The 69,982-nt window shown below is 51.8% G+C and overlaps 2 protein-coding genes across 3 annotated transcripts; one reads left to right on the forward strand and one right to left on the reverse strand.

Moving 5' to 3' along the window:
• Positions 247-33,243, forward strand: DDX11 (DEAD/H-box helicase 11). 2 transcript variants are annotated; one of them, XM_018048640.1, is made up of 27 exons: positions 247-378; positions 6,210-6,357; positions 9,520-9,768; positions 10,437-10,523; positions 10,775-10,923; positions 18,422-18,467; positions 19,246-19,353; positions 19,544-19,631; positions 20,016-20,230; positions 20,715-20,867; positions 21,861-21,907; positions 22,228-22,307; positions 23,129-23,173; positions 23,266-23,333; positions 23,769-23,807; positions 23,971-24,082; positions 24,181-24,312; positions 24,781-24,893; positions 29,654-29,726; positions 30,014-30,117; positions 30,620-30,769; positions 31,028-31,096; positions 31,176-31,276; positions 31,602-31,686; positions 31,911-31,989; positions 32,134-32,288; positions 32,371-33,243. In XM_018048640.1, the coding sequence occupies exons 2-27, from the start codon at positions 6,214-6,216 to the stop codon at positions 32,398-32,400; spliced, it is 2,721 nt and encodes a 906-aa protein (XP_017904129.1). In that variant the 5' UTR covers positions 247-378; positions 6,210-6,213; the 3' UTR covers positions 32,401-33,243. The 2 variants fall into 2 exon arrangements, with proteins under 2 accessions (XP_017904129.1, XP_017904130.1); XM_018048641.1 differs by lacking the exon at positions 19,246-19,353.
• WASH1 (WAS protein family homolog 1) lies at positions 33,233-49,321 on the reverse strand. Its single transcript, XM_018048642.1, has 11 exons — positions 49,074-49,321; positions 45,757-45,910; positions 36,821-36,932; positions 36,467-36,613; positions 36,194-36,330; positions 35,857-35,992; positions 35,499-35,700; positions 35,236-35,406; positions 34,675-34,833; positions 33,788-33,856; positions 33,233-33,671 (listed from the first exon to the last, which is right to left on the reverse strand). Exons 2-11 carry the CDS (start codon positions 45,903-45,905, stop codon positions 33,532-33,534), a joined length of 1,422 nt encoding a protein of 473 aa, XP_017904131.1. The 5' UTR covers positions 45,906-45,910; positions 49,074-49,321; the 3' UTR covers positions 33,233-33,531.

The raw sequence follows: 69,982 nt of genomic DNA on the forward strand, positions 1-69,982 counted from the left end.
CACGATCCCTCCGCTGGGGTTCCCGCCCCAGCCGAACACGCCAGGCACGCGCAGAGACACCAAACGCGAACTCCATCCTCAGGGGAGCCAAGGAGCGCGCATGCGCAGTGACCACAGAGCGCAGCGGCGGGACGCTCTACTTGGCTACGGAGACAGAGCCCCGGACTAGCCGGCCGCGCAAGCGCAGTGGCGCAACACGGGGACTCGCCCCACCGAGCCCCGGGGTGCGCATGCGCAGTGCTGCGAGGGGCGTGTAGCGCGGTGTACTGCCCTGGAAGGCGCTGACACCGGCGAGGAGCCGGAGTTTCAGGTTCAGCGGCGTCTGCCTGGACTGCTCTCCGGTCTGGCCTCGGCGGAACAGCCCTGCCGCCGAGGAAGGTGAGCGCGGTGCCGAGGACGTGGAGCGAAATGAGAAAGGGCAGACTGGGGGACATGCCGGGGAGCTGGACTGCCCGGTGGCGGGAAAGCGTCCCCGGGCGGTACCGCCGTGTGATCGACAGGCCAGGCACCAATGGGAGGGCGGGAGAGGCCGCGGGGCGGGACCTGGCCGCGATGGGTGGCTGCGGGGCGGTTCCGCCGGCGGTGCTGAGTGCGCTTTGCACGTGGGGCCATCGAATGCGCCGTTCCCCGTCCCCTGCAAGGGACAGAGTCCCTTGGACTCCAAGGAAATCCAACCGGTCTATACTAAAGGAAATCAGTCCTGAATATTCATTGGAAGGACTGATGCTGAAGCTGAAACTGCAATACTTTGGACTGATGTGAAGAACTGACTCATTGGAAAAGACCCGGATGCTGGGAAAGATTGAAGACAGGAGAAGGGGACGACAGAGGATGAGATGGTTGGATGTCATCGCCAACTCGATGGACATGAGTTTGAGTAAACTCCGGGAGCTGGCGTTGGGCAGGAAAGCCTGGCGTGCTGCAGTCCTTGGGTTCGCAAAGAGTCTGACAGCTGAGTGATTGAATTGACTGCCCCCTGCAGCTGCGGAAATGAACTCAGAGATGTGGACTTAAGCGGGGATACAGGCGGGATCCCAAATTGGGTAGTCTGACCCCCAGAGCCATCCTGCCACTCGGCGAATCCGGGTGGAGCAGTGGCCGGCCAGGAGGACTGGGACGGATGGAATTGACCAGAATGTGGGAGGCAGTGCCGTGAAAAGTGTAGCTAAATCGTCACACAGTGTGACAGCTCCGAGGGCGGAGCTGCGTGGGAGACAGAAGCAAGATGAGGACGTGGAGTTGGGGCCAGCCGGCAGCTCTCAGCCCTGCCACCCCAGATTCACATCAGGTGGGCTAGAGCCTGGTTGTCTCCCAGGTGTGTGGAGTTAAAGCGCTTTAGGAGGGGAACAGTAGGCTGGTACCTGGAACACAGGTGTCTCACCTGCTCAGGCTGCCATAGGCTGGGAGGCCTGAACAGAGAACTTCTCTCTCCCAGGTCTAGACGCTGGGAAGTCCAAGGCCACCAGTCCTATAGGGGTCAGGACCCCACTGTTAGGACTCCACTTAATCCAAATTACCTTCTTCATTTAATGTTAAAATGTTAGTTGCTCAGTAGTGTCCGACTCTTTGCAAATGCATGAACTGTAAGTCTACCAGGCTCCTCCATCCATGGGATTTCCCAGGCAAGAATACTGGAATGGGTTGCCATTTCCTTCTCCATATTTAATGTTAATTACTCGCTAAAAGCTCTTTCTGCAGATACAGCCTAACACTGAGGGTTAGGGCTTTTAACACATGAATTTGGGGTAGGGGGAATACCATCAGTCTGGAGCAAGTTTGTACCTGGGTAAATAAGCGATCATCGAAGACTGAAGAAAATGAGCACTTTCAGGAATTGTGTGTACCCTGCTGCTGGGAAAGACTGAGGGCCGGAGGAGAAGGGGACGACAGAGGATGAGACGGTTGGATGGCATCACCAATTCAATGGACATGAATTTGAGTAAGCTCCGAGAGTTGGTGATGGACAGGGAGGCCTGGCATGCTGCAGTCCATGGGGTCGCAAAGAGTTGGACATGACTGAGCAACTGAACTGTGTACCTGAGATGCCTTCATGTGTCTTAACCCATGAGTGAACATAAGATAACCGTTCCTCGTGTCTTCACACTGGTGGGGAAATCTAGGGACAACTTGTGTGTGTGTGTGTGTGTGTGCTCATGTCCAGGCATCCAGCCTGAAGAGATTGGGAAAAGTTGTACCAAACATCTTTAAACAGCACTTAGTGAATCCTTTATTCTTGGATTTAGCTAAACCCTTTTTTCACTTATGGTTTAGCTTGTGCTGCTCCTGGAATAATGAGATCCCTAATTACCACCCACAGAGAAGTGAAATAATGATTACTTTTGTTCTTTATTGTTTCGTGTTGTCATTCTAAAGTTTGGTAACCAAGTCTTCATCCTACTTACCCTGGTGGGAGGAAGATTAGAAATCTACAGCTCAGGAGCTCAGAGGCTGCTGCTGCTGCTGCTGCTGTTTGGTCGCTTCGTTGTGTCCGACTCTTTTGTGACCCCACAGACTGTAGCCTGCCAGGCTGCTCTGCCCAGGCAAGAATACCAGAGTGGGTAGCTATTTCCTTCTCCGGGGAATCTTCCCGACTCGGATCAAGCCCAGGTCTCCTGCTTGGCAAGCGGATTCTTTAACCACTGAGCCACCTGGGAAGCCCTGGCTCAGGTAAACATATGTTAAAATCTTGGATTCAAGCCCTTGCTGAGTGATTGTGAGCAAATCACTTAACTTTTCTGAGCCCCGGTTTCTTCAGCTGTGAAATAGAACTAATAAAAATCCTGACTGCATAGGGTTGTGAGGTTATATGAAAACAGTTTGAAACCATCAAAGAACTGGCCCTTGGACTAGATACTGAAGTCATAGATCTCCTCTCCCCATCCCTCTGAAGAACAGAAACCCCCTCCCACACCCCTTACCTCAGACTGGCTATTCATTTATCACCTGTTTATTGATTGCCTGCTAAGTGCCAGAGCACCTGTTCTGAATGCTAGGGGCAGGGAAGAGCGAGGCAGACAAGGTTCCTCCTTTTATGCTATTTATATTCTAGTGGGGGAGGACAGTAAATAAGTTCAGATAGTGCTGAGAGCTATGAACAACAAAAATACAGTGTTTCAAATAATGAGATAAAAGAATGACAAAGCAGAGCAGTGTGTATGTTGGGAGGGAAGGTGTTTGACCGCTGCTGCTGCTGCTAAGTCGCTTCAGTCATGTCCGACTCTGTGCGACCCCATAGACGGTAGCCCACCAGGCTCCCCTGTCCTTGGGATTCTCCAGGCAAGAACACTGGAGTGGGTTGCCATTTCCTTCTCCAATGCATGAAAGTGAGACGTGAAAGTGAAGTCGCTCAGTTGTGTCCGACTCTTAGCGACCCCATGGACTGCAGCCCACCAGGTTCCTCTGTCCATGGGATTTTCCAGGCAAGAGTACTGGAGTGGGGAGGGTGGCAAATAGAGTGAGAGGCCTCTGAGGAGCTGAGGCCTAAATGTCCAGGATTCCAGTCCCCAAGCAGAGAGGGGTGGCAGGCACAAGGCCCAGGCTGATTAGATCATGGCTCAGCCAGTGGTCTCTAGGCTGTCGAGCGATCTGTCTTTAAAGACAGGAGATTTGCAGGGTAGGGGTAGAGATGCAGATGTGAAGAACAGACAAGTGGACACAGGGTGAGTGGGGAGGGAGAGTGGGGCGAATTGGGAGATTAGGATTAGCATATATGCACTACCACGTGTGAAATAGATAGTGGGAAGCTGCTGTGCAGCACAGGGAGCTCAGCTTGGTGCTCTGGTGACCTAGAGGGGTGGAATGGAGGAGGGCTGGGAGGGATATCCAAGAGAGAAGAGATATATGTGTCCATATATATGTATCCATGTAGCTCATTCCCGTCATTACAAGTTAAGTGTTTGTCACTCAGTCGTGTCTAACTCTTTGCAACCCCATGGACTGTACCTGCCAGGCTCCTCTGTCGGTGGAATTTTCCAGGCAAGAATACTAGAGTGGGTTACCGTTCCCTTCTCCAGGAGATCTTCCCGACCCAGGGATTGAACCGAGGTCTCCCTCATTGCAGGTGAATTTTTTGCCGTCTGAGCCACCAGTTAAACGCCAACTAAAAAATAAAAAATAAAAGGGTCGGGGTTGGGGGGTGGTCAGAAATCTCTCCTGGGATTTAGAACTAGGAAACAGAAGACTTTGCTTGACAGTGGAACCTGAAGCTAGAAGGTTAAGGGCCTGCAGAGGCAGTGTGCAGGCCAGTTTCAGGGTAAAGCTGAAGCTGGGATTGAGCAGAGGAGGCTGGGCAGGCCCCACGTGGCATGTGTTGGGGCAGAAGAACTGGGAATCTTAAGGCATTTACTGCTGGTAGACTTCCTGGAACCATCTTAAAACCTGAATCACTCTGGAGCTCTAGTCTGCAAGAAGTACTACCTTGTCCATGGCTTCTGCTCTTGGATTTCCCAGATCGGCTGTATTCTTAGTCTCCAAGTATGTATCTTTTTGGTAAATCTCCCTTTTATTGATACTAGTTCTCTTTTGCCGACACATGAGTTGGACTAGAACAGCCATGTGAACCTGGGCTTGGATCCCTGGGTTTCCTTTCTGAGCTGAGTCTTTGAACAGTTATTTAATTTCTGTAAGTGTCAGGATCCAACAACTATATCCTTACAGTGTTGTGCAGATTAAACAAGAGGACAAAAATGGAAGGGCCTGTGGAGTGTTTAACACAGGGCAGGTATTTGGGGTTTGTTAGGGCCTGTCTCCTTTCCCTCCATGTTTTAGTGGGTTTTTGATTACAGGCCTACCTCTGCTGTTGAACTGTCCTGGTTTTGTCATTCTTATTTTTATCATTCCACCTCAGTCCTCGTTTTAATCACCCCTAAATTCTTAACTGGAAGAACACTGTGCAACTCCCTCTTCTCATAAGTGAATCAACATGGTCACTGGTCTTCCTGAGGCCACTTGTGTAGTGGAGGTGTACATGGGATTTAGATTTATTCATATTTGTACTGAGGTGAGCTGGTGCTGTTTACCTAGCTCAGAGCAGTGACTTCCAAAGAGAGAGAGCAGGGGCCAGGATGGAAGATGGTGATTAAGGAAGAAAGGGTGTGAAAAGCTGTTTCAGAGAAGCCAGGGTCAGAAAAAGAGGAAAAGATAGTTCCTAACACGGAAGGCAATGGCACCGCACTCCAGTACTCTTGCCTGGAAAATCCCATGGACAGAGGAGCCTGGTAGGCTGCGGTCTATGGGGTTGTGAAGAGTCGGACACGACTGAGCTACTTCCCTTTCACTTTTCACTTTCATGCATTGGAGAAGGAAATGGCAGCCTATTCCAGTGTTCTTGCCTGGAGAATCCCAAGGACGGGGGAGCCTGGTGGGCTTGCGTCTATGGGGTCACACAGAGTCGGACACGACTGAAGTGACTTAGCAGCGGCAGCAACACGGATCGGGGAGGCGTGGCGGGGAGGCGTGGCGGGGAGGCGTGGCGGGGAGGCGTGGCGGGGAGGCGTGGCGGGGAGGCGTGGGGGGGGGGGGGGGGGGGGCGGGGAGGCGTGGCGGGGAGGCGTGGCGGGGAGGCGTGGCGGGGAGGCGTGGCGGGGAGGCGTGGCGGGGAGGCGTGGCGGGGGAGGCGTGGCGGGGAGGCGTGGCGGGGAGGCGTGGCGGGGAGGCGTGGCGGGGAGGCGTGGCGGGGAGGCGTGGCGGGGAGGCGTGGCGGGGGGGGCGGGGGGGGGCGGGGAGGCGTGGCGGGGAGGCGTGGCGGGGAGGCGTGGCGGGGAGGCGTGGCGGGGAGGCGTGGGCGGGGGAGGCGTGGCGGGGAGGCGTGGCGGGGAGGCGTGGCGGGGAGGCGTGGCGGGGGAGGCGTGGCGGGGAGGCGTGGGAGACAAAGCGTGATGGCTGCAGAAATAATGACAGGCTGGCTATCCAGGGGAAATCTCCAGGCCCTTAGAAAGGTGTGCAGGCAAGTGGAGCGGCAGGGGTTTCTGTTAGGGCTGCCTGGGTCAAATTCCCCTGTGTCCAGTTTTGATGAGTGTCTGGATGAACTGCGACTCTGGCCAGGCCTCATGGATAGGCCCACAGTTGGAGAGAGCATGATCTTTGCTTGCTAAAAATGGTCCCCTCTGGGGAGACAGTGGGTAACTAGTACTGAGGCTGCTCTTAGGAACCGTTCTCGATATCAGGCCAGTACTTGCCCATTAGAGAGCTGCCGGCTTTCTTTCCTCCAGGATTATGGCCGACGAGACCCAGGAGGCTGGTGGCATCGACTTCCCGTTTCCCTTCACACCATATGCCATCCAGAAAGACTTCATGGCAGCACTGTACCAGGTGCTGGAGGCTGGCAAGATTGGGATATTTGAGAGTCCAACCGGCACTGTAAGTATGACCAGTGGGGGCCTGAGAAGGTCTGGGGAGATGCTGATGACAAGTCAGAGGCCACCAGCATGCTCATCTGCCTGCACAGAGAGTCATGGTGTGAAGCTTAGAAAGGTCGTTGTTTCTATTTATTATTCTGAGTGAGTCATTCCTGTTAAACAGTTAAACAGTTAAACACAGCCCCGGGGTTACAGAAAAATTAGGCTAGAGGCAAATGAGAATTTGAATGGCCGTGGAAACCACAACTTGGAGCACTGAAACCTTCCATCTTACTCTGGGCACACAACTGAGAAACATAGAAATTACTCTAGCTTCCTCACAGATCAAACATGGGTTTATTCTCCACAAACTGGGCCACCAAGGGCCAGAGTAACCCCGTCTGGAGCCCCTCCGTTTTCCTTCCTTGCCTGGAAGGAGGGCGTTTATTAGAGGTTGACCACTGAGGACTGTTGGGGTCTTGCTCCTGTCTTGCACTTTCTTGTTGCAGCAAGTGCTGTGTGACAGTGGGCTGCCCGTGTGGGCATTGCTGTGACCTCCTGGAGGACCTTTCGGGCCTCGACTCTGTGTCCCTGCCATCTGGGGAGCTTGGCCCAGTTGGCCTGGGGTGGTAATGTGTGTGTTGACTGAATGAACAGAGGAAAGTGACTCGTCTTCTCATCCGCTGATGGGAGTGTGTCATCTTTTCCTGGGGAGACGCAGACGGGGCTTCTCTCCTGGTTCCGTTTTGTTCCTTCAGACGCAGTGAGTGGGAGGGACTCCCTCCTGCCGATTCACATGGTTTGGGTCACGAAGATGCTATGTGGGATGAGGATGTTGTGTGGGACGAGGATGCTGTGCAGGTTGAGGAGTTGTTAAAGCAGCGTCTTTCTTCCAGTCTCCAGCCCTCCATTTACAGCCAGCCTGTGGGGAATTCCCTGGTGCTTCCACTGCAGGGTTATGGGTTTGATTCCTGGTTGGGGAACTAAGAACCCAGGTGCCATGCAGCGTGGCCAAAAATAAATAAATAATGCAGCGCCTGGGACTTCTCCCCTCCCAGCCCACCGAAAGACTGACCGGGATCAGAAGCGACTTCCTGTAAATAGATCTGAGGATGTTCAAGTCCTCATCTGACCGTCTGTCTCACCTGATGTCATGAAGAATCTTTTCCTCTCTCTCTTTTTCTCTTTCTTTATTTTTTAATAATTTTTTTGTATTTATTTTTGGCTCTGCTGGGTCTTCACTTGCTGCTTCGGCTTTTTTCTGGTGGTGAGTGGGGGCTGCTCTCTAGTTGCACTGTGCGGGCTTCTCACTGCAGTGGCTTCTTTTGTAGCAGAGCTGGGCTCTAGGGCAGGTGGGCTGCAGTAGTTGCAGCTCCCAGACTCTAGCGCACAGGCTCAGCAGCTGTGGTGCCTGGGCTTGGTTGCTCTGGGGCATGTGGGATCGTCCCAGATCGGGGATGGAACCTGTGTCTCCTGCACTGGTAGGCGCATTCTTTACCACTGAGCCACCAGGGAAGCTCTATTTATTTATTTTTGGCCATGCCATGCAGCATGTGGATCTTAGCTCCCCGACCAAGGAGCAAACCTGCACCCCCTGTTTCGAAGCACGGAGTGTCAACCCCTGGACCACCAGGGAGGTCCCTTGTCCTCCTCTCTTTAAAGTCACATGAAACATTGAATCAAAGAACAGTGTGTGTAGTTTAAAAAGTCACATTTATCAAACTTGGTTCCTTGGGCCGGTGCTTTTAACTCTCTTATCTAGTTCTTAAATGCCGTTGGTTTGCATATGTTGAATCACAAGCCGATGCTGCTGTTTTTCGCTTTATTGGCTGTGGTCACTGGTGCCTCTTCGCCATAGGTAAGATGGAGCTTTCTGACCACCTCTTTCCCCTCCCTCTGCCCACCCTCCTGCTTCAGTTACATATTTTCGGTCTCTTTTTTTTTTTTTTCCTCTCTTGAATAACTTTTAAGTCCGTAGTTGTCTTTTAAAGGTTTGTGTCACTTACATCTGTTCTTCTCTTCACCATCCAGTGGTGTCTCAACATTACAACTCATCATACAGTCATCCTCTTTGCCTGCGCACCGGGGCTGCTGTGAGAAAACACCACAGACAGTGTAAATGTGGGAATTTATGGTCTCACAGTCTGGAGACTAGATGTCCAGAATCAAGGTGTCGGCAGGGTCCCTCCTGAGGGGCTGGGGGAAGGATCTGTCCACGCCCCTCTCCTGGGCATGTGGACAGCAAGCTTCTTCCTGTCTCTTCACGTTGTCTGCCTTCGTTGCTTCTGTGTCCACGTTTCCCCTTTTTATTATGCAAGGGTACTGTTTTATACATAGGCTTCCCTGGTAGCTCAGCTAGTAAAGAACCTGACTGTCAATACAGGAGATGCAAGAGACATGGGTTCGATCCCTGGGTCAGGAAGATCCCCTGGAGAAGGGAATGGAAACCCACTCCAGTGTGCTTGCCTGGGAAATTCATGGACAGAGAAACCTGCCGGGCTACAGTCCATGGGGTTGCACAGAGTCGGACACGACCGAGAACATACACATAGACGCTGCTCCTCTGGATCAGGGCCCACCCCCTCTTAACTCAGGATGTCTGTTTTCAAGCAGGGCCGTGTTCTGAGACACTAGGGTCAGGGGGACACAATTCAACGCATGTCAAGGACCTCCAGGGAAAAGGCTGATGTTTAAAGCAACAGATGTATTCTCCAGAACAATTGGTTTGCTTCAAAATTTCATAGCATTGGGACTCCCGGGGCCGATCACCTTCTGTCTGCACAGATATGTTGACTCCATCTCTGCCTCAGCAGGTCCTATTCAGGATTTCATGACGTGCCCCTTTTGGGGGGGCGGGGCTTAATTCATTTTCTGGGCCATTTATTCAGTTTCTGCCATTCTTCTCATTGTGGTGACTTGTGGTACTTACAGGTAGCTTGATAAGCCTCTTTTATTCTTTGAAGAACAGTGAAGACATATAATTAAAGAATTTCACTTTTATATTTCCTTTTTTCTTAGCTGTGCTCTAGGAAAAGGCCAGTTCCCTTCCCTTTTCTTCCTTTCAGAAGCGGGTCTTGGAGCACCCTCTTATGCTTAACGTCAAATGCTTTATTATGACAGGAAAGGTCATTCGGGAAGCTGGGTCTCTTGGCTTGTATGTCTGAGAGGATTTCTCTTCCTGTAGGGAAAATCCCTAAGTCTCATCTGCGGGGCCCTCTCCTGGCTCCGTGACTTTGAACAGAAGAAACGCCAAGAGGAGGAGCGTCTGCTGGAGGCTGGAGCCCCCACCTCGAGCGATGGGCTGGCCCCAGCCCTGGGTCTCCCATCCTCCTGCCGGGGGAGCCCAGGCACCCCAGAGGCCACTGGAGAGCCCGACTGGATCACTCAGTTTGTGCAGAAGAAGGAAGAAAGGGACTTGGTGGACCGACTGAAGGTGAGATTGGGTTATGGGAGGTGGGCAGTCCGGGAAACAGGGCGTCTAGGTGACATCAGGTGAATCCCGAGGCTGGACAGCCCGTGTCCTTGCTGTGGGTCCTCTGGTCACCTCCGGGTGGGTGGTGCTGTGCCCTCATTGTCCGTGTTAGCTGATGTCACCAGGCTTCCTCGAGGTTGGTGTTGATGAGTACGTGCTAGGTCGATTCAGTCGTGTCTGACTCTGTGCGACCCCATGGACTGTAGCCCACTGGCTCCTCTGTCCATGGAGTTCTCAAGACAAGAATACTGGAGTGGGTTGCCATTTCCTTTTCTAGGGGATCTTCCCAACCCAGGGATCAAACCCGGGTCTCCTGCATTGGCAGGTGGGTTCTTTAGCAGCAGTTCCCTTTCACTGCTGGGAGAGGAACCGCACTGTTGCCAGTGCCAGCATGGACCTGGCTTCCCTGGCATTAGACCCTTTAAGAGCCATGCTGGATGCAGAGTGTGTCCTTTCTACAGTGAGCCTGGGGGCTCAGGGTCTGCTGGCCATGCTGTAGCGACTGGAGGCCAGCAGGACAGGGCAGGCTGCTCAGAGGCGAAAAGCCCTGGACTGAGGCACCCTGGCTCCAGAAGGGGCCTGCTCCGGGGCTTCCTGCAGGAGTCTCCCTTCTGGCTTCCCCCTTCCAGGAGGAGCAGGTCCGGAGGAAGAAGCGAGAAGAGCGTCTGCAGCAGATCCGTCACAACGCGAAGCTCCGGTTCGCGGCCAAGCGCATGGTGAGTGTGGTCCCTGGGACCACGTCCAGGCGGTGTCCACCCGTGCGGCTGGTCGGGGTGAGCAGCCGGGCCCTCGGCTGCTTCCCTGGGAGCAGGGCAGCCTGAACTGAAGGACTGGTACAGGGGCGTTGGCACCAGTCACTTGAGGCCCGTGTCAGTGGCGGGCGCTCTGCCCTTGACCATGGCTGCCTGATGCTGCTTCGTTGCCGGTGGGGCACCAGCACCAAGGTTTCTCTCTCTTTGCCCCACAGAGACAGGAAGATGAGGAAACAGAGCGTCTGCTCCGGCTCAGCAGTGAGATGCTGGCCGCAGGCACAGAGCCTGAGCAGGTGGCCTCTGGGGAGGAAGAGCTGGTCCTCGCAGAGTATGAGAGCGACGAGGAGAAAGGAGTGCCCAGTGGGTAAGAGCATCACCTCCACCCACTGCCCTGCCTGGGTCTGCGCAGGTTTCCAGGGAGCAGCTCCTTCCTCCACCGCGAGAGGCGGCCCCCCTCTTCTGCAGTGAGGCCCCTCTTCATGGAACGGAGGATGCCCACAGCGGCAAGCCCTTTTTCTGCCAGCTCAGGCAGCTCCCTCCTCTTGGCGGTATTTGCATCTCGGCTCTGCATTCAGGGCACCATGGTCCAGCAGGGTGCCAGGCCTGGGCCAGGGCCACCAGCTGGGGATTTGAACCCCACTGGTCTGACTCTAAGTCTCAGGCTCTAGCACCAAGTCAAGCTGTGTAAGGCTTATGAGGTAAGCCTTTGAGTTGTTGTCAGGCTGAGTTTTTCTTAACCTAAGGCTTCTGTTGGTCCACGCTCATAGGTGTCTAATTTGTGCGCTGTTGTTTCCTGAGTGAACTAGAAATGCTGATTTTGATTTGCATTTCCGTGTTGATTAGCGATGTTGAACCCCTTTTCATGTTCAGCTCTGCTCAATCGCTCAGTCATGTCCGACTCTTTGTAACCCCATGGACTGCAGCGTGCCAGGCTTCCCTGTCCTTCACCAACTCCCAGAGCTCACTCAAACTCAGCTCCATTGAGTCGGTGATGCCATCCCACCATCTCATCCTGTGTCATCCCCTTTTCCTCCTGCGTTCAATCTTTCCCAGCATCAGGGTCTTTTCAGATGAGTCAGCTCTTCGCATCACATGGCCAAAGTAATGGAACTTCAGCATCAGTCCTTCCAGTGAGTATTCAGGACTGATTTCCTTTAGGATTGACTGGTTTGATCTCCTTGCAGTCCAAGAGACTCTTAAGAGTCTCCTCCAACACCACAGCTCAAAAGCATCAATTCTTTGGTGTTCAGCTCTCTTTATAGTCCAACTCTCACACCCATACATGACTACTGGAAAAACCATGGCTTTGACCAGATGGAGCTTTGTCAGTAAAGTAATGTCTCTGCTTTTTAATATGCTGTCTAGGTTGGTCATTGCTTTTCTTCCAAGGAGCAAGCATTTTTTAATTTCATGGCTGCAGTCACCATCTGCAGTGATTTTGGAGCCCAAGAAAATAAAGTCTATCACTGTTTCCATTGTTTCCCCATCTATTTGCTATGAAGTGATGGGACCAGACATGTGGACCACAGTCTTGTCTAACTCAATGAAACTATGAGCCATGCCATGTAGGGCTACCCAAGACGGATGGGTTATGGTGGAGAGTTCTGACAAAACATGGTCCACTGGAGAAGGGAATGGCAAATCACTCAGTATTCTTGCCTTGAGAACCCCGTGAACAGTATGAAAAAACAAAAAGATACAACACTGAAACATGCTGAAAGGCAACAACACAAGAGACAACTACATGTGGACGTCAGCAGATGGCCAACAGTGAAACCAGATTGGTTACATTCTTTGTAGCTGAAGGTGGAGAAGCTCTATACAGTCAGCAAAAACAAGACCAGGAGCTGACTGTGGCTCCGATCATGAACTCCTTATTGCAAAATTCAGACAAAAATTGAAGAAAGTAGGGAAGACCACTAGACCATTAAGGTATGACCTCAGTCAAATCCCTTATGATTATACATATCCCTTATGATTATATAGAAGTCACAAATAGATTCAAGGGATTAGATCTGATAGAGTGCCTGAAGAACTGTGGATGGAGGTTCACAGTATTATACAGGAGGCCATGATCAAAACCATTCCCAAGAAAAAGAAATGCAAAAAGGCAAAATGGTTGTCTGAGGAGGCCTTACAAATAGCTGAGGAAAAAAGAGAAGTGAAAGGCAAAGGAGAAAAGGAAAGATAGAACCATCTGATGCAGAGTTGCAAAGAATATCAAGGAGAGATAAGAAAGCCTTCCTCAGTGATCAGTGCAAAGAAAGAGAGGAAACCAACAGAATGGGAAAGACTAGAGATCTCTTCAAGAAAATCAGAGATACCAAGGGACTATTTCATGCAAAGATGGGCTCAATAAAGGACAGAAATGGTATGCATCTAACAGAAGAAGGTATTAAGAAGAGATGGCAAGAATACACAGAACAACTATACAAAAAAGATCTTAATGACCCAGATAACCGCGGTGGTATGATCACTCACCTAGAGCCAGACATCCTGGAATGGGAAAGTCAAGTGGGCCTTAAGAAGCATCACTATGAAGAAAGCTAGTGGAAGTGCTGGAATTCCAGCTGAGCTATTTCAAATCCTAAACGATGATGCTGTGAAAGTGCTGCACTCAATATGCCAGCAAATTTGGAAAACTCAGCAGTGGCCACAGGACTGGAAAAAGTCAGTTTTCATTCTGATCCCAAAGAAAGGCAATGCCAAAGAATGTTCACACTACTGCACAATTGCGCTCATCTCACACAGTAGCAAAGTAATGCTCAAAATTCTCCAAGCCAGGCTTCAACAGTACATGGACAGAGAATCTTCCAGTTTAAGCTGGATTTAGAAAAGGCCTCTGCCAATATCCTCTGGATCATCAGAAAAGCAAGAGAGTTCCAGGAAAAAACATCTGCTTCAGGGACTCCACTAAAGCCTTTGACTGTGTGGATCACAACAAACTGGAAAATTCTTCAAGAGATGGGAATACCAGACCACCTTCCCTGTCTCCTGAGAAATCTGTATGCAGGTCAAGAAGCAACAGTTAGAACCGGACATGGAACAATGGACTGGTTCCAAATTGGGAAAGGGGTATGTCAAGGCTGTATGTTGTCACCCTGCTTATTTAACTTCTATGCAGAGTACATCATGCAACATGCTGGGCTGGATGAAGCACAGGCTGGAATCCAGACTGCAGGGATAAATATCAATAACCTCAGCTATGCAGATGACACCACCCTTATGGCAGAAAGCGAAGAAGAACTAAAGAGCCTTTTGATGAATGTGAAAGAGGAGAGTGAAAAAGTTGGCTTAAAACTCAACATTCATAAAACTAAGAGCATGGCATCTGGTCCCATCACTTCATGGCAAATAGATGGGGAGACAATGGAAACAGTGAGAAACTATATTTTGGGGGCTCCAAAATCACTGCAGATGGTGACTGCAGTCATGAAATTAAAAGACACTTGCTCTTTGGAAGAAAAGCTTTGACCAATCTAGACAGCATTTTAAAAAGCAGAGACTTTTGCTGACAAAGGTCTGTCTAGTCAAAGCTATGGTTTTTCCAGTAGTCATGTGTGGATGTGAGAGTTAGACTGTAAAGAAAGCTGAGTGCCAAAGAATTGATGCTTTTGAACTGTGGTGTTAGAGAAGACTCTTGAGAGTCCCTTGGACTGCAAGGAGATCCAACCAGTCCATCCTAAAGGAAAGGACTGATGCTGAATATTTGTTGGAAGGACTGATGCTGAAACTGAAGTTCCAATACTTTGGCCACCTGATGTGAAGAATTGACTCATTGGAAAAGACCCTGATGCTGGGAAAGAATGAAGGTGGGAGGAAAAGGGGATGACAGAGGAAGAGATGGTTGGATGGCATCACCGACTTGATCGACATGAGTGTGAGTGAGCTCTGGGAGTTGGTGATGGACCGGGAGGCCCTGTGTGCTGAAGTCCATGGGGTCGCAGAGTGACACGACAGGGCAACTGACTGAACGGATGGGACCGGAGGCCATGATCTTCGTTTTCTGAACGTTGAGCTTTAAGCCAGCTTTTTCACTCTCCTCTTTCACTTTCATCAAGAGGCTTTTTAGATCTTCTTCACTTTCTGCCATAAGGGTGGTGTCATCTGCATAGCTGAGGTTATTGATATTTATCCCGGCAATCTGGATTCCAGCCTGTGCTTCATCCAGCCCGGCATGTTGTATGATGTACTCTGCACAGAAGTTAAATAAGCAGGGTGACAATATACAGCCTTGACATACCCCTTTCCCAATTTGGAACCAGTCCATTGTTCCATGTCCGGTTCTAACTGTTGCTTCTTGACCTGCATACAGATTTCTCAGGAGACAGGGAAGGTGGTCTGGTATTCCCGTCTCTTGAAGAATTTTCCACAGTTTGTTGTGATCCACACAGTCAAAGGCTTTAGTGGAGTCCCTGAAGCAGATGTTTTTTCCTGGAACTCTCTTGCTTTTCTGATGATCCAGAGGATATTGGCAGAGGCCTTTTCTAAATCCAGCTTAAACTGGAAGATTCTCTGTCCATGTACTGTTGAAGCCTGGCTTGGAGAATTTTGAGCATTACTTTGCTACTGTGTGAGATGAGCGCAATTGTGCAGTAGTGTGAACATTCTTTGGCATTGCCTTTCTTTGGGATCAGAATGAAAACTGACTTTTTCCAGTCCTGTGGCCACTGCTGAGTTTTCCAAATTTGCTGGCATATTGAGTGCAGCACTTTCACAGCATCATCGTTTAGGATTTGAAATAGCTCAGCTGGAATTCCAGCACTTCCACTAGCTTTCTTCATAGTGATGCTTCTTAAGGCCCACTTGACTTTCCCATTCCAGGATGTCTGGCTCTAGGTGAGTGATCATACCACCGCGGTTATCTGGGTCATTAAGATCTTTTTTGTATAGTTGTTCTGTGTATTCTTGCCATCTCTTCTTAATACCTTCTTCTGTTAGATGCATACCATTTCTGTCCTTTATTGAGCCCATCTTTGCATGAAATAGTCCCTTGGTATCTCTGATTTTCTTGAAGAGATCTCTAGTCTTTCCCATTCTGTTGGTTTCCTCTCTTTCTTTGCACTGATCACTGAGGAAGGCTTTCTTATCTCTCCTTGATATTCTTTGCAACCCTGCATCAGATGGTTCTATCTTTCCTTTTCTCCTTTGCCTTTCACTTCTCTTTTTTCCTCAGCTATTTGTAAGGCCTCCTCAGACAACCATTTTGCCTTTTTGCATTTCTTTTTCTTGGGAATGGTTTTGATCACGGCCTTCTGTATAATGCTGTGAACTTCTGTCCATAGTTCTTCAGGCACTCTATCAGATCTAATCCCTTGCATCTATTTGTCACTTCTACTGTATAATGATAAGGGATTTTACCTTTTCATGTACCTGTTGGTTATTTGTATGTTACTTTGGAATAATGTTCATTCAGTTCTCCTGCCCATTTTAAAATTGGATTATATGGGTTTTTTTTTTGTTTGTTTGGTTTTTTGCTATTGAGTTGTAGGAGTTCCTAATATATTTTAGAATTTAACCTCTTATCAGATGGATGGTTTTCAAATATTTTCTTCCATTCCATAGGTTGGCTTTTCATTTTGTTGATTTTTTTTTTCTTTTGTCTGGAAACGTTTTAGTTTGAAGTACTCCCTCTTGTTTATCTTCGCTTTGTTGCTTATACTTCTCGTATATTTAAAAAAGTCATTGTCAACACCAATGTTAAGGAGCTTGTTCCCTGTGTTTTCTTCTAGGAGTTTTGTGGTTTTAGGGGTTACATCTCAAGTCTTTAATCAAGTTTGAGTTAATTTGTGAGTGGTATGTGAAGGTGTCTAATTTCATTCTTGTTCTTGTGACTGTCTAGTTTTCCCAGTACCATTTGTTGAAGAGAGTGTCTTTTCTCCATTGGGTATTCTTGGCCTCCTTTTCAGATGAGTTGTATACACAGGGGTTGATTTCTGGGCTCTCAGTTCTGTTCTACTGGTCTGTGCATCTGCTTTTATGCCAGTTATTGATTTTCAGTCATTAATTTGTGTCCCGAGTCTTTGCAACCTCATAGACTATAGCACTCGAGGCTCCCCTGTCCTCTATCTCCCGGAGTTTGCTCAGATTCATGTCTCATTGAGTCAGTGATGCTATCTAACCAACTCATCCTCTGCCACCTTCTCCTTTACTGAATTTCTTTATTAGTTCTAATAGTTTTTGGGTCACATCTTCACGGTTTTCTGCATGTAAAACCATGTCATCTGCAAACAGACAGTTCACTTCTTCCTTTCCCAGTTGGATGCCTTTTATTTCTTTTTCTTGCCTGATTGCTCTGGTTAGGACTTCCAATACTGTGCTGAGCAGGAGCGGTGAGAGTGGGCCTCCTTGTGCCTGATCTTAGAGGAAAAGCCTTTACCACTGAGTATGATGTGACCTGTGGGCTTGTCACCAATGGCCTTCATTGTGTTAAGGTAGGCTCCTTCTCTTCAGTTTCTTGAGAATTTCTATCATGAGAGGACATTGATTACTTTTTTTGGAGCTATTAGCTCTTTTTTTTTTTAACAGAAATTTTATTGGTTTATTTTGGGCTGAGCCGGGTCTTTGCTGTGCGGGCTTTCCTCTAGTTGCAGTGCTCGGGCTTCTCGTTGCCACGGCTTCTCTTGTTGCGGAGCACGGGCTCTAGGGCATGTGGGCTTCAGGAGTCGCAGCGCCTGGGCTCTAGAGCACAGGCTTCGCCGTCGTGCACGGGCTTGGTTGCTCCACGGCGTATGGGGTCTTCCCAGATCAGGAGTCAAACCCGTGTCTCCTGCATTGGCAGGTGGATTCTTTACCACTGAGCCACCAGGGAAGCCCCAGGTGTTCACTTTTGTCAAATGCTTCTCTTACACCTACTGAGATGATCATATAATCTTTTTTATCTTTCATTCCACTAAGTGATTTATGACATTTATTGATTTACTTATGTTGACACATCCTTGCACCCGAGGGATAAATCCTACTTGATCATGAAGCATGATGCATTAACATGCTGGTTTGCTGGTGTTTTTGTTGAGGATTTCTGTGTCTGTATTCAGTGGGGATCTTGGCCAGCAACTCTCTTTTCCTCAGTGTCATTATCGACTTTGGTATCAGAGTGACACTGTCCTCATGAAATGAGTTTGGGACTGATCCCTCCTCTTTGGTTTTCTTGGAAGCATTTGAGAATGATTGGCATTATTTCTTTATTTGGTAGAATTGACCGGTGAAGCCACCTGGCCCTGGGGCTTTTCTGTGTTGGTGCTCAAAGGCCTGCCCTGAGCCACAGGTTTCAGCACCTGGCCAAGACACTTGTGACCCCACCCAGGGCTAAGGTGCCAGGCTGCTGTCCACACCCCATCCTGCTCTGGGGAGACAGGAGCAGCTAGTGCCCCATGGGCCTTCCTCCCCATCCCTGGATTGCTGGCCTGCTCTCCTGCTCCTTGCCTGGGGGCCCCTGGGGAACATGGTAAAGAACTCGAGTGCAGTTTGTCAGTATTCAACCAGAAAGTGCACCTCAAGGTCCAGCCAGGCCCCTGATCCTGCAGCTTAGCTTCTGTGGCTTCGATGCCCTGTGTCCTGAGATACCAGCCTCTGAGGACACGCCCCCTGGTTCTGACCCACAGGATGTGCTTCGCCTCCTCCCACATCCAGCCCCTCATGGGGGTCATGCCGACTTTGTCCTGGGTGACCTGTGGTTTAAATCCCAGAGTTGCCCAAACAGCCCTACATGGACCAGGAGGCTGGCCCTGTTGATAACCCCTCTCTGAGAGCCTTAGGCAATGCACCCTAATGCCTTTAAAAAAAATTGAATTTCTGGGTGGATAAAAATAAAAACTGAAGTCTGAGAAGACTTTCTCCGTGCGTGTGTTTTTTCCTCTCAGAGTGGACGTGGATGAAGATGACCTGGACGAAGAACACGTAATGAAGGTGAGACACAGGGTCCTGGGTCCCAGGTGAGCCGCCCGGGTCTGCGGATGAGGCTGGAGCTTCGTCTCCATGTCTCCAACTCCCAAGTTTCCGGGTGCTCGCCGGGCAGGGCCCCCAGGAGATGCCTGCACCTCAGGGTGTCGAAGGGCAGCTTCTGGGCCAAGGGCTCAGGTCTCCATGGGGATGGGGGGCGGCGAGTGCTCTGCCCCTGGTCTCCAGGGGGTGGTGGGTGGTGGCAGGCCCCTGTCCTTGGTCTGAGTGTGCATTTGCCTGGGGGCTGGGAGGCCTGTGTGGTTCTGATGCTGCTCTGGCTTCCTGTACTGAAGACTTTTGGTTTTCTCTATTGACATTAGATATCCCCCCTCTCCTTTTCCTCCCCTGGTTCTCAGAGGGGCACACAGAACTGATCTCAGCCTCCTCCTGCTTTATCCCCACCCAGCCCCCAGCCCCTGAGCCCTGGGAGGTGTGTGTGGACCCTCACCCCTACTCCCACACCTCTGACTCTCAGAGTCCTTCTGGTGTCTGAGTTGCCATTGAGGGGACATTCCCTCTTCTGACATGACCGAGCCCCGCAGCGCACCCGGAGCAGAAGCTGGGCGTGACCCAGGGGCGGGGGCCGCCTGGGGTCTGCCGGGGGTAGGGAGATGAGGGTGGTTGCCTTTTTTAGGTCTGAGTCCTGGCCGCCCTCCCCGTTCCCTTGGCCTCTTGGGCCCCGGCCCTCCTCCCTGTGCGGAGTGTTTGGAGTGACGGTCTCCCCCGATACCCCCTCCCTGGGCAGATTTACTACTGCAGCCGGACGCACTCCCAGCTGGCCCAGTTTGTGCATGAGGTACAGAAGAGCCCCTTTGGCCAGGACACCCGGCTGGTCTCCCTGGGCTCTCGGCAGGTGAGAGCCTGGTGCCATCCCACTGGTTTCCATCCCAGAAGGCAGAGACCACCGTGGGGCTGAGGCAGGCCGCAGGGCAGGACGGGCCGTGCTGGTCCCTGGAAGGAAGTGGGAGGGCAGGCAGGCCTTGGGGCTCCCTCCATGTCGCTCAGGCAGCCCCGTTTCTCTTGCCCTCTCCTCGGTCTTACAGAACCTGTGTGTCAATGGGGACGTGCGGAAGCTGGGTTCAGTGCAGCTGATCAATGACCGCTGTGTGGAGATGCAGAGAAGCAAGCATGGTAGCTGCCAACGCTCCAGGCCTCTGGGACCCTCCTGCAGCCCAGGGTGCTGCTGGGAGTGGAGTGGGGAGTGGCTCCAGGGATGCGGGAAGTGGTGGGAGCGAGGGCAAGGCAGACCCGACTTCCTTCCTAAAGAGCCTCACGTGGGGAAGAGGGGCCTGTCTGCCTTTTAGTCCAGATCTAGCCCAAAACCCTGGCTGAGAGATGGTTTTGTAGGCCTTTTCTAGAAAGACAATAAGATGCTGGGATGTTTCAATGAGATCATAAGCAGCAGTTCTGAGAGGTCCATAGGCTCTGCCCCGTGGGAACAGGTCTGGATGGTACAGAACCATTCCTGGCCCCGGGACAGCTGTGGCTTTCTGCCTTTGCCCCTGTGCCCCTCAGAGAGGAAGAGCATCACTGAGGAAGAGGAGCCCACGAGGAGGAGGCAGAGGCAGGAGCCAAGGGCTACCTGCCCCTTCTACAGCCACGAGCGGCTGCAGCTCCTCCGGGACGAGGTCCTAGCGGGGGTGAAGGATGTTGAGCAGTTGGTGGCCCTGGGCAAGGAAGCTCGGGCCTGTCCCTACTATGGGGGCCGGTTCGCCATTCCCGCGGCCCAGGTGAAGACCAGGGGTCGGGCGGTGGTGGTTTTATGTGAGATAGTGTATTGAGCCCATTTTGCAGATAAGGAAACTGAGGCTGAGAGATTGACTTTCCTAGAGTCGCATGGCTCCAGGACCAGAACCCAGGGCTGCCTTGGGGGCACAGAAGGCGCTCCGCAGCCAGGGTCCCAGCCCCCTCCCCCAGGTCCCTCCCCACTTCCAGGGGCACAGAAGGGTCTCTGCAGCTGGGGTCCCAGCCCCCTCCCCATGACTGCCAGTGGTCCACTGGGCTCCAGTTGTATCTGTTTCCTGTTTGGTCCACAGGCTTTCTAGGCAGGGTCTCATGCTCAGGTCACAGCGTGCTGCTCTAGCTTTCTTCTGTCCCTGTATGTGTTCTGGGCGGGAAGTGGAACCATACACACTGGGGCTGCAAGGTGGCTGGGCCAACCCCCCTGGGGGAGGAAGGGGGTCCCGCCCCCTCAGGCCCTCTCTTCCTCTCCAGCTGGTGGTGCTCCCCTATCAGATGCTGCTGCACGCACCCACTCGCCAGGCAGCGGGGATACGGCTGCAGGGCCAGGTGGTGGTCATCGACGAGGCCCACAACCTCATTGACACCATCACCAACATCCACAGCATGGAGGTCAGAGGTTCCCAGGTGGGTGGGCCTCCGTCTTCCCAGACCAGGGCCTGCCTGGGGTGGGGGGCAGGGCGTGTGCTGAGCTGAGACTGGGACCCCCAGCAGGATTTGGGACTGGGCCCAGCCCGGCAGTGGGCACTCTGCATGGTCCTCCTGCCCTGTCACCCGAGGCCTCCAGGTCAGAGTGGCAGGGTGTGAGAAGCGGGTCCTCGCGTGGCTGGATGTTACTGTTGACTCTCCCGTGAGGGATGCTGGAGGGCTGACAGCCGCTGTTTGTTGATTGCTTGTTACGTGCCTTGCACCGTGTTGGCGGGGCCCCCTGACTGCATCGGGCTGGTCCTGTTAACTCTGACTGGAGTCTGAGGGAGGTTGAGCGCTGTCCCTGAGGGCTTCCATGGAGGCTCAGACAGTAAAGAATCTTGTCTGCAACATGGGAGACCTGGGTTTGATCCCTGGGTTAGAAAGATACCCTGGAGAAGGGAATAGGTAGGTACCTACTCCAGTATTCTTGCCTGGAGAATCCCCATGGACAGAGGAGCCTGGTGGGCTACAACCTATGGGGGTCGCAGAGAGTTGGACACGACTGAGCGACTTTGAGGTCAGTAGATTTGACCACTGGCTCTTGATCCTTAAGCCCACATGACGCTCCCCTCGACAGACCTGGGCTAGGGTGTGAGGGTTGCCTTGAACCGTCTCTCTCAGCAGACGGTGTGTCCTTCCTGTCCCAGGAAACACTAGCAGAGATGTTCTTTACGTGCGAGCATTGCCATCTGGCTTTTCCCTGACCCTCACTGGACGCCACAGCAGCAGTCTGCCTCCCCCTGTCTCTCGGCCCCACCAGCCAAAGGGCCTTGAAAACCCACACGTTGGTCTGCCCCAGCTCCCCCTGCATTTCGACTGTCCCGAGTGTCCTGAGTTGGCATAGTCAGGCATCCAGGGGTCACTGGCACTGCCCAGGGTGGCTTGCCCAGGTCTGCTCCACCCTCTCACCCGCACTGTCTCCTCCCCCAGCTCTGCCAGGCCCACAGCCAGCTGCTCCAGTACACAGAACGATACGGGTGAGACGCTGCCTCCTAGGGGGTTGGGAAGGCCCCGCTCAGCCCTGGTGCCCCAAAGCCTACCTGCGAGAGGAGGCATCGTGGGGGGTGTCTGGCCTGGGCTCAGAGGAGTGGGCCAGCATGCCCTTCACCTCCTGGTTCGTTGGGCTTGCACCCCACTAGGCCGTGGAGGCCTTGGGCCCTGGCCAGCCTGTCTTCTGGGAGAGCTGGCTGCAGCTCATGCCCCAGTTGGGAAGGTGGCAGACAGGAAGGTCCCAGCTTGGGACCAGGAGGGGAGTTGGGATCCTTCCCACTGATATGCTTGGGTTTCCCCCTTCCAGGAAGCGCCTGAAGGCCAAGAACCTGATGTACATCAAGCAGCTCCTGTATCTGCTGGAAAAGTTCGTGGCTGTGCTGGGCGGTGAGGAGCCTCCCCGCCCGCCCTGAGTCTGCTGGAGCCCGGTCTCCGGATGCCAGTCAGCACCTCCAGGGTTCTGGTCACAGGGATCGTTGCAGCCATTGATTTAGAAATCCTCATCTGTCCCCGCTTAGATGCTTTTTAGAGCCTGGTTGTGTATGCTCCTGTCCTGAGTCCTTTTTACTTGGCCAGGCCCTCTCCTTGGGTGGCAACACCCATCACATGTTGTGCTATAAACGTGTGTATGACCCTGTTGGTGCTGGGACTCAGGGCTCGGTGCTCCCACGAGGAGGGTGGCATAGGCGTGCTCAGCCTCAGGGCAGTAACTGAAGCCCGGGGCAGGGGCATGGCCGGCCGCTGGTTCATGAGCCCAGTGAGAGGGACTGGAGTCCCTGGCTCCTGGCCCCACGCTCCTTTGTCTTCCTCTGTGTGGCAGCATCCCTTTGCTGAGTCCCTTTGCCCGTAGAAGCTGAAGTGCAGAGGGCAGGGGAGTTTCCAGGGGATCTCAGCTCGGTGCTCTTCAATTGGTCTCTGCCCTGCAGCCTGGGGGTCTCCTGCTCACGCCTGTAGGAATGGGGGTGGGGGTCCCTGTGCTTGCCTTGCAAAGGGTGACATTGCCAGGCTCGGGCTGTACATGCAACATGTGGGTCAGACCTCCGGGCCTCTGGGATATCCTGCCCCCCTCCAACGGGTCCTTTGGGTGCTGTAAGTGGCAGAAGACCCCTTCAGACAGCAACGTTCTTGCTCGATAACTACAGAGCAGAGGGAGAGGACAGGGGCCGGGCCCACTGTCCTGACCTGTTTGATTCTCTTTTTTTTTTTAGGGAACATTAAGCAAAATCCCAACACACAGACCCTCTCGCAGGCAGGTAAGAACGGGCGGCAGCTGTTGGTGAGCTTCCCTCTGGGATGCAGGCCCTGGTCCCCGGGGGGGACGTCTGGCCCGCATGTTTGTTGTCAGGGACAGAGCTGAAGACCATCAACGACTTCCTCTTCCAGAGCGAGATCGACAACATCAACCTGTTCAAGGTAGGTCATTACCTTTGGGGGTAGGCACCCCCATGCTCCTTTATTGTTCCCCATCCGTGGGCAGGACTCTGCATGAAGACCGTGGAAGGAATCAAAAGTGAGTTCCTTCTGTCCTTGAGCAGCTCAGAGGCCTGAGGGTCTGTGGGATAACTTAACCCTTGCACACAGCTCATGTCAGAGGAGAGGGGTCATCAGCTTACTGTGATGACAGCTGTGCTTTTCTCTGTGTGTGATAAGCTGGTGCTTCCAGGTTCCCCCTTTCTCCTCTCTGCAGTAATGGGAGCAGGGACAGAGGAGAGGCCCCAGGCGGGAGGCTGACGTGGCCACCGGAGGCTTCTGGCACCGGGGGTGGTGGGCCCACTCCCAGGCCTGTGGAAGATGTCTCTCCAGCTGTATCCATTTTCATGGCGCCTCTGGCCGGGTGTGTTTTTGCAGGTGCGGCGTTACTGTGAGAAGAGCAAGATCAGCAGAAAGGTACCCGACCCTCTGCTCAGCCCAAGGCTGCCCCACGTGCCCCTCTCTCCTGCCCTGCAGAAGCACCAGGGCACCTGTCCCTGTGTTCACTTGGGGCAGCTCATGGGTGGGCAGAGAGGCCCGACCGTCTCCCCTCACGGCCGCTGCTCTCATCCCATCCCAGCTCCTTGGCTTCACAGAGAGGTACGGGGCAGTCCTGGTGCCCTCCATGGAGCAGCCCAAACTATCCGGCTTCCAGGACTTCCTGCAGAGCCTGCAGCCTGGGGCGACGGCGGGTGAGTGGGGACAGGCAGCCTGGGTTGCAGCCTTCCTCGTGTGAGTGGTCTTTGTCCTCCGTCCAGAGTCGCTGACCCCCTTCCTCTGCTCTGTGCAGCCCCTGCCACCCCTGCAGAGGTGGAAGAGGACCGGTCTCCGCCGCCTGCTTCCCCGCTGATGCACGTTGAAGGCTTCCTCGAGGCTCTCACCACTGCCAACCAGGATGGCCGGGTCATCCTGAGCCGCCAAGGTAACTGGGAGGAGCCAGGCTTCTTCACCTCCAGTTGGTGTTCATACCTTGCTGGGTTAAGACAGGGAAACGGCCGTCTGTGACCCGCGCCGGTGTCAAGGGGGCGAGGAGGAGGACATGGAGGTGCTGGGCTGCTGGCCAGCCTTGGCGAGGTTACCTGAGAAGCTGCGCGGCCCGGTGTGAAGGTCAGGGGGGCTGTGTTGGAGTATGGCCCCGTCACCTACAAGCTGCGTAACTGGGACCAGCTTCTCCCCAAACCTCAGTCCCTCGTGTGGGAAGGGAGACGATTGTGCGTCTCCCTCGTGGTTGTCCTGGGGATGAAATGGGTCTCATTTAAAGAGAAAGCAGCATCGCTGTGGCTCCTGTGTGGACCTGACTGGACACCATCTTTATCTCAGACAGATGGAGGTTTTGGTTGGCTTGCACCCGCCTGCCCTTCTGCATGTGGCTGTCTTTTTTTGTCTGCAGGCAGCCTCAGCCAGAGCAGCCTCAAGTTCCTGCTCCTGAACCCAGCCGTGCACTTCACCCAGGTGGTGAAGGAATGCCGGGCAGTGATCATTGCGGGCGGCACCATGCAGCCGGTAAGGACGCGGCCTAGCCTTACGCCTGGGTATTGGGAGGGGAAGGATCCCTGGCCAATAGGGCCGGGGGTGGAAGGGTAGGAGGGTGGGGTAGGGGTGCAGCTTGAGCCAGCCAAGCAGTGTCCACCAGGTGGCATTGCTATTCTGTGTCTAGGCCAGTATCTGGGGTCAGGCAGACACAGATATTTGGGTCTCTTCCAGAGAAAGCCGTCCTGGAGTTTCAGACCCAGAATGCAGTGGCCTCCCCTTGTTGTACCCACGCTAGATACAATCATCTCTCTCTCTTTTATAAACTTAAGTTTTAATATACACATTTTCAGTTCAGTTCAGTCGCTCAGTTGTGTCCGACTCTTTGCGACCCCATTAATTGCAGCACGCCAGGCCTCCCTGTCCATCACCAACTCCCGGAGTTCACTCAGATTCACGTCCATTGAGTTGGTGATGCCATCCAGCCATCTCATCCTCTGTCATCCCCTTTTCCTCCTGCCCCCAATCCCTCCCAGCATCAGAGTCTTTTCTAATGAGTCAACTCTTCCCATGAGGTGGCCAAAGTATTGGAGTTTCAGCTTTAGCATCAGTCCTTCCAAAGAAATCCCAGGGCTAATCTCCTTCAGAATGGACTGGTTGGATCTCCTTGCAGTCCAAGGGACTCTCAAGAGTCTTCTCTAACACCACAGTTCAAAAGCATCAATTGTTCGGCGCTCAGCTTTCTTCACAGTCCAACTCTCACATCCATACATGACCACTGGAAAAAGCATAGCCTTGACTAGATGGACCTTTGTTGGCAAAGTAATGTCTCTGCTTTTGAATATGCTGTCTAGGTTGGTCATAACTTTCCTTCCAAGGAGTAAGCGTCTTTTAATTTCATGGTTACAGTCACCATCTGCAGTGATTTTGGAGCCCCCAAAAATCATACACTGTTTCCATTGTTTCCCCATCTATTTCCCATGAAGTGATGGGACCGGATGCCATGATCTTAGTTTTCTGAATGTTGAGCTTTAAGCCAACTTTTTCACTCTTCTCTTCCACTTTCATCAAGAGGCTTTTTAGTTCCTCTTCACTTTCTGCCATAAGGGTGGTGTCATCTGCATATCTGAGGTTATTGATATTTCTCCCGGCAGTCTTGATTCCAGCTTGTGTTTCTTCCAGTCCAGCATTTCTCATGATGTACTCTGCATAGAAGTTAAATAAGCAGGGTGACAATATACAGCCTTGCTGTACTCCTTTTCTTTTTTGGAACCAATCTGTTGTTCCATGTCCAGTTCTAACTGTTGCTTCCTGACCTGCATATAGGTTTCTCAAGAGGCAGGTCAGGTGGTCTGGTATTCCCATCTCTATCAGAATATTCTATAGTTTATTGTGATCCACACAGTCAAAGGCTTTGGCATAGTCAATAAAGCAGAAATAGATGTTTTTCTGGAACTCTCTTGCTTTTTTGATGATCCAGCAGATGTTGGCAATTTGATCTCTGGTTCCTCTGCCTTTTCTAAAACCAGCTGGAACATCAGGGAGTTCACGGTTCACATATTGCTGAAGCCTGGCTTGGAGAATTTTGAGCATTACTTTACTAGCGTGTGAGATGAGTGCAGTTGTGCGGTAGTTTGAGCATTCTTTGGCATTGCCTTTCTTTGGAATTGGAATAAAAACTGACCTTTTCCAGTCCTGTGGCCACTGCTGAGTTTTCCAAATTTGCTGGCATATTGAGTGCAGCACTTTCACAGCATCATCTTTCAGGATTTGAAATAGCTCAACTGGAATTCCATCACCTCCACTAGCTTTGTTCATAGTGATGCTTCCTTGGTGTCTCTAATTTTTTTGAAGAGATCTCTAGTCTTTCCCATTCTGTTGTTTTCCTCTATTTCTTTGCATTGATCGCTGAGGAAGGCTTTCTTATCTCTCCTTTAGAACTCTGCATTCAGATGCTTATATCTTTCCTTTTCTCCTTTGCTTTTCGCTTCTCTTCTTTTCCACAGCTATTTGTAAGGCCTCCCCAGACAGCCATTTTGCTTTTTTGCATTTCTTTTCCATGGGGATGGTCTTGATCCCTGTCTCCTGTATAATGTCATGAACCTCAGTCCATAGTTCATCAGGCACTCTATCAGATCTAGTCCTTTAAATCTATTTCTCACTTCCACTGTATAATCGTAAGGGATTTGATTTAGGTCATACCTGAATAGTCTAGTGGTCTTCCCTACTTTCTTCAGTGTAAGTCTGAATTTGGCAATAAGGGGAGTTCATGATCTGAGCCACAGTCAGCTCCTGGTCTTGTTTTTGGTGACTGTATAGAGCTTTTCCATCTTTGGCTGCAAAGAATAAAATCAATCTGATTTCGGTGTTGACCATCTGGTGATGTCCATGTGTGGAGTCTTCTCTTGTGTTGTTGGAAGAGGATGTTTGCTATGACCAGTGCATTTTCTTGGCAAAACTCTATTAGTCTTTGCCCTGCTTCATTCCGTATTCCAAGGCCAAATTTGCCTGTTACTCCAGGTGTTTCTTGACTTCCTACTTTTGCATTCCAGTCCCCTATAATGAAAAGGACATCTTTTTGGGGTGTTAGTTCTAAAAGGTCTTGTAGGTCTTCATAGAACTGTTCAACTTCAGCTTCTTCAGCATTACTGGTTGGGGCACAGACTTGGATTACTGTGATATTGAATGGTTTGCCTTGGAGACGAACAGAGATCATTCTGTCGTTTTTGAGATTGCATCCAAGTACTGCATTTCGGACTCTTTTGTTGACCATGATGGCTACTCCATTTCTTCTAAGGTATTCCTGTCCGCAGTAGTAGATATAATGGTCATCTGAGTTAAATTCACCATTCCAGTCCATTTTAGTTCGCTGATTCCTAGAATGTGGACGATCACTCTTGCCCTCTCCTGTTTGACCACTTCCAATTTGCCTTGATTCATGGACCTGACTTTCCAGGTTCCTATGCAATATTGCTCTTTACAGTATTGGACCTTGCTTCTATCACCAGTCACATCCACAACTGGGTATTGTTTTTGCTTTGGCTCCATCCCTTCCTTCTTTCTGGAGTTATTTCTCCACTGAACTCCAGTATCGTGTTGGGCACCTACTGACCTGGGGAGTTCCTCTCTCAGTAGCCTGTCATTTTGCCTTTTCATACTTATTTCATACTGATACACATTTAGGGGAGTCTAATAGGAAATCAATAATAGATTGTAATTCCACCAGGAAAAGACAGATTTTGGTGTACATTATTATTACAGAATTTGCGTATGTAATTGTTACAGATATACAGACACATTTTGAAAACAAAAGCGGTGTCTCCACACGCTGCTATTGTCATTTGCTTTTTTCACTCAGCAGCAAAACGTCTTAAATGTTTTTCCTCGTCAGCAAATTGGCATTTATCCTGCCCAACTCTGGCTGCCCTTTATTCCGTTACATGACTATGTTATTATATATGACTGCTCCTCAGTGGACAGACTTAGGACATAGTTTTCAGAACTTGTGAATCCACAGTGATGTTTCTGTATCAAAACCAGTCATTTTACTTGACTTTACACAATGCCTCTTAAGCTGCAGTTTGGTTTCTTATAGCACATTAACGTAATTCTTTGCTCTGTCCCACAATGTACTTAGAACAGTTGTAAAATTCTAGCAACACTCGAACAGTAAACTGTGGATTGAATTCGTTTACCTGCAGTTATTCTTTGCCCTTGAAGTGCCCCTCCAAGGGAGTGTGGTCACTAGGCGTGGAAAGCCAGCTCTTCTCTGTGCAGTTGTGGTTTAAGTTTGATAGGTAGCCAGGCTTTCTTGGTTTCAGTTTGTTTTCAGTTTCACAGTTTGCCTTGTTGCTTTCTTGTGTTCTAAGAGATGTCCACATCTGCATGGTTCAGAAGGCAGAACTGTAACAGCACGTATTCAGTCTAACTGCTTTCCTCTCCAAACTTCTGTTCCCATAAGTAACCCTTTAATTAGCTTCCGATCTGTCTCTCCGGTGTTCCACTGTGTGTGTGTGTGGTGTGTGTGGGTATCACTCCTCAGCCTTTTCACCAAGATGAATTATATTATGGGGTCTTCCCTGGCGGTTCACTGGTGAAGAACCTGCCTGCCAATGCAGGAGATGCAAGAGTCCTGGAAAACCCCACAGACGGAGGAGCCTGGTGGGCTGCAGTCCATGGGGTCGCAAAGAGTCGAACACGACTGAGCGACTTCCCTTTCACTTTTCACTTTCATGCACTGGAGAAGGAAATGGCAACCCACTCCAGTGTTCTTGCCAGGAGAATCCAGGGACGGGGGAGCCTGGTGGGCTGCCGTCTATGGGTCACCCGTCAAAGTCCCCTCCCCAGGAGTTGTTCTGCTCTGTACTCTGTATCCCACCAGCAGCCTACAAGAATACCTATTTTCCAGAGAGTACTCAAATTTGGGGAATTTTGCCCATTTGATAGGTGAAAAACCTGGAGCCCTATAAAAAATACAAATGTGCATGTCTTCCCACTACAGATTCTTACTCAGTAGTTTGGGCTGGGCTTGACCATGCATATATTTTTTTTTTCCAAAGTGATTCTGTTGCACAGCCAGGGCTGAGACGCCCTCTGCCAGGTTGCTGAATTTCCCGCGTTGTTCCCTCAGGTGGTTGGAATGAGGCTGCCAACACCGGCTACCGTTAGTTCTGTCTTTTCTTCCAGTGAATCTGTTAGCAGGCTTTCCCTGTATCTCTCTCCTGTTCTTAAGCACTTGCCCCCTCCCGGCCCAGCCCTCTGGGAGGTGACGGTGCTGGCCTTGTGCTCTGCAGGTGTCCGACTTCCGGGAGCAGCTGCTGGTCGGTGCCGGGGTGGAAGCGGAGCGCGTGGTGGAGTTCTCCTGTGGTGAGGACCCAGGCCCGGGGCGGTGGCGGGGGGCCCTTGTCACAGTCCAGCCGTGTGTTATGATCAGCCAGGGACTGATGGAAGCCATGGTGGTAGGGCTGGGAGTAGGGGGGAGCTTCTGGCCCTGAGGCCCTCTGTCTGCTTGTGGAGGCCTGGGTGTCCCAAGTTGGTTTTCCGTGGGAGTGGGGCAGAGGGTGGGTGCCGTAACTTGCTGGTCTGGGTCTGGGAGACAGGGCTGGGGGTGGGGGCCGTTCTCCGTGGACTCAGCCTCACTGGGTCTCGCCCAGGTCACGTGATCCCTCCAGATCACATCCTGCCCCTCATCATCTGCAGCGGGCCCTCCAACCAGATGCTGGACTTCACATATCAGAAGAGGGGGCTGCCTCAGATGGTCAGTCCAGCCAGCGTGCTTGCCGGTGGCCTTCATGGGGGTGGGAGATGGATTTAGGGCTGGGGCACTCTGGCCAGTCCCAGGTGTTCAGGCTCTGGGTCTCCCATCTCAGCTGGCACACGTTGAGCAGTGTCTGTGTGGACGTCCACCAGGGAGGGACGGAGCTGCCCCACCCTCACCCTTTAGCAGAGTGTACGAGCAAGCTGCTCACTACCTTGGTTCTCTTGCTATGTGGCTGGGGGTGCTGGGCACAGCTCTAGGGGCTCACCTGGGCAGGTGTGGGGGTGCTGGGCACAGCTCTAGGGGCCCGTCTGCAGTTTTCTGTGCCTGATTTGTCATAGAAGCATCAGCTGGGCCTGTGGTAGGGAGGGTGGCACACGACCCACTGAGGTGGCGCCGCCTGGCTGCACCCCATAGCCGATCGCAGCCACCCTGGCCTTGGTCCGTGGCTTTGAGCCTTCCGGGAGGGGCTGCAGGATTGGCTCTCGTCTCCCCTCCCTAGATGGACGAGACGGGCCGCATTCTCTGTAACCTGTGCAATGTGGTGCCGGGAGGGGTGGTCTGCTTCTTCCCCTCCTACGAGTACCAACAGCAGGTCTGCGCCCACTGGGAGAAGAGTGGCCTGCTGGCCCGCCTGACCATCAGGAAAAGGGTGAGTGGTCGGCACTCAGCTGGACTTACCACCTGAGAGACGGTGGCACCCAGAGTTCCTCCCGGGGTTCCTCGTGTGCGGGGGCTGCCCCTAGTGTCTCATCCCTACTTCCAGTCCTGATACCAGGCCGGGGGGTGCCCTTCAGGATGCCAGCTCTGTGGGCTTTTCCAGTCCCCACAAAACTTTAAGGCTAAGAGTGACCCAACACCCAGGCAATCTGTGACCCTTTTCTGGGAGATGTTCTCTGTTTACCTTCAGATATTTCAGGAGCCCAGGAAAGCAAACAGGGTGGAGCAGGTGTTGCTGGAATATTCCAGGTGCATTAAGGTGAGGCTGCCGGTCCCCAGAGCCCCTGAAGGGGGCACCCACTGTCTGGCGCTGCAGCTCTGGGCTGGTGTTTCCACAGCACTGTGGCCAGGCCCGGGGCACGGAGACGGGTGCCCTGCTGCTCTCCGTGGTTGGGGGGAAGATGAGCGAAGGCATCAACTTCTCTGACAACCTTGGGCGGTAAGCAGTGGCTTCTCACCCCTCGGGCTCTAACTTTGCATCTGGGCTGACGGCTCAGATCCACAACTGCGAGGGGCCTGGACTCACCAACTCTGGATTGGGCCCTTTGGGGCCAGTTGGGAAACCAGGCTGCCCTCACTGGATCAGGACTCGGTTCCTTGGTCTAGACTAGACATCTGGGCTGATGAGAGAACTTGCTCCAGGTGGCAGGGATGAGGGGAAGGAGAGGCTGAAGGAAGCTGGTGACGGTGGGTGAGGATGGGCCCCTCATCCTGCGCCTTGGGAACCGCCCATGTGCCCCGGCTCATGTGTGCCTCCGCCCTAGGTGTGTGGTCATGGTGGGCATGCCCTATCCCAACATCATGTCTCCAGAGCTGCAGGAGAAGATGGCTTACCTGGACCAGACGCTTGTGAGTACCCCCGTGCCTCCCATGGCCGCAACTACCCCTCGATGTGTGTGCCTGTTTGCCCCAGAGGGATGGACGTGCTTCCATACTCCTGGGTGTTTTCGTGCCGTCACCTGTTGTATCGGCTGCTGGTGCCCGTGAGGCCCACTGGTCTCGCCCAAGAGCCTTGGTGAACCCCTCGCAGGAGGCAGGCATCAACCCTGACGGGTCCTCTCTGCCCTTCACAGCCCAGAGCCCCAGGCCAGGGCCGCCCCGGGAAGGCACTGGTGGAGAACCTGTGCATGAAGGCTGTCAACCAGTCCATAGGTGAGTCTGGGGCGGTGCTGCTGGCGGGAGGGGTGGCTGCGGGCTGAGGTGACAGGAAGGAGCAGTTTCACCTGCCGTCTCTCCAGCCTGAGCATTGAGCAAGGAGAGGGACACACTAGGAAGACCCATCCCCATTCTGTCCAGGCAGGGCCATCAGGCACCAGAAGGACTTTGCCAGCATAGTGCTCCTGGACCAACGGTACGCCTCCCCGGCCATCCAGGCCAAGCTGCCGGCCTGGATCCGGGACCGTGTGGAGGTCAAAGCTACCTTTGGCCCTGCCTTTGCTGCTCTGCGGAAGGTCAGTCCTGCCCGTCTCCTGCCTCCCTGAGACTCTGCCGCCCCTGCCCCAGTCTGGTGTCATGGTCTTTTCCTCTCTGCAGTTCCATCGAGAGAAAGCTGGCCTTTCCTGACTGGTGGCCACACCGCTGCCTGGTTGCCAGGCCCTCCCTTCACCTGCCCATGGGCAACATCATCGTGAGCTTGGTCTGCAGGGATCCTGCCTGAGAAGGGGGTGCCGTGGGAGCCCCTTTGGGACTCATTGGGCTGCCAGGATGCAGGAATAGGTGGACCAGCCAGCAGGAGACAACGAGGCTGACCCCAAAGAAACAGTGACCCCGCCATTCCTGGGCCCACCCCCAGCAACTGCCCTGCCTGGAACGGAGTCTGCCTTCTGCGCGGCTCAGCCCTGTGGGCCGCTGATTCCTGGCCGGTCTGTGAGCAGCTGTGCAGGCTGCAGCCACCCTGCCCTGGCTTGTTTCTCAGGATCCACATTCTCAGAGGTGAGATGGAGCAGGCTCTTCCAGCCTCTCCCTTTTGCCCTCGGAAACCCAGAATGTCATCCATCCCCACCTCCTGCTGTCTGCAGGGCCGTTCTGCCCCAGCTTCTGGTTCCCTCGGCCACCTTTTCTCTAAGTCCTGAAGAACTGCTCCCCAACCTCCCGGCCTCACTTCCTCCCACACTGCTGGCCCTCACCTGCCCCTGGCCCTGCCAGCAGGATCATCCTCCTGGCCTGGCTCCAGGGCCTCCCGCTCAGCCACAGAGCAGATGCCAAGACACCGCCTCCCCTGACATCAGCGATTATGCCGAGGGCCATTAGGCTCTCAGCATGGCTATTTTTAGAGACCCTGTGTCCATCACGGAGACACTTTCCTGTGTCCCCCCCCCCTCCATGCAACCCCCCACCACCGCCCCCTGCCACCCCCTGCACAGCTCGGGTTCCTTAATTAAAAGTGCACTGTTGGTTTAGGCTCGCGTCTTGCATCACTTCTTTATTGATTCATGTACTGTTTTACCGCAGTCTCCCCAGGAAAGAGGAGCACACGCTGGTGAAGGGGGCTGGAGCACAGGCAGAGGCACCCCCCGCCACCATGCCTCCCCTCCGTCCCCAGTTTGGCCTCTGAAAGCAGCCTCCTTGCTCCTTGAAGATCCCAGCAAGAGAGCTGGAGAGTCCTCCGTGACCCCATTCCCCCAAGGAGCCTGTTCGGCTGTTCTGCACGGGGGCGTGGTACAACTGGGGACTTGGGGGAGGATAAGCCCAGCCCTAGGACTCCCAGTCATCCTCATCTTCCTCGCCCGGGGGCTGATGTGGGGGAGGCAGGGGCGGGATGGAATCTGACATCCGGGCGAAGGCCCCCCCTGGCCCCTCGCTGGCCCCGGACCCAGGTCCTTTCCCAGAGATACCTAGGAGGGCAGACGCTGGAGTGAGGAGCTGGTTTGGCTGGTGGCACCAGGCCACCCAGGCCCTAGAGACCTGAAAACCGTGAGGAAGGAGGCGGCACCGGGGTCCTGCTTCCTACCTTTGCGCCTCATGGCCAGCTTGTTGAAAAGGTCCGACATCAGGTCCCCGCCCTGGGTGGTGGCTCTCACTGCAGTGGGAAAGCATGGCGACAAGGTGAAGGCACCCGGGGTGGCCTCAGTCCAGCCCCTGTGACACCCCAAGGCTCAGTCATGGGGTCCTCTGCACCGTCAAAACTCTGGCCCCTCCACAGCCACCAGGCCACCACAGCTCCTGGAGCACTGGTCAGTGTTACTAGGAAAGCAGGTGACCACTGAGGAATGGAGTCACCGACATCCGGAGTCAGACTCAGGGAGCGGAGTCGCCGCCGCCCTGAGACGGGCACGGAGCAGAGTCGCCACCCTGCGACGGGCACAGGGAGTGGAGTCGCCGCCCTGAGATGGGCACAGGGAGCGGAGCGGAGCCGCCGCCCTGAGATGGGCACAGGGAGCGGAGCGGAGCCGCCGCCCTGAGACGAGCACGGAGCGGAGCCGCCGCCCTGAGACGGGCACAGGGAGCGGAGTCGGAGCGGAGTCGTTGCCCTGAGATGGGCACAGGGAGTGGCAGTGGACACAGGAGCCTGCCCGGGCTCCCCGTGCGGTGCTCAGCAGCACAGCGGGGATGACTCAGGGCTGGGGCCCCAGAGAGCTCAGCCGCTTTGGGCCCAGACATGGCATCTGTCAGCACTGGATACACAGCTGACGTAGCCCGGAGCCTCAAGGGGCCTCGAGAAGTGGGACACAGCCAGGTCCCCATCTAAAAATATCCCTAGTCCCTGTTTCCTTGGACAACTGGCCGAGTCTAAGCAGGTTCCACCACTGGGCAGGAGGGGCCCACACACGCCGGGGCGGCCTGCACAGGCCCTGGAGACACAGGCAGAGCGCCCTCCTGCAGCGGGTCCAGCCTCACCTTGCTCCTGCTCCTTCTGCTTCTTTTTCTCCAGCTTGCGCTCCTTCACACTGCGGAGCTTGGCCTTGCCGATGCCCCCGGCCTGGCGGATAGACTCCAGCAGAGTGGCCCGGCCACTGGAGGGGTCAACCACTTCCTTGGGCGCTCCTTGGACTGGGGCTGGAGGGTGGAAGGTGTGAGGAAGAATGGCTGCTGGGGCAAAGCCAGGCTGTGGGCCAGCACTGCCCGGGGGGGTGCTGATGTAGCCCGGGAGACACACCACTGAAGGGCCACGTGGGGACTCGCTATATTTTCCATGGTTACTAGCAGCCCCCTGTCACTGGTTCAAGGGGAATGGGGGAGTCCAGGCTCCCTCTACCTTGAAGGTTAGAATTTCAGGAACCCACAGATACCGTTCGAAACTACTACTTTATGAACTCGGGAGGAATGTGATTTTGAAATCAGAACTATTCTGAAAATCTAGAATTGATGACCACTTAACTTAAGCTACAGAAAACCCTCCAGGGATCCAGAAGTTGGAGGCGCCCCTCCCCAACCCACATGCCCCAGGACTGCCCCTACCTGAAGGGGAGGCACCCCCGCTGTCGTCCCCCCTGGTGGGCTGTCCTGGCGGGGCCACAGCCTGCGGCGGGGGCGGAGGCGGGGGGACACTGATCTGTATGGCTGGAGCTGGGGGAGGTGGTGGAGGTGGCGGGGGCGGTGGGCGTGCCGTCAGCACCCCATCCTCGAGGTCTGGGACAGAAATCGAGGTGTCAGGTACCTTAGGAGGCAAGAGGCTGAGCAGGGGAGCGCCCGCCCCAGTCTGTCCCCAGCTCTCGGCCCACCTGGCTTGAAGGGCTGGGCCACCTCCGTGTGGAAGGTGGGCAGCTCAGGAATGGCACCAGGGGCAGAGGGGGCGATACCAGGGCCCAGATCCGCGCTGTACATGAGGTCGTCAGCCACACCTGGCAGGTCAGGCAGGTAGGACGGCACGTCGATGTCTGGCACCTGGCCCAGGTCGGGCACGTAGAAGTAGTTCTCCGGGACCTGTGGGTTGGGAGGGTGAGGGGAGCCAGGGAACGGGCCTTGGAGCTTCCCAGGTCCCCAAGCACAGCTGGGCGGGTAGGGGGCTCATCAGACCCCTGGTCCAGACAACACTGGGGGGCCACGCCTCCCCCACCCCCAGGCATCGTCTCCATCCACCTGCTGCTCCAGCTGCTCTCTCCTGCTGATGGACAAAGGGGCATCGAACAGCTTCTCTTCTGTCTCAGCCCCCAGCATCACGTGGGTCTTTGTGACGGCACCGGCCAGGGGGTCCAGGAAGACATACTTCTTGTACCTGGAGAAGGCGGAGGGCAGGGGATGCAGCACCTGTGCTCGGCCCCCGGGCTGGACCACCCTTCTCACATCGTTAGGGCCCCAGCTCAAGTTAGGATTATGGCCTCCCAGGCCTTACGAGCCTCCTGGCTCCCAGGCCATAGACTTCCGCTGCACCCGAGCCTGGAGACCCCCTGGTCCCCCGCCCCCCCCACCCCCTCACAGGTTCTCGGTGGTGTTGAAGAGCAGCAGGGAGCTGACAGAGCTGATGTTGCTGGGGAGCCCGCCCAGCCCCTCCTCAGCTTCGTCTTCAGGCTCTGGCTTGGTGTTCACACACACGGGGAAGAATTTCAGCTTCTCCTGGGGGTGTGGGGAGATGGGAATTGACCGAGGGAGGCGGGTTTCGGCTCCAGGCCAAAGAGCTCCCCTCACTCCCCCAGCAGTCAGAATCCTCTGGGGCCTTCGCTCCCTCCAGGGTGCAGGCACCCCCGCAGACCTGCAGGGCCCGCTCATCCAGGGGTCGGTGCTTGCTCTGGATCCTGTGGCGGGGACGCCTCTGCAGGCCGGGGTCCTGGGCCCCTGTGAAGATTGAGCCGTACTCCCGCAGGCGCTCGGGGGCAGGGTACTTGGCGCTGGAGAACACCTGTGGACACAGGTCGTCTGGTCACTCCTGCTGGGGCCTGAGAAGCTCCAGCCAGCCTGGGTTTGGGGTGGAGGGATTGTGGGCAGGAGGAAACCTGAGGGGTAGCTGAAGCAGGGACCCGGCAGCTTCGGAGGCATGGGGAGAGGGGAAAGAAGAGGGCTTTTGGGACTACCGACCAGCCAGAGGACAGGGCCACATGCTTGCTACCTTGATGGCTTTCTTGCTGCCCTTGATCTTCTCGATCTTGGCCTGGGCCAAGGACACCCTCTCCCCAATGGCCTGCAGCTGACTCCGGCTGAGCTCTACTCGCTGGGAGATCCTGCCACCAAAAAAACAAAACAAAACAAAACAGAAACTAATCACCAGGGCTGGAGGCTCCTCCCCAAGCCCCTGCAGCCTCTGGCCCCCTTTCTGTTTCCAACAGCAAACAGGCGAACGGGGACTTGGGTAAGGGCTTGTGTCTGAATTGTTTGTTTTGGCTATGCCCCACAACATGTGGGATCTTAGTACTCGACCAGGGATTGAACCCGTGCCCCTACAGTGCAAACACAGTCTTAACCCCTGGACCATTAGGGAAGCCCTCAGGTAAGGGCTCTTAAAACAGTAATACCTGCTTGTCAGGGCTGCTCCTGGAACTTCCCAGGTGACCTCAATCAGGACCATCCAACCTGAACGGTCTGGGAACAGACTGTATTCCATTCCCTGGAGCTCTGGGCAGGGACTGGCAATCACCATGGCACCAAGCTGGCACCTGTACATGCCACCTGAAAGGATGTAGTGCCCACCCACCAGGGCTTTCGTTCTCAGGCTCAGGTGAGCAGAGACAGAATCTTCATGACTTACATGGAAGAAACCAGAGCTTAGCAAGGCTGAGCGACAGGCCAGACTGGTCCTTATTTCAGTCCCAGAGCTGTCCACAAGGAACTGCCCAACTCAGAGCAGGTGGTTCTAGGTAAACCCTAGTTCCCACTGAGGTTCTCACAGCTGTGGGTAGGCTGCCAAAGGGCTGCCCCTCCCCTTCCCAGGATTAGCGGGCTCCAGCAACAGGGTACCCTGTTAGTTCCTGAATATGCCCAACACTGCCTTGTCATGTGGCCTAGCCGTCTCCCCACACGGCTGGTCCTTCACTTCACTCAGCCCCATGCCAAAGCCTCCCTGAGACAGAGTTTAAAACTCACTGTCACTTTCCAACCCCTAGCTGGCTCTATTATACACTGCCACCTGTCACCATCACAGAGACATCATTTTGCCAACAAAGGTCTGCAGAGTCAAAGCTATGGTTTTTCTAGTAGTCATGCAGGGATGTGAGAGCTGGACCCTAAAGGCTGAGCACCAAAGAATTAATGCTTTCCAACTGCGGTGCTGGAGAAGACCTTTGAGAGTCCCTTGGACTGCAAGGAGATCAAACCAGTCAATCCTAAAAGAAGTCAACGCTGAACTGATGTGAAGAGCCAACGCACTGGAAAAGACCCTGTTGCTGGGAAAGATTGAGGGCGAGAGGAGAAGGGGTGACAGGATTAGATGGCTGGATGGCATCAGTGACTCCATGGATGTGAGTTTGAGCAAACTCAGGGAGACAGCAAAGAACAGGGAAGCCTGGCATACTGCAGTTCATGAGGTCTCAAAGAGCTGGATACGACTTAGCAGCTGAACAAGAACCACCTGTCACCATGTGTCTCCTGCCTGTGGGCTCCTAGGCTTGGGGCTCTGCTCTCTGCTGTGTTCCCAGCACGTGGCACTGTGCCGGGCACCTGAAGGGCTCCTGTGCGGTCACTGAATGGCCAGCACCACATGCCCCAAGGTAAATGCACACGCGCCTCACTTTCACTATTCAGCAGCACAAGGTTCTTCTCACTTCCCAGGAGCCCCAGCCCACCCCACCAGGGTGCCCTCTGCCCAAGAGCCCCTCGACCTCCAGGAACACCAGCCCCTGACAGTGGCCACAGCTGATGGATGGCAGAAGGCCTGCGGTCTCTGGTCAGAGACCACACAGCGAGAGAACTCAAGGACTTTTTTACCAGCCCTGATCAGCCACTTTCACAAGCGCAGGGTCTCCACCCCGATGAAGTCTCCTTCATTACTCTTGTGGCCGCTCGTGTGCAGGGGCTTGGGGACGGGCTCCAAGCAGGTACCCAAACCAGCTTAGTTTTCCTCAACAGGCTGGTCTGAGTGGGGCAGCAATGCATACCAGATCAAAAGGCACAGCTTCCTTCTAGGAGATATGGAACCAGTGACCTGTCTGGGCCCACTTTCTGGCAGGGAGGACGGGTTCTCTACTTGCACACAGGCCACCTTCTCTAGTTCCCAGCTCAGCCCCAATGCTGCTGGGAGATGATGCAACCTCGCAGTTAACATAATGGCGGCATAAAAGGTGGATGTCAGAACTGGACACAGATGGAGCCTGCTCTCTGTCTGATTTCTCAAAGTTGCAGACATCAAGCTTAACAGTGAACCCTGGCAAATTTCCGGAATGGATTATTAAATACAGGGTCCTGAGCAATCTGAAATGGAAGAGGTGGATCCCCGGGGCCAACACTGTTCTAAATTTATAGCGTTTTCTGACAGGGTTATTAGCCTGGTGTAAGAGGGGAAAAACCTCACACGCAGTGCAGCCTGAGTCAGCAAGGATGCTGATGGCTTCTCACAAAGTCCTGTGGATGAGATGGAGCTGCGGGCTGGAGAAGAGCACACTTAGGAAAAATCAGAGCGAGCCAGAGAGCAGCAGCACCCGGAAGGCACCATGGGCTGATTTCAGTCGTGAACAAAGGTCTCTGGCAGGGCCTCACACAGCTCACCCAGTGCTTGATTAGGAAGCTGGGGTATCCAATGGGAAGGCCCCCAAACGGTCTGCATGGTGGAATCAAGACCCACATGAGCTGAAAGGCCAGGAAAGGTGACACTGATACAGAATGACCGTGAAGCTCAGCACTCAGGCGCACAAACACAGGGGACAGAGGTTGAGCAGGGGTTCAGGTGAAGGAGGACCTGATGACTTTGGTCACCTAGGCGCTAATGGCAACCTGGACTAAGGAAGTGAGTCCATGGAGCACACAGCACCATGTTCCTCTCCCACCTTCTTTCAACAAATGGGACATCCAGTCTCTTGGAGGCATGGCAGAGGAAGCAGAGCCCTGGATTCATGAGCTCATCTCCTGGACACTCTACTCACGCACAGCCGTGTCTCCTTCAAACCAGGTCCACACGTTAAGAGGACCCTGAATTCCCTTCCGGGCTACAGGCTCTGCCTGAATCACGGTTGCATCGCTAGCACCTGGGACAGCACCTGACACGGAACACAGCAGCTAGGTAAGAAGTGACGAGGCAATGAACGTCCAGAGGAGGGTGAGGAGCCAGGTGAGGAGTGAGAAGCTCACGTCATACAAGGCAAGTGAAGGACATTCGGTCTAAAGATGAGATGACTTTGAGAATGTAACTCCCTTCAGATACCAGAAGACCTCAGGTGTTGTCAGGTGGGAAAGCAATAGTCACCAGAAAGAGTGGGGTGCATCAGAGTCTGTGGTGCGGCGGGGGCAGGGGGGTTGGGGGGAGGGGGGGCAGTGTGGCCTAGGAAGCCATCAGACTCCAGCTGGATGCCCACTGTCAGGGTGCTCCGGGGTGGATTCCTGTGAGGACAGGATGGAAGATGAAATTCCCAGAGTTCTATTCTTATCTAAGCAATGTGCTGCTTGTTGACAAAGGCCTCAGGCAGCCCAATCTCAAACCAAGGGTGAGAGAAGAGGTTTCAGCTGGTGGGTCATCTCTCCTGACTGGCAGGGGCAGGCTGGAAGGCAGTGTTGCGAAGGCTTGCGGGGCCACGTGGGGTGGGGCCCGAGAGCCAGGACTGATCAGCAACATCCATTGTGAACAGGATGGTGCCAAGAGGGCAACTTGTTTGTTCCTCATCTAGATCCCACGGCTCAGCCCCCAGGCTCATCCCTGTAGCTGCGACCCCACAGTGTCACCAGGACCCCAGCAGGGAGGAGCAGGCTCAGCGGGTCTGCTCAGAGCCTGGGGCAGAGAGAAATCAGGCAACACACACCTGCTCCCAAGGAGACAGACAACTGCCATGTCCCCAAGCCCTGGGGACACTATGGCCGTGGGCATGTCACTTAACTGGTCCATGTCCCACCTTCTTCAGCTGAGAAGCAAGGCTGGTAACTTCTCCATCGGAGAACTGCCGTAAAGGTCAAAGTCAGTGATGTCTCATGACCAGACAAGCTGACAAGTCCCCAGAACACGGTCAACACCTGCCTGGACCACCCACAAATTGGGTGGGGTGAGAGGCCCCAGGCAGTGCTGAGTAGACCCGGAGAAGAACATTCCAGATTCCAGACAAGGACATGGCACACTGCAAGGGAGCACTGTGGAGGGCAGAGGGCTCCTCTGCCGGGGCCTGGGGCGTGAGGCGATCAAGGTCAACGAGGCCCCCAGGGGGCCAGGACAGCGCCTGGGCTGCCTGTCCCATCACCTCCAAAGCCAAAGCTGATCCCCACAACCCTCTGTGGAGATCGCCTATGAAGCCAGGCAGGCCCAGGGCTCCCTTGGGGCTGCTGCTGCTCCCAGCATCACACCAGTCAGCTGCTGGTGGGGGGCGGCGAAGACCCCCAGCCCTAACTGCCGCTCCCCTCCCCTCCCCAGCACCCCCCCCCCCCATCAGCCCTGTGAGCAGCTCTTGCTTTCCCCTGGATCTTCTCCACTAGCTGGGGTAATTAAGAATGATCTGCTAATTATGCAGGCGGCTGATTGAGGCCTCCTAACCCTGGGAGGCACCAGGTGCCAATCAGCAGGGAGGAGGGGAGCACGGAGGAAGGGGAGAGGATGGAGGAAGTGAAGAGGAAGAGAGGGGAGGGGAAAGGGGGGAGGAAAGGAAGAAAAGACCAGGGAAAAGCTCTGCAGAGGGCAAGTGGTCAGGCTGGGGCCGCCGGGGAGGGCCATCTCTAAACCCGCCATTCACACAGTCCCCTCCACTCCTCCTGCAGCCCCTCTGCCGTCATCTAAGTCATGTGGAACAGGTGACGTCTCTGGGTAGCTATTTTGGGGCTGGCATCTCCCAGGTGACGAGGGGCAGGTGAGGGCGGGAGGTCTGCTTGGCAGGAGAAAAGGCCGGGGAGGGGCTGTGAGGAGCGGTCCAGGCGCCCGCAAGGTCCTTGTCATTCTCTCCAGCTCTGTAGACTCGGCTGCAGGCTGCGGCAGAGCAGAGCGGGAGAAGGACCCGGCTCAGAATGCTAATACCCTATGAGCTCACCTGCCTGCAGAGCTGGGCACAGGCTCCAGGGGGGCCAAGGGCTGGGCCTGGGCCTGAACAGAGGGGAGGGGAGGGGAGGGGAGAGGGCTCTTCTCTGCAAGAGGAGTATGTTCAAGGGGGGCAATTCCATGCTGGAGTCACATCCCCACTGCAAAACCCCATGAGGAGAAAAGAGCCTCAGGCTTGTAGGCAGCTGGGGGATAGGGGGGCAGGGCTCGGCATCCCCACTCCCTGTCATCCCCGACCCCTCCCTCCCCTTCGACCTCATTCCCAATCTGTCACTATGTCCCGTCAGCATTCCCTTTGAAGTGTCTCTTATCCGCCCATCCTGCACCGCAGCCCCCCTCCTTGGCCCCTGTGCAGCTGCCTGATGACCCCTCCCAGCTCTTTGTCCCATCACTTTCTGCTCAGAACCCATCAAGGCTCCCAAAACCCTGGGCTTAAGCTCAAAGCCCCATCCAGCTGGGAGAAGCCCTCATGGCCCTGATGTGGCCCAGCTCTCCCCTCACCCACTCCTCCCACCAGAGACTGTCTCAGCGTTGTGGGGACATGAGAAGGGCTTGGTGGTGAGGGGCACAAACATGGAGGCTGACTTTTACCCCATCCTGCAGTGAAGGAGCAGACCGCAGGGACAGTGGCTTCTGGGCTGGGGTGCTGAGGGCCCTGCTGCCAGGGGCACCACTCTCCAGTCAGGCCTCAAGCCCCTGGCGCCCCTTTCCAGGTCCCAGGCAGACCGCATTCCCCACCCCTCAGCAGAACCTGCCCCATGTGGCTCCCCTTCAGGAGGCCTTCCCTGACCCGGGAGCAGGCGGTCATGTTCCTCTCACCATCTGCTCCCTCATTTCATCACAGCCAGCCTCCACTGGGGATGCCACTGCTGCCACAGGCCTGGTTCCCACATTTCAGATTAAACCCTAGGTCCTGGGAGTTAGGCATGTGACCAAGGGCTGAGCCAGCCGCCGTGTCACCCCCATCCCGCCCCAGCCATGGCTCTGGGACCGCCGTGAGGCTGGGGCTTCTGGGGAGGCGCTCTTTCCTGCTGGACCTAAGCTGTGGGCCCACTGGTCACCTTGCAAGAGCAAGGCCTGTCTGGGGGTGGGGCCAACCCAGGGGCAGCGAGCAGGGAGGGGATGAAAGCAAACCAGGTCCTCACGACATCACTGAGCGCTGCGGCTCCAAAGCCTGCTCTGCCGGCTGGTTCCTTTTGCTTCAGTTAGTTTGGGGAACCTAACTGATAAACGTGCTGCCAAGTCTTGCTTCTCTCTCCTCTGGATCCCCAGGTGCCCACACAGTGCATGCTACACGGCTCAGAATCAGCTCAGCCAGTGGCTCTCCCCTCTGAGATATGCCGCCCCTGAGCACAGGGACCACGTGGCCATGCATCATTGGTATTCCTCAGTCCCGAACGCTGGGCACCTGCTGGGAGAGGGGCAGAGCCGCCCGGAAGTCGGCTGTTTAGGGGAGCACCCTGCCAGCCCTGGGCCTCAACGAGCCCACCACCCCTCCATGTCACATGGCCTTCCTGCCCTCTGCTTCTCCCATCCAGGAGCAGAGGAACCTGGAAATGTCTACAGGAAGGGAAAGGAAAGCATGCCAAGAATCCAATCTCCCCTTACAAACATGCAGGCACGCAGCCACGGTCCTGGTGAGGAAGCACAAGCATCTCTGATGGACTGTTCCATCACGAGGTGTGGGGTGACTGGAATCTGGCACTAGTAGCTTTTACAGGCCTGCGTCCTCTTGCTTAGGTGACCCCTGGATACATTTAGCACCTAACGCTTTCTATAACTACTGACAACAGGTAATGGAGGGCTAGCACAGGCGGCAAATGAGCAGAGATGATGTTACTAAATAACAAGAGGGAACATTTACTGGATGCTTACTATACACCAGGCACTTTGGTTCCTTTGTAAATTTCAATTCATTTCATCTTAACGATGATCCTCCGAGGAAGGCACCATCATCATTGCCATTTTATGGATGGGAACATTGAGGCTTTACAGGGAGGTTGCTGCTGCTGCTGCTGCTGCTGCTAAGTCGCTTCAGTCGTGTCTGACTCTGTGTGACCCCAGAGACGGCAGCCCACCAGGCTTCCCAGCCCCTGGGATTCTCCAGGCAAGAGCACTGGAGTGGGTTGCCATTTCCTTCTCCAATGCATGAAAGTGAAAAGTGAAAGTGAAGTCACTCAGTCGTGTCCGACTCTTAGCAACTCCATGGACTGCAGCCTACCAGGCTCCTCTGTCCATGGATTTTCCAGGCAAGAGTACTGGAGTGGCGTGCCATAGGGAGGTTAAGAGCAAGCAAATGGGGAAACCAGACTGGAGCCAGGAAGTCCGCTCCAGAGTCAACCCCCTTAATGAGGCCCCGCTCTCAGTTACACTCACTTCCTGGAGAGGCCCAGGGCAGCCAGGTGCATTAGAGGGCAGCTCAGAGGCATTACAGTCAAGTGTTGGGACTCTCCATCTGGAGACAATGGCCCCATTTTCTGCCCCCACTGGGGAAGGCTTCTGGGAAGAGGTGGGGTTCCAGTTGGTGGAGGAGGAGATTGCATGCTGCAGTGGTGGGGGTCCCTGGTCTGGGATACAAGCAGGGGACAGTGGGGGAGACTTGGCCAGGAGAGGGACCTGAATCAGGCGGTCAAATGCTCCAGCCGGGAAAGCACAGCGTGGGCATCCAGGAAGAAGCGCTAGCCCATCTTAGCTTGCTCATGGCCAGAGAAACAGGACCTTACACAGGACAAAACTAGGGAACCTTTGCAGAAAACAGCAAACACCACACACACATTCAACCAAGACTGAATGAAAAAATCACAAGAGCCTGAGAGCTGAGCTGGATCAGTGCTAGGGGTACAAACAGCCACCACTCCCCACCTGGGATCACTGAGGACCCAAGGCCACCTTGCCAGCCTCCCGAAGCCCCTTGCTCCAGCCACACTGGCTTCCACTGAGGCCCCTTTCCACTTTAGTTCATGCTCTTCCTCCTTTCTTGAAGGTTTTTCCCCCAACCTACCCACTCACGATATCTTCCCTTCCACCAGTCCAGCTTTTCCTCACATACGTCTTCCCTGACCCTATAGACCAAGTCAGGCCTCTTATCACAGAGACAGGGGTAATTCCAGAGCTGGGAGCCCCCACACCTGGGTGTGACGCCTAGTTCCACTGCTCAGGCAAGTCTCCTGACCCTTCTGCCAGTTTCCTCATCGACAAAGTGGAAATAACAGAAGCTCAAACAAAAAGCTGTTAAGGGACTTCTCTGGTTGGTCCAGGGGCTAAGACTCTGCGCTCCCAGTGCAGAGGGTCTGAGTTCGATCCCTGGTCAGAGAACTAGATCCCAAATGCTGCAACTAAGACCCAGCACAGCCAAATAAATAAATACATATTGAAAAAAAAAAAGGCTGTTAAAAGTGTTGAATGAGTGAACACACTCAGGTCAAAGGTGGCACACAGTTAATGTGACACAAATATTAGGTGTTACAAGACAGTAGAGATTGGTTTTACCACAACTGTAACTAACACCCAACTGATCACTTAGAGTCTGTCTCTGCTGCTGGAGCGGACCCTCCAGCTGGGCAAGGATGCTGCCTTATTAAAGGGCCCAGAGCCTTGCACACAAGAAATGGTGGATAACCAACCATGGGCTGACTGTCGGAACAGGCGAAGGAACAGGGCACCCCAGCAAGGGAAGAGCAGTTGGGAGAGTCATACCACTGCCAGCGCCCGTGGATGCATGGGGAACCCCAGGGCTAAGCAGGATGGTAAACAGCGAGCGCTTACAAGAAAAAGTCTACACAGAGGACCCAGCTTGGCCCCCTGGGCACCATAAGTCCCCACAGAGGTGCTCCAAGAGGGTGCCTCTGGGACTGGAGAGATGACTGCCTGGGCCAGGGAGCAGCACCCACCTGCTGAAGATGTCTCCGGAGACCTTCTGTAGGTACTGCAGGGCATCCGCCACCTGCTGGATGGCCTCCTCTCGCCGCAGGTCTGGCTGAATGAGGGGCACTGCATAGGTCTGACCGGCCAAGGAATGCTGGGTCCCCGTGGGGGTCATGGTGCCTGGGGGAGAGAAGGGAGCATCAGGACCCCCCCATCCCACACCCACCCATCACAGGGCCAGGTGCGGGAGAAGAGCATGCACGCAGACCCCATCCCAATGGTCTGCACGGCTTCAGCCTGGGTGGCAGTCGGGGGGCTGCCAGAAGCTACTGCTCTGTCAATGCTGGTTGAGTGAGCAGGGGAAACTGTAAGGACCAGAGATGGACACAAGGCATTCAGAGGGCACTGACTGGCTGCCACAAGGTGGGTGCATGGTACCCAGCTAGGTGCCCCTGCCCTACCTCATCTCACCTCAACCTCCCAAGCCTGGATGAACAATAAAGAAACCGTGACTGTGGAGTGAAAAAGAGGGATGGATTGCGGGGCAGTGGGGAATTGCCTGTGTCTACTGCCGGGTACCAGCAAATGGTACCGGTTCTGCAAGAGCACAGAAAATATGGACTCTGGGTTCTTCCTCTTCTGGTCCCTGGGACCTGCTCCCGAGAAAGGACAGGCAACGGCGGGAGGCAGGGATGTCCGGGCTCTGCTCTCCCGGATTAGAGCTGCGTGTGGGGTGGGGAGAGGCAGGAGGAAGGAGGGACACATGGGGGGTGGACAGGAAGGAAAAACCCTCCTTCGAACTGCAAGAGGAGGGCAGAGTCAGTCTATTTATACTGGCTTTAATTAACTCCGCTCCCTGGTGCCACCAAAGCAGCAATCACACTGCAGACGGCACTGATGTGATTGGCAAGAGAGGCATCGGGCAGAATATTAAGGCACCAAGCCCCTATAAATAGGCCTAATCACGGCCCCTCGGTAGAAGACCGTGAAGAAGACATTAATCAGCCTGGCACCGTGCCCCAGACCTGCTCTCCTAGGTTGCAACAGAAGTGTGGGTGGGGCTGGGTAAGTCAGCCCAGGGTGGGTTTAGAAGGCTTTGTTTGAGCTTCAAGTCCTATATGACCTGGGGTAAGTTGCTTGCCTTCTCTGAACCTCTGATTTTTTCCACTTCTCATCCCACAGACTGAGAATGGCACTGCCCTCTGAAAAGTAGTTATGCTCAATGCTTCACACCAATATCCTCACCTTGCTGGAGCTTACTCCTCCTCGCTCTCTGCTGGCTTCCCCCACTCTTCCTTCCACCCACCTTGTTCTCTCCTACCCTTCCCAGGCCAGCATTCTTCCTGGTCTGAGATGACCAGTCTGCTCTCCAAGCTCTTCTACAGCGGTGAACACCTCAGCTTCCTACACCTGAGCCTGCCTAGCACCCTCATCAGGATTCTCGGAGTAACTCCTCACCTCCCCACCTCTCCTCCCACCATCAAGTGACCAAAGTGGAGCCAACTGATCCCAAACCATCCCCACCCCTGCCCCTCTTTGCATTTATGGTGACGCAGCTCTGCTGGGCATCCTAGCTTAGTTCAGTATCTCAGTTTTCCCACCTGTAAGACAGAGAGGGAGGAAAAGGCAGAAAGAAGGTACTTTCTGTGCTCATCTCAAGATGCACTTCTCATGGTCAGTCACCCACCTAATGTATGTCTGTCTGCGTACCAGGGGGTGGAACAGGCACAAAGCCCCCAGGCAAGGAAACAGCAGGTCTGTCAAAGAACTGAGAGCCTGAGTACAGGTGTCCAGAGCTTTTACTCATTCTGTCTGCTAACAAGGGTTGATTAACTATCAGGCACTGGTCATGACCACAACGAAGAAGAATAAGACGCTATGCTAGCTGGGAAGACAGCCTGGAAAACAATTAAACAGCAGGTGTTAACGCTCTAATCCAGCTGTGAACCCAGTGCTAGGGGACAATGAGGAAGGAGCAAGTGACAAACCCCTACTGGGGTCAGGGAGTCTGGGAAAGCTCTTGGCAGACGCTGTGTCTCCCTACCAGGCCTGGGAGAGAGGGCAGGGAGAGCAACCCAGGGAGAAGGGACAGCTGAACAAAGGTGTGTAGGGAAGGGCAAGTGGTTTGGGCAGGGAAGATAAAACCATCCTTGGAGGAGGAGCAGAAAAAGACAGTGGCCAGACTGCGAAAAACACTGATGGCAAGGAGTACGACTTGAGCCTGAAGGCCAGGAAGGAGATCCTCAGACCTGCCATGCGGTATAGGGGCCGTAAGCTACAGGGCTCCTGAGCACCTGAAATAAACCGAGCTCGTCTGAATGTAGATGGAGTCCAAGCATAAAATACACACCGAATTTCATACTTCTTACTGAAACGAAGAAAATATTTCATTAAAAATTTAAATACTGATGACATCGTTGAAAGGACCATACTTTAAATACAGTGGGCTACTGCTGCTAAGTCACTTCAGTCGTATCCGACTCTGTGTGACCCCATAGACGGCAGCCCACCAGGCTCACCCGTCCCCGCGATTCTCCAGGCAAGAACACTGGAGTGGGTTGCCATTTCCTTCTCCAATGCATGAAAGAGAAAAGTGAAAGTGAAGTCGTTCAGTCGTGTCCGACTCTTTGAGACCCCATGGACCGCAGCCCACCAAGCTTCTCTGTCTATGGGATTTTCCAGGCAAGAGTACTGGAGTGGGGTACCATCGCCTTCTCCGACAGCGGGCTAAGTAAAGTGTATTACTAAGTTAATTTCGCTCTTCCCTTTTAAACTCTCACATGTAACTCGTAGTTTCTTGCACAGTATTTTTTTCCTGGACGGCGGACGCTACCTTTGACTCTAGGGCTTAGAGAATCTTGGTAAACACTGTGGATTCTCATAGGACAGTGAACATACAACAAATCGACTCTCATAAATTCCGCTTTTACAATAAATTTGCAAGTGTCGTCATACCGACACCCATACCAGCTGCGGGCAGGAACCCAGGCAGGGTTTTAGCGGTGTGGGGTCAACCAGGGGCCGGGAGGGACGGCCACAAAGGGAGGGTTCCGAGAGCCGGGCCAGTGGTGGGCAGGCCCGCGGGGCGGGAGGCGGGCCCTCCTCGCAAACCGGTCGGGGTTCCCCGGGGCCCCAGGTCGCGGCGAGGGCGCGTACGGAGGCCCAGTCTGAATCCAGCGGACGGACGCACGGCCAGTCGGCGTCCGAGGCGGAAGTCACCCGGCCCGGGCCTCCCCGGCCGGCGTCCCCCGGAGAGCCGCTCCCGCCTCCGTCAGTTCCCTCGGTGACCAGCCCCCAACACCCGCTCTCCGTCCCGCCTTCCCAGCCAGTCCTGCGCCCTCACCTGCGTTACGCCCGCCGCTTCCGCGACGCGACGCGCCGGGTCCCCGCCGCAGCCCGCTCCGCCTCCCGGGTGATCCGGACCCGGAGCTCCGGCCCCGCCCCCAGCCGTCAGTTCCGCCGGCTCCGCGCCGCGGGTCTGGGCCCCCAGTGGCCGCCCGTCCCCTCAGCTCCGCCTTGCCCGGCGGCCAGACGCGACCCCCACGCTGCCCCGCCCCCGTGCCCTCTGCCCCCTCTCCCCGCGCAGCCGCTCCCTTCGCCGCGCGGCCCCGCCCTCCGCGCCCGCTCCACCCACTTCTCCTCTGTGATGCGCTGGATTGTACCTCTCTCTGCCCGTGCTTTCTGGGCTTGGCCTCTGCGGGCCGAGCTCCCCAGAGTCCGCCCAGTGCTCGCCCTCCCTTAGATAGTAACTGCCAGACACAGAAGGACCACGCTGTGCGAGGTGCCCCATAGCCGCCAGATCCAAACAGAACCAGAGCTGTGGTTGCTGTGGAAGCGTTATGGTTTAATGGGTTCAGAGCTCCTGACCGTCTGTTCTGGGCTACACTTAAGTCAGGCTCCTCTGAATCCTCTTCCTAACTAGGCCTCCACTTGAGAAGCTCAGTTTTAGCAAGAATCCTGTCACTCGATTTAGCCAGAAACCTCCGCCCTCTTGTCTGGCCAAATTCCTTCCTCCCTTACCCGCCACCTGCCCCCCATCCCTGTCCCCAGGTAATGTCCCACCCCTCACCTGCCCGCCTGCGGCAAGAGTCCTATCCTAGAGTTACCCGTCCCTCTTAAGTAAATTTCCCTCCACCCCATCCCCTACCCTGCTGTTTGTCCAGCAGTCCCCACTTGTCTGCTGTATTTGGAATTGACCCCGGGTCTCTAATGACCTCTCTTTTCTCCTGTTGCCAAGTCCCGAAAAATCTGTTTTTACCACTTCAAAGACTGTGCGGCTCTGGTTTCCCTTCACATGTTGGTTTGGGACGATGACAGAGTTCTGGATATTGCGGATGGTTGCACGACGGGGTGGATGTATGTAATGCCACTGCACTGTACACTGAGAAATGGTTAAAATGGTAGATTTTATGATATGTCTTGGTTTCAACAAGAAAAAAGGCCTAGATGCTTGTTTAAAAGACTTAAAAAGTAAAATACATAAAAGCAGCATCAGTGCAAAGATTCTGTAATAGTCCCTCCTGGGGTCCATTGACTTGCCTCAGAATTCTTGTCCCCTCTCTTTTAGGGTTGCCAGATGAAAACAGAAGATGCCAAGGTCATTTGAATTTCAGATGAAAAAAAAAAGTTTTTTTATTTTTATTTTTATATAAGTATGTCCCAAACTGAGCATGGGGCACACTTACATTTTAAAAATCATTTGTTGTTTATTTGAAATCCAGGATTAAGTGTTATATATATATATATTTTTTTGCTAAATCTGGCAAAAATTTCTCTCTACTCTCTTCCGATTACTCTCAGAATTTTGTCCTCCTTCCCTACCCCTCTCTTCATTCTTCCCTGGGAGAGAGTTAGGATGAAATGTCTTTTTTGATGAGTAGACCCCAGTGTTTGCAGGCTGCAGCATACTGTTCCCACCAATGATGGGAAAGAGATGGGTTTGCACCTGTATTATAGACCAAAGGTGCACCTCTTTCAATACATTAACACCTAACCCTCAAGGTGACAGCATTTGGGCTGGGGCCTTTAGGAGGTAATTAGAGGCAGATAATGTCACAAGGGTGGGGCTCTCATGAGGGGAGACAGCCCTGATGAGAAGAGATCCTCTGTCTCTCTGCAACAGTAAGGACACAGACAAAAGGGAAAAGGGCTCTCTCCAGGAATCAGATTGGCTGGTACCTTGATCTCGGACTTTGGAGCCTCCAGACCTGTGAAAAATAAATTTAAGCTGTTTAAGCCACTCTATGGTATCTTGTTTTTGACTAACACAACCTGCAAGCTCATTTCCCCCTCACTCCACCTGAGCAATGACTGATCAGCTTAAGGTGTCCAGAACACATCAAAGAGGGACTGATGGGGTCTCGGCTGCTGCATTTATAAATTGGGGTTAACGGTTGAGCACAGGAGAGAAAGGATATCTAAGTGCTCTGTGATCTGTGAAGTATGTTCAGACACGAAAGGCTTGGGATGTCTGTCTGTACATAGACATGTTCCCACGTACTCCACACATCAAACCCAGCTGTCTTCTCACGAAAGTGCTGCAAGACAGCACACCCAGCCCGGAGCAGCCAGTTCACCCTCCAGACTGCTTACCCTCACTTCATCCAAGTCCTCTACCTCATCTACCACCGACTGGCTATCCCACACTTCATTTCAAAGCTTTCCTAGGAGCTGCATTGCGAAGACATTTAACCTCAGCCACTGGAGCTGTAGTGATAATGCTGAGGATAAAGAAAAGCTGAGTGTCATCTTAATATGTGGACACTGGGGCCCCACTTGCCTCTGGTGACCCATCATGTAATTCTATTCACACAAAATATCCTGAAAAGTCGATGCAGGTTGGTTGTTTCCAAGAATGAGGGGAAGGGGTAATGTGAAACGGCTTCTTAATGGGAACGTGTGTGCTCAGTCGTGTCCGACTCTCTGCAACCCCATGTACTATAACCCGCCAGGCTCCTCTGTACGTGGGATTCTCCAAGCAAGAATACTGGAGTGGGCTGCCATGCCCTCCCCCGGGTGAGCTTCCCCACTCAGGGATTGAACCCGAGTCTCTTGTGTTGGCAGGTAGGTTCTTCACCACTGAGCCACCTGGGATGCCCTACCTAATGGGTACAAGTTTTTAATTGGGGGTGATGAAAGATTTCAGAGCTACACAGAAGGAGGGGTTTCACAGCATTGTGTGTGCACTAAATGCCACTGAATTGTTCGCTTTAATTTTTTTACATTTATTGAATCTTTATTACAAAATGTCATCTACAAGACATTTTGTTTGATGGTTTGGGGAGTGAAAAAGAATTTAATGGCCTGATTGGGAAATGAGAGACACAGATGAAAAACAACACAAGGCCATATTTTACAAATTTAGTTGATAAAGAGTAAAGCAAGGCTGTATCATTGACTGCATGATGATTAAAAATTTTTTGCTTTCTTTTTTAATATAATTTTTATTGGGCTATAGTTGATTTACAATGCTGTGTTAGGAGCTGTTCACTTTAAAGTGGTCAGTTTGTATGGCTATCACCTCACTCTAAAAAACGAAACTGATAGACAAGGCTGGGGCATGAGAAATACTGTTTAACCACTAGAGAAAGAAAGGAAGCAAAAAGGTAAAATACAGATGTGAGCCCAACCTACTTCTTTTTAACAAAAATTCCCTAGGAATCTCCATCCAGTGACTTTCTCTAACATCTTATTGACCAGGTCTAGACCACATGACCTTGGCCAGCTGCAAAGGAGACTTGGGATATGAGTCTTTGTAACTGGGGTTATTACTTATCTGAACAAAATAGGATTCTATCCCTGGTGGCTCAGTGATAAAGCACTCGCCTGCCAATGCAGGGCACGTGGGTTTTTAATCCCTGAGTTGGGAATATCTCCTGGAGAAAGAAATGGCTATCCACTCCAGTATTCTTGCTTGGGAAATCCCATGGACAGAGGAGCCTGGCAGGCTATCATCCATTGGATTGCAAAGAGTCAGACACAACTTAGCGACTAGACAACAGTTAGGAGGGAGTGGACAGAAAGAGGATATTCAACTGGGCAGTGTCTGCTAGAGACACCTAACCTTTGCTCATGTTTGCTCAGAGAGGGGTTTCTGGAGGATGTGATGCCAGACATGAAGCTTAAAGGATGAGCAGGAGTGACCCCAGGGAAGGAGGGTGGGGTTATAGGCATTCAAGGACCACGAGACAGCAGGAGTCTATTCATCAAGGTGAGCCTGGTTGCTGCAGCAACTGGAAACAATCCCATCACTTCTCATCCAGATCCGTGGAGAGCTTTCCTTCAGGCTTTTACTCAGGGGCCTGAGCTCTTTCCATCTATGGGTCCGCTGCCCTCAACAAGGGGCTTCTGGGGTTGGGAAGGGAAAGATCATGAAGAGCACATGCAGGGTTTGATAGAGCAGGTCTGGTAGCAGCACAGATCACTCCTGTTTATCTTCCACTGGAAGGAGTCTGCTCAAGTGGCCACATCTAAGTGCAAGGCAGGCTGGGAAACAGAGTCTACCTATAGATGAGCCAGTTTCTGCTACAGTGATCAGGAGGTGAGACAGTGTGCAGAGGGGGGTGTGACACTAGACCATCAGCAGTTTGGTGCTGGTGAAGTTCAAGGTGAAGGGGCTGGAGATAAGATTAGACAAGAAGTAGGAACCAGACCACAATCAATTCAGTTCAGTTCAGTTGTTCAGTCGAGTCCGACTCTTTGCAACCCCATGAATCACAGCACGCCAGGCCTCCCTGCCATCACCAACTCCTGGAGTTCACTCAGACTCACGTCCATCGAGTCGGTGATGCCATCCAGCTGTCTCATCCTCTGTCTTCCCCTTCTCCTCCTGCCCCCAGTCCCTCCCAGCATCAGAGTTTTTCCAGTGAGTCAACTCTTCGCATGAGGTGGCCAAAGTACTGGAGTTTCAGCTTTAGCATCAGTCCTTCCAATGAACACCCAGGACTGATCTCCTTTAGAATGGACTGGTTGGATCTCCTTGCAGTCCAAGGGACTCTCAAGAGTCTTCTCCAACACCACAGTTCAATAGCATCAATTCTTTGGCGCTCAGCTTTCTTCACAGTCCAACTCTCACATCCATACATGACCACAGGAAAAAGCATAGCCTTGACTAGATGGACCTTTGTTGGCAAAGTAATGTCTCTGCTTTTTAATATGCTATCTAGGTTGGGAAGTTTCCTTCCAAGGAGTAAGTGTCTTTTAATTTCATGGCTGCAGTCACCATCTGCAGTGATTTTGGAGCCCCCAAAAATAAAGTCAGCCACTGTTTCTACTGTTTCCCCATCTATTTCCCATGAAGTGATGGGACCAGATGCCATGATCTTCGTTTTCTAAATGTTGAGCTTTAAGCCAACTTTTTCACTCTCCTGTTTCACTTTCATCAAGAGGCTTTTTAGTTCCTCTTCACTTTCTGCCATAAGGGTGGTGTCATCTGCATATCGAGGTTATTGATATTTCTCCCGGCAATCTTGATTCCAGCTTGTGCATCTTCCAGTCCAGCATTTCTCATGATGTACTCTGCATAGAAGTTAAATAAGCAGGGTGACAATATACAGCCTTGCTGTACTCCTTTTCCTATTTGGAACCAGTCTGTTGTTCCATGTCCAGTTCTAACTGTGGCTTCCTGACCTGCATATAGGTTTCTCAAGAGGCAGGTCAGGTGGTCTGGTATACCCATCTCTTTCAGAATTTTCCACAGTTTCTTGTGATCCACACAGTCAAAGGCTTTGGTATAGTCAATAAAGCAGAAATAGATGTTTTTCTGGAACTCTCTTGCTTTTTCAATGATCCAGTGGATGTTGGCAATTTGATCTCTGGTTCCTCTGCCTTTTCTAAAACCAGATTTTTTCTGTTAGCTCTTTCTGACAGAATGTGGTCCACTGGAGAAGGGAATGGCAAACCGCTTCAGTATTGTTGCCTTGAGAACCCCATGAACAGTATGAAAAGGCAAAATGATAGGATACCGAAAGAGGAACTCCCCAGGTTGGTAGGTGCCCAATGTGTTATTGGAGATTAGTGGAGAAATAACTCCAGAAAGAATGAAGGGATGGAGCCAAAGCAAAAACAACACCCAGTTGTGGATGTGACTGGTGAAAGAAGCAAGGTCCGATGCTGTAAGGAGCAATATTGCATAGGAACCTGGAATGTTAGGTCCATGAATCAAGGCAAATTGGAAGTGGTCAAACAGGAGATGGCAAGAGTGAACATCGACATTCTAGGAATCAGCGAACTAAAATGGACTGGAATGGGTGAATTTAACTTAGATGACCATTATATCTACTACTGTGGGCAGGAATCCCTTAGAAGAAATGGAGTAGCCATCATGGTCAACAAAAGAGTCCGAAATGCAGTACTTGGATGCAATCTCAAAAACGACAGAATGACCTCTGTTCGTCTCCAAGGCAAACCATTCAATATCACGGTAATCCAAGCCTATGCCCCAACCAGTAACGCTGAAGAAGCTGAAGTTGAATGGTTCTATGAAGACCTACAAGACCTTTTAGAACTAACACCCCAAAAAGATGTCCTTTTCATTATAGGGGACTGGAATGCAAAAGTAGGATGTTAAGGAACACCTGGGGTAATAGGCAAATTGGCCTTGGAATGCGGAATGAAGCAGGGCAAAGGCTAATAGAGTTTTGCCAAGGTAATGCACCGGTCATAGCAAACACCCTCTTCTGACAACACAAGAGAAGACTCTACACATGGACATCACCAGATGGTCAACACCGAAATCAGATTGATTATATTCTTTGCAGTCAAAGATGGAGAAGCTCTATACAGTCAGCAAAAAGAAGACTGGGAGCTGACTGTGGCTCAAATCATGAACTCCTTATTGCCAAATTCAGACTTAAATTGAAGAAAGTAGGGAAGACCACTAGATTATTCAGGTATGACCTAAATCAAATCCCTTATGATTATACAGTGGAAGTGAGAAATAGATTTAAGGGACTAGATCTGATAGACAGAGTGCCTGATGAACTGTGGACTGAGGTTCGTGACATTGTACAGGAGACAGGGATCAAGACCATCCCCATGGAAAAGAAATGCAAAAAATCAAAATGGCTGTTTGGGGAGGCCTTACAAATAGCTGTGAAAAGAAGAGAAGCAAAAAGCAAAGGAGAAAAAGAAAGGTATACGCATCTGAATGCAGAGTTTCAAAGAATAGCAAGGAGAGATAAGAAAGCCTTCCTCAGTGATCAATGCAAAGAAATAGAGGAAAACAACAGAATGGGAAAGACTAGAGATCTCTTCAAGAAAATTAGAGATACCAAGGGAACATTTCATGCAAAGATGGGCTCGATAAAGGACAGAAATGGTATGGACCTAACAGAAGCAGAATAGATTAAGAAGAGGTGGCAAGAATACACAGAAGAACTTTACAAAAAAGATTTTCATGACCCAGATAATCATGATGGTGTGATCACTTGCCTAGAGCCAGACATCCTGGAATGTGAAGTCAAGTGGGCCTTAGAAAGCATCACCATGAGCAAAGCTAGTGGAGGTGATAGAATTCCAGTTGAGCTATTTCAAATCCTGAAAGATGATGCTGTGAAAGTGCTGCACTCAACATGCCAGCAAATTTGGAAAACTCATCAGTGGCCACAGGACTGGAAAAGGTCAGTTTTCATTCCAATCCTAAAGAAAGGCAATGCCAAAGAATACTCAAACTACTGCACAATTGCACTCATCTCACACGCTAGTAAAGTAATGCTCAAAATTCTCCAAGGCAGGATTCAGCAATATGTGGACCAGACCACAATACTGGGTACCATTTTCTGAGCTCCTGCTCTGTGCTGGGCAATGCACTTGGTACTTAACATCTATATCCTCAGTTATGATAAGGGGCCTGACCTAAGGAGAAGAGGTGGGTGATCTTCTCTGTTTATTTGTTTTGTATGAGAGTTCTGTCGCTGTTTCAGTCACTCGGTCATGTCCGACTCTTTGCGACGCCATGGACTGCAGCATGCCAGGCTTCCTTTACCATCTCCCTTGCTCAAACTCATGTCTATTGAGTTGTGATGCCATCCAGCCATCTCATCCTCTGTCATCCCCTACTCCTCCTGCCTTCAGTCTTTCCCAGCATCAGGGTCTTTTCCAATGAGTTAGTTCTTCGCATTAGGTAGCCAAAGTATTGGAGCTTCAGCTTCAGCATCAGTCTTTCCAATGAATATTCAGAGTTGATTTCCTTTAGGATTGACTGGCCTGATCTCCTTGCTGTCCAAGGGATTCTCAAGAGTCTTCACCAACACCACAGTTCGATGGTATCAGCGCTCAACCTTTTTTGTTGTTTAGCTCTGACATCCAAGCATGACTACTGGAAAAACCATAGCTTTGACTAGATGGACCTTTGTAGGCAAAGTAATATCTGTTTTTTAATATGCTGTCTAGGTTTGTCATAGCTTTTATTTCAAGGAGCAAAGTATTTTAATTTCATGGCTGCAGTTACCGTCCACAGTGATTTTGGAGCCCAAGAAAATAAAGTCTGTCACTGTTTTCATTGTTTCCCCATCTATTTGGCTTGAAGTTATGGACCCGAACGACAGTCCTACTTCCTAACAAGTGTATAGCGTTTTCCTGGGTGCAAAGCACGTGTTGGTACACAATAGTTAATACTTCTAAGAATTTGGTAAGGAAAATATTCCCATCATTCCTATGTACACTTGGAGGAAAATGAGGCTTTGAGAGGCTTAAGAACTTGCCCAAGTTCAGCCAGGGCCCCCTGTTAGTAGACACTCTCACCAACTCCATCGTATCTGCTCCTGAAGAGGGCTGCATGTGCCACAGCGGGCAGTCAGGACTTGAGCCAGAACTCCAGTGGCTGGTGGGTTCAGAAGAAGCCATCTCTTTCCAATGCCAAAATTGGGCTCCCTCAGATTTGCTCAGACTTATCTGTCATCAGTGGCATCTGGGGGGCAGGATGGACTCCATGAAACCATGAACTTGTTCTTCTTGCGTAGCACCAGGTTCAGGTTCTCCCAGCTGAGGAAACTCTCCTTTTTCAGAGGGAGCAGACAGGGGGCTTCCAGGCCTTGCTCTGACCCCCAAAGGCCCACTTTGGGGCCTCATAGCTCTCCTGACACCCCCAATCCCAGTCTCCCCTGCAGCTTTGGAGGACCAGAGCTTGGGAACACAGTGGGGCAGGCACCAGCCAGCCACAGGTGGCGGCAACTTCCCCCATCACGCACAGTAAGACAGCACTTTCAGAAGACCACAAATGTATTTTCATTAAGAATCAGAAGAAAAAAATGAACTTCAGATTGAAGAAGATATTTGAGTATTAACATTTTCATCTGTGTACCAACATAGTCAGAAAATATGATATTTAATATTTTTTTATGGAATAAGATTCCTACAAATGTAAAAGAACCCACCCAGTCCACGAGAGTTGTGGTGAGACTGGTGTGTGAAAGTGAGGAGGAGAAGAGGATGTATGTGTGTGTGTGTGTGTGTGTGTGTGTGTGTATAGAGAGGGGTGACAGTGTATGTGTAGAGAGGGGCATGAGTGTGTGTGTGGAGAGGGGTGCATGTATGTGTATGTGCAGAGAGGGTATGAGTGTGTGTCTTTGGAGAGGTGTGTGTGTGTGTGTGTGTGTGTGTGTATGTGCTTGGAGAGGGGTGTGTGTGTGTGTGTGGAGAGGGGTGCATGTGTATATATGCGCAGAGAGGGTATGAGTGTGTGTCTTTGGAGAGGTGTGTGTGTGTGTCTGTTTGTGTGTGTGTGTCTGTTTGTGTGTGTGTGTCTGTTTCAGGGCAGAGACTGAGGACCTAAGACCTCAGACTCTGACTCTCCAGCCTGTAGCCTGGCAAGCTGCCTGTGTCCTTCTGCCTATGTCCTCAACTCCACACTCCAGGACGTGCCCTTACCCCAGAGCCCAGAGCCTGGTGCCCAATGCCCTGAGTGGATCTGCAAGTCAGGAGCTGCATCCCCATTCCTGGCGCAGTGTCCACAGCCCTGAAATCCCACCTCGTGGTAACTGGGTACCGGGCAGCAGGACTAATCCTTGAAATAGCTCAGGGCGGATTATCCCAGCTTCTCAGCAGCAGCGCGGCCCAGCTCAGCTCCAGGGAAGGGGAGGCTGGGGCAGGGTGGCTGCCCACAGTGGGAAGACCCAGGAAGGTGAATGACTGTCCGGCAGAGAGCTTTCCCTGATGGACCAGCAAAAAAGGGGCTCCTAAGGGGTGGGGCTAAATATCAGAGGTGGGATTATGCAAATCAGGCCTTTTCCAGCCAGAGATTTGAAGCTTAGAAAAACCTAGCCTAGGGGAAAGAATTTAATTTATAAAAATTTAAAAGTACGAAATGTCAAATAATCCCTTAAGGTGCTTATTTAACAACCAAATCATTCTGACACAATGAATCAAATGTAAAATGTTCCTCCCCACAAGCTCCCCCTACCCCACCCTCCAAGTGGTTTCTTCTCTCCCCAGTGGTCTCCCACCCATGCTGTCCATGCTCCTTCCCATCTCACTAACCCAGCAAATTCTGAAATCCCACCTCCCCTGGAGGTGACTGGAGGACAAGACTTGGTTTCCTGGGGCCCAAGTCAGTGGGGGTAACTGGAGAGAGCCCAGATAGCAGAGGCTTACTCCCTGGTGGCCACTGGTCACAAGTCGGTGTGGAGCATTAGAAATGCGGCCTGTGTGTGCAGCTGAAGAACTGACTGAACTCTTAATGTGCTTAATTTTCAGTAAAAATCAATTTAAAAGTCAGTTGCAGATGAACCAGTTGGTTGGGGATGGATCTAGAGACTGTCACACAGAGTGAACTAACTCAGAAAGAGAAAAACAAATACCATATATTAACACATACATGTGAAATCTAGGGAAAATGGTATAGATGATCTCATTTGCAAAGCAGAAATAGGGACAGACATAGAAAACAAATGTATGGAATATATGGATGCCAAGTGGAAACTGGTGAGGTATGTGTGTGTGAGGGATGAATTGGGTTGTTGGGACTGATATATATATATACAGTGTTAATATGTATAAAACAGGTAACTAATGAGAACCTACTGTATAACTCGGTGCTCTATGGTGACATAAATGGGAAGGAAATACAAAAAAGAGGGGATATAGGTATATGTATGGAGAAGGCAATGGCACCCCACTCCAGTACTCTTGCCTGGAAAATCCCATGGGAGGAGCCTGGTAGGCTGCAGTCCATGGGGTCACGAAGAGTCGGACATGACTGAGTGACTTCACTGTGACTTTTCACTTTCATGCACTGGAGAAGGAAATGGCAACCCACTCCAGTGTTCTTGCCTGGAGAATCCCAGGGACGGGGGAGCCTGGTGGGCTGCCGTCTATGGGGTTGCACAGGGTCGGACACGACTGAAGTGACTTAGCAGCAGCAGCAGCAGTAGGTCTATGTATGGCTGATTCACTTGCTGCACAGCAGAAACTGACACAGCAGTGCAGAGCAACCGTATTCCAATTAAAAAAAAAGAAAAAAATTGATACTCCCTCCTTTCAGTGAGACAACTTGAATTTTCAATGTAAATGCTGTGAAATTAAATACAGGCCATGTATTTCCGATTAAAATTTAGCATCCACACTGAAATGTGCTGTAAGTGTGAAATGCACACTAAACTTCTAGGACTTAGTATGAAAAAAATAATTTTTTCAAGGACATCATTAATAATTTGGCATACGATTACAAGTTGAAATGATAATACTTTGGATACATCGAGTTAAATAAATATATTATTGAAATTAATTTCACTTTTAGTTTACTTAAACATTTTTTTAAAATATTTTTTGTTGTTGGAGTATAGAACCCATCCCTGGCCAGCACCCTTTTGTTTTTAATTGAGCTATAATCCACATACCATAAAGATTCCCCTTTATAAAGTATACAATTCAATGATTTTTAGTACAGTCGTAAAGTCGGCAACCATCCTCGACAATGTCAAAATATTTTCATCACACTGAAAAGAAATCCTGTACCCGCCAGGAGTCATCCTCATCCTTCCCTCCTGGCCCCTGGAAACCAGGAAGGTACTTTCTGTCTCTGGACATCTCACTGCAGTTCCTTCCTGCCCGGATGCCTGCCCTTCATCAGCCCTGAGATAATAAACATGGGGACTTCCCCGGTGGTCTGGGGGCTAAGACTCAGAGCTCCCAATGCAGGAGGCCCCAGATTTGATCCCTGGTCAGGGAACTAGATCCTGCATGCTGCAGCTAAGACCCAGCGCAGCTAAATAAATACACAAAATAAGATTTTTAAAAAAGATAATAAGTGTATGCTGTTTTAAGCTTTTTAGTTTGTGGTTAAATTATTTATTACACAGCAATAGATAACTAATAGAGATTTCAGTAATGGAAATGGCGTACCGCTTTAAGTGAAAGTGAAAGTTGCTTAGTTGTGTCCGACTCTTTGCGACCCCATCCATGGAATTCCCCAGCCAGAATACTGGAGTGGGTAGCCTTTCCCTTCTCCAGGGGATCTTCCTGACCCAGGGATAAAACCCAGGTCTCCCACATTGTAGGCGGATTCTTTACCAGCTGAGCCAGAAGGGTGCTGCTTTAACAAATCCATAAAAATGTGGGGTACAGAGGGCAGAGGCTGGAAGAGTCCTGACAGACAACTCCTTGGATCCTGTCGGAACTGCAGGCTTCCAGAACTTGCCAGACAGGCCTCAGCGGAAGTGAGGGTTTTACTATGAGCAGCTGGAAGAAGGAGACCCTTGCTGAACAGCAGCAAAGAGCTTAGAACAGCTGTCTCCTTGCAGGGTTGGAAAACAGAAAGGGTAAGTGATACACTGGTTAACAGAGTGGAGGGGAAAAAGGGCTGCAGGTTGCTTCCTGTTTTTTCCTACCAAAATGTGAGAGGAGAGAGGTTAATGGAAGAGAAGCTGTTTTTTTTTTTTTTTTAATTTATTTTTGTATATTTTTTGGCTGTGCCACATGGCTTATGGGATCTTAGTTCCCCAACTAGGAATTGAACCCAAGCCCTTGGCAGTAAGAGCATGAAGCCTTAACCACTGGACCACTAGGGAATTCCCAAGCAGAAGCTGGTTTAAAAAGCCATGGGAAAAAAAAAAAAAAAGCCATGGAAAGAGAAGGAGGACTTGAGGATTTTGAGACTTTTCAGCCTCCCGACACGGCACAAGATGCGAATGTTAAGAAATGACCTCCAGGAAGATGGACTAGAGAGGAGCTGTCTAGAGGAAAAGCAGAAAGTGTACAATTTTTCCTTAAAACCTCACAAAGGACTTCCTCGGTGGCGCAGTGGATAAGAGTCCACCTACCAATGTGGGGGACACCAGTTCGATCCCTGGTCCAGGAAGATTCCACAGGCTGAGGAGCAACTAAGCCCATGTGCCTCAGTACTGAGCCAGCACTCTAGGGGCCATTTGCCCCAACGACTGAAGCCAGAACTCCCTAGAGCTGGTGCTCCACAAGAGAAGCCGCCGCGATGAGAGCCCACGCACTGCAAAGGAGAGTAGCTCCTGCATCGTTGCAGCAACAAAGACCCAGCACAGCCAAAAAGAAATACATAAAATAATTAAGGGAAAAAGAAACCTCATGGAGCTCAAAGCATCACAGCAGCATTGAATCACTCAAAGGGGCTGCTTCGAAAGACTGGGGGTGTGCCTCCCAGAAACAGAACCTCTTAGTTCAAACACAGGGCCTTGAGGCAGCCGGCGGGGGTCAGCCCTTGGTGACCTCAGCTGGGGCTGATGGGAGGGAGGGCTCATTTCACAAAGATCTGGGGTATGGCTTTCGACAGGCAGGGTGAACCCTGTTGAAATCCAGGGAAGACACACGCAGTATGTTTCTTTTAAGTCTTCACTGAGTTTGTTACAATATTGCTTCTGTTTTATGATTTGGTTTTTTGATCAAGAGGCATGTGGGACATTGGCTCCCAGACCAGGGATCAAACTCACATCCCCTGCATTAGAAGGCGAAGTCCCAACCCCTGGACCACCAGCGAAGTCCCAGACATACACAGTCTTGATGAAAGCTTATTCAGCAAAAGCACTTCCTGACTAGACCATCAGGGCAATGAGAATGCAAAATGGAAGGCGGCTGTAAGATCTCCCAAATTCTACTGGCAGGAAAAAGCTGAAAGATCTACTCAGTTGCCTTTCAGTGGAAAGATGAGCCCAAGGGCAGAACGTTGAGCCAACGGACGTGGAATCGTTCTCAGGTCTTGAAATCTAGGCAGGGAACATGCAACGCGGGCCCAGCGGATTCCAGAATCGCCGTGGACCAGCAGTTCCTTTGTGCTTCCTCTGTTAACCCCTTTTTGAGCTGTTGTCCTGCCATTGCATGTTGTGAGTGTGTGGGTGGATAACAGGTGTCTTTACTTTTACAGATCAGGTAAGAGGAACACCTCAAACCAGCTCACCGACACCTGCACCTCAAAGAATATGAGTTAGGGGCCTTCTCCTTGCTTGGTGACTGGGCTCAGCATGGGCTCAGGCCTGGCTGATGGCTCTGGGTTCAAGCCCCAGCTTTCCTCCCTAGTGCTGTGCGACCTTGGGGAAAGCACTCCACATCTCTGAGCCTCGTTTTTCTCACATGCAAGATGTAAGGACATGTGTTAACTGCTGGTGAAATTATTAGTCACCTACTCCACCGTTCTCTTTTCTTCTCTATCCTTTTCACTCAGTGAATCTTATCTATACTCATGGCTTCAGGTTTTAAACTGTGGGTGGGTTTTTTTTAAGGTTTAAGTTACAGGCAGTAAAATTCACACATTTCCACGTACAGTTCTGAGAGTCTTGACACGCATATAGCTGTGTAACCACCGCCACAATCATGGTACAGAACAGCCCCATTACCCACCGCCAAAACCCGTGCCCCCATCCCCACGCCTTTGCAGTCAATTCACACCCCTCTCTGCTCCAGGCTGTCACTAATCTGATTCCTATCAGTAAAGATTAGTTTTGCCTGTTCTAGCATGTCATGTAAATTGAATTAGGCATATGTACTCGTTTATATCTGATTTCTTTCCCTAAGCAGACTAATTTGAGATTCATCCATATTGTTCCATGTAGCCGTAGTCTGTTTCTTTTTGTTGACAAATAGTATTCCAGCGGGTGCATGCCCACAGTTCACCTATTCACAAGTGAAATACATTTGGTTTGTTTCATTTTGGGGTTGTTATGAATAATGCTGTGGTGAACATTATTTGCAAGTCTTTGTGCCGGCTGTCTATTCCAGCCTCTTGCATGGCTGTAGTTTTTATTTGCTGAGAACTCCAAACCTCACTTCTGGGCTCTGAATGAAGATGCCAATGGCATTCTCAATACTCTGTCAGGATGTTCCAAAGGGAACTTAACTGAACATAAAGGAAAACTCATAAACTTCTCTCTCACCCTTCCTCCACTCTCCAAACTTGCCCTCTATCCCTAATACATGTCTTGTAAATGACCTCACCACCCACACAGTGGCTAGGAGCAGAAGCTTAGGGGTCATTCCCAATGTCTATTCTCCTCTCCTCTTGCCCCTTGCATTCACTCCATCACTTTTCCTCCTCCTTGCCTCTTAAACCCATTCAACCCTCTCTCCCCAATGCAGCCTAAGACACCATCGTCTCTCACCTGGATTATTGCAGTAGCCTCTTTTCTAACTAGTCTTGCTCCTTTCAGGCTGTTCTAACATTTGTTGTTGAAAAGTCAATTAATTACCAAGTTAAGAAGGAAAAAAAGGGGAGGAATTTTATTTGAGTCAGACTGAGAATCATAATCCAGGAAGCAGGTTATCAGAAAGCTCCAAGAACTGTTCTGCTCTTAGAAGCAGTCATACATGTTTTTGAGACAAACGATTGCACATCAAAATGACATACTGATGTTTTACATAAAACTCACCAAGGATGCATAGTCCAGCACATGCAAAGAGGGGGTCAGCTCTGCATGACCCCCTGTAGAGCTGGGAAAGAATGCTCTTCTTTTAAGAAGTTACATTGCTAGCATCAGAAGAAAGAAAAAAAAAAGATCTTCACAGCTAAGAAGGCACTCCTGTGTTTTCAAGGTTCTGGCTAATGGATAATGTGCATGACTGGGGAGGCTCAAACACACAGACAGAATTTTACGTTTAATTTTTTCTTGCCCTGCCTTAAAATATAAATTTGATTTCATTACATTGTAACCGAGAAGGAACTTTTCATTTTTTAAAAAAAACGCAGATTTGACCCCATTACTCTCTTACTTAGATTCTTTGTGTGTCTGCATGTACCAGGAGTCCTATTTAGATTCTTCCATTTGTTTATGTGTTTTAATTTTTATTTTTCGGCCATGGCACTCAGCAGGCAAGATCTTAGTTCCTTGGTCAGGGATAAAACCCATACCCACTGGGATGGAAGCGCAGTCTTAACCGCCCGACCACCAGGGAAGTCCCCTATTCAGATTCTTTAATGGCTTTCCATAACTCCTAGGGTAAAGATCAATTCCTCGATGGGACTGATAAGGCTGGGCCTTGTCCAGTCAAGCGGCCTTCTTTTCCTGGGATGCCAGCCTCTGTCCTGCCTCAGGGCCTTTGCACAGACTTTCCCCTCTGTCTGGACCACTTATTCCTTTTTCCTTACTTCATGGACACCTGCTTATGCCTCACATCTCTGTTCAAACATCACTTCCTCTGACCCCAAGGCTAGTTTAGGTCCTGCTACTATGTGCCATGAGGTAACCTTCTGACTTTTTTCACTTCGCACTGATCAGCTTGTTTGCATGTGTGCTAAGTTACTTCAGTCGTGTCTGACTCTTTGAGACCCTATGGACTGTAGCCCACCAGCCTCCTATGCGCATGGGATTCTCCAGGCAAGAAAACTGGAGTGGGTTACCATGCCCTCCTGCAGTAGATCTTCCCAGACCAGGGATCGAACCTGCGTCTCTTATGTCTCCTGCACCAGCAGGCAGGTTCTTTACCACTAGCGCCACCGGGAAGTCCAGTGATCAGCTTCTAATGATGTATATCTAGGATCATTCCTTTCACCTGTGTTTCTCTCACTAGGCTAGTAGGCTCTATGAGGGCAGGGACTGTGTTTTGTGGATCCTGGATCCCTGGTGCCTCATCCCTAGGGCTACTATGTAACGTGTGGGCCCCACACAAGATGAAAAGGCAGCGCCCTGTTCAAAAAGCAGGAAAAAATGCCATTGGAGACAGTAAAACAGACAGCTTTTCCTTTTCTTCGGTGTTTTCTGTCTTGACTTGTCATGGCAGTTAAAAAAAGATTGGAGGGTGGATACTTTCCTGGTGGTCCAGTGGTTAAGACTTCACCTTCCAATGCACAGGGTGCAGGTTCAGCCCCTGGTTGGGGTGCTAAGACCCCTACATGTCTCGCAGCCAAAAAGCCAAAACATAAAACATAAGCAATACTGTAAAAAATTCAATAAAGACTTTAAAAATGGTCCATATCAAAAATAATTTTTTGGACTGTAGTTAATTTACAATGCTGTATTTGTTTCTGGTGTATAACAAAGTGATTCAGTTATATATATATATATATATATATATAAATGGGAAAGAGTCAAAAAGAATACATCTATATTTAAGAATAAATACATATTCTTAAAAAGAATATCTATATATATATATATATATCTATATATATATATATATATACTCTTTTAAGATTCCTTTCCAGTATGGTTTATTAAAAATTTTTTATTGAAGTATAGTTTGTCATAGTATTTTTCTTTGCTATTTAATGCCATCCTAAGCTAAGAGGTTAAAAATACAAACTTAAATAATCATCATGAATTTTCATTCATCTTTATGTCATACCATGAAAATTTAAAATGGAAATCTGAGCATTTGACTCCTATGTGGAATCACCAAAATCACGCAGCTGACAGCTGGTTCACGTGTACGTGTTTCACTCTTCTGTGAGCAGTGGACACGCTGCATAAACCTGGATGTTTCTCTCTCTACATTTGCAGCTCCACCCCCGCACTCTGCCTCGGGTCACTGATGACTCAGGCAGGGCTGTGAGGACAAGGAGCTGGCGGCTGCTCTGTCTTTTCCTTTCCTTCCATGTCACCTGGTTAATAAGGATGTGACATCAGTAGGAAAGGATGTGATGGGGTTCCTCGGTTATTCACGTTTCTTCGAATGTCACTGCCTTCTCTCTGCACAGAGCAAGTTCTGATGTACAGTGTCCTCCCCGGCCTCTGAGTGACCCACCTACCAGTCGGGGACCCCACACCCCTCCCTGTGCTGATGTGAGTCTGCCTACTCTGTCCCCACATGCGTGTCCCTTGGAGTTCTCTGCTCACGGGGTGTCCAGAAGGCTGCACTGGAGCAGGGTGACAGGATGGAACACACCTGCTGTCTGTGTGCCGGCTCTCCTGTGCCGGACTTCCCTACAACCTCCCAGAACGGCCCTGTCGAGATAAAATGAGTAACGATTTCAAGGTTCTGACAGCAGACCTTTGACTCAAATGTGGGTTTTTCTGAGCATGAGACTCTGTATGACTGCAAAGGTCACATGCTTATGAAGGTGGCCCTTCCAAACGTATATAATAGTTGCTCGATAACTGTGTTAAACGAATGAGTGAGGGTTGTCACTTGATGTAAGAGACAGGTCATTTGGTTTGGGTTAAAAATGAGAGACCTCTCTGCTCTGTCACCTTGGAGATGCAACATAAACGTCAGAGGGGCACCCCTGCCTGGGACTGCTTGTTTGTGGAGACACTTCCTCTCCTGTTCCAGAGTGAGAAAGGAGTGGAGAGGGGGTGGAGAAACCCTGGTCTCTGGACTCCTCTGTCAATTAATCACTGCACCTTGTAAATACAGAATGTGACAACTTGTAGCCTAAGCCCTTAAGATCAGGCCTAAGTGTGAATTAAGCTTCACAGCTCATTGCCTTCATTCACCTTCTCCCCACCTTTCAACCTCCATCGTTACTTCAAGAGGCCTGATGTTGCTACTTTGTCAGCAGAAGACCTCTGGGACCCACCCTAGGGTGAATGGGGAGCAGCACAGCTCAGCCAAGGTCAGACCCACTGGCTGGGTGAGGCTGAATCTTTGTCTGTGGCCTTGCCTTGGGTCCACAGCTTGGCACATGCAGAAAGACCTCTGAGAATTGCAGCATCCAGGAGGCAGGAGACCTCAGCTCAAGATCTGGGTTTATTCTACAGCACTCCATCGTGTGACCCTCTAGAGGTCTCTGTCAAATGAGAAAATGAGCTAGGTAAATCATCTACAGGAGTGTTCCCAGAATCTTCCATGTTTCAAGAATTACACTGGTTGGAGGAAGGGAGAGCCTCCCCAACTTCAGCCCTTAGTAATCATCTTCATTCTTGCCATCACCATCACCATCATCAGCACCACCCTCATCATCACCATCATCACCACCACCATCATCAGCACCACCCTCATCATCACCATCATCACCACCACCATCATCATCTCCACCATCACCACCACCATCATCACCATCATCATCACCAACATCATCACCACCACCATCATCATCACCATCAGCACCACCCTCATCATCACCATCATCACCACCACCATCATCATCTCCACCATCACCACCACCATCATCACCATCATCATCACCAACATCATCACCACCACCATCATCATCACCATCAGCACCACCCTAATCATCACATCATCACCACCACCATCATCATCTCCACCATCACCACCACCATCATCACCATCATCATCACCAACATCATCACCACCACCATCATCACCATCAGCAGCAGCAGCAGCATCATCACCATCACCACCACCATCATCATCTCCACCATCATCACCACCATCATCAGCACCACCCTCATCATCACCATCATCACCACCATCATCATCATCACCATCAGCAGCAGCAGCATCATCACCATCACCACCACCATCATCATCTCCACCATCATCACCAGCATCATCACCACCACCCTCATCATCACTATCATCATCACCACCCTCATCATCACCATCACCATCATAATCACCATCATCACCACCACCATCAGCAGCACCACTCTCATCATCACCATCATACCACCACCATCAGCAGCACCACCCTCATCATCTCCACCATCACCACCACCATCATCACCATCATCATCACCACCCTCATCATCACCATCATCACCACCACCATCATCACCATCACCACCACCATCATCACCACCACCATCATCATCTCCACCATCACCACCACCATCATCATCATCACCATCATCACCATCACCACCACCATCATCATCTCCACCATCATCATCTCCACCATCATCACCATCATATCACCATCATCAGCACCACCCTCATCACCACCCTCATCACCACCACCATCATCATATCCACCATCACCACCACCATCAGCACCACCCTCATCACCACCATCATCAGCACCACCCTCATCATCACCATCATCAGCACCACCATCATCATCACCATCATCACCACCACCACCATCATCATCACCATCATCACCACCACCACCATCATCATCACCATCACCACCACCACCATCATCATCACCATCATCACCATCACCACCACCATCACCACCACCATCATCACCACCATCATCACCATCATCACCACCATCATCAGCACCACCCTCATCATCACCATCACCACCACCACCATCACCATCATCACCACCACCATCACCACCACCATCATCATCACCATCATCACCACCAACATCACCACCACCATCATCATCACCATCAGCAGCAGCAGCATCATCACCATCACCACCACCATCATCACCACCACCATCATCACCTCCACCATCACCACCAACATCATCAGCACCATCACCATCTTCATCACCATCATCACCATCACCACCACCATCATCATCTCCACCATCATCACCATCATCATCACCATCATCACCACCATCATATCACCATCATCAGCACCACCCTCATCATCATCACCATCATCACCACCACCATCATCATCTCCACCATCATCACCATCACCACCACCACCATCACCATCATCACCACCACCATTACCACCACCATCATCATCACCATCACCATCATCACCACCACCATCATCACCACCACCACCATCATTATCACCATCACCATCATCACCACCATCATCAGTACCACCCTCATTATCACCATCACCAACACCACCATCACCATCATCACCACCACCATCATATCACCATCATCAGCACCACCCTCATCATCATCACCATCATCACCATCACCACCACCATCATCACCATCATGGCAGACACTCACTACGCTACGGGTTCTCTTAAGGCTCTAGATGCAATAACTCATTTAGATGTCACAATAGTCCTTTAAGATGGGT

The sequence above is a fragment of the Capra hircus genome, chromosome 5 (genome assembly GCF_001704415.2).
Source record: "Capra hircus breed San Clemente chromosome 5, ASM170441v1, whole genome shotgun sequence".
Taxonomy (NCBI): domain Eukaryota; kingdom Metazoa; phylum Chordata; class Mammalia; order Artiodactyla; family Bovidae; genus Capra; species Capra hircus.

What these genes read in the sequence shown, in the direction of transcription:
- DDX11 (XM_018048640.1), top strand. Translation starts at nt 6,214, where the DNA reads ATGGCCGACGAGACCCAGGAGGCTGGTGGCATCGACTTCCCGTTTCCC. An exon ending in ACGAAGAACACGTAATGAAG is followed by an intron (nt 18,468 to 19,245) that starts GTGAGACACAGG and finishes CTCCCTGGGCAG; the next exon opens with ATTTACTACTGCAGCCGGAC. An exon ending in ACAACATCAACCTGTTCAAG is followed by an intron (nt 23,334 to 23,768) that starts GTAGGTCATTAC and finishes GTGTTTTTGCAG; the next exon opens with GTGCGGCGTTACTGTGAGAA.
- WASH1 (XM_018048642.1), bottom strand. Translation starts at nt 45,905, where the DNA reads ATGACCCCCACGGGGACCCAGCATTCCTTGGCCGGTCAGACCTATGCA. An exon ending in GCAGCAAGAAAGCCATCAAG is followed by an intron (nt 36,614 to 36,820) that starts GTAGCAAGCATG and finishes CTGTGTCCACAG; the next exon opens with GTGTTCTCCAGCGCCAAGTA. An exon ending in GGCCCAGCCCTTCAAGCCAG is followed by an intron (nt 35,407 to 35,498) that starts GTGGGCCGAGAG and finishes TTTCTGTCCCAG; the next exon opens with ACCTCGAGGATGGGGTGCTG.